We start from the raw sequence: 72,089 nt of genomic DNA, 5'->3' as shown, positions 1-72,089 counted from the left end.
GGTTTGCAGACATCCCCAACCCTTTTTCTTCCTCTTTAGGCTGGACATTTTCACATTTATTTCCTGACTTCAATAATAGCCAGTGATGGGATTCTTGAGGCCCTTGTAGTCCTTTGAAAGCTTCCTATTTTCCTCCATGTTACTCCATTTCCAGACCCACCATCCAAACTCTTGTGTTGTGCTTATTACTTATTTTAAAAGATGCACAATTAACTTATCCTCCCCATTTAGGCTTCTGCTTTTGATATACTTGTATATTTTGTATTGAAATGCTGTGTCAAGTTAATTGTCTTGGTTAGAGCTCAACGTATTTCCTTACTTGAGAGGACCTGGCAAGAGATGAAAAAATACGGCTGGGGACAATCCAAACCATGCTAATACAACCTTCCTCATCCTATCAGCAGCAAAGTCTTTAGTAGCTTAGGGGATGCAGAATCCAAAACACAGCTTAATCTTCCCATATTCCTGTGTCAGGGGGAGTGGTGGTGGTGATGGGGCAGGGGGGGTGGTGTTTAGGAAAAGGATATTAAAGTACAAGATAATTTGACGGGTACATCTGTCTGTGCACCCTCCCAGCTTGCAACAGCCTGTGTCACAGGAACACAGAACTCTCTTCCTGCCTGACTTGACTATGGTGGTGGACTGCACATCTAGAGCACCTCTCCTTCAAATGTCTTAGAAGACATGCAGCAGTGGTTAGTGCTGGTAGATCTGAGTGGATAGCCTTCCTATACCACCATCATGATGATTTCAGGTATAGGTAATTACCCAGGTTTTGTTTTTAAGTGGGACAAAAATATCTTGACAGGTCACATAAGAGATCTCTTTTCAAATAAAGGAGGGCATAACCCAAGCTTGATTTCCCTCTTTTTTGAGGATAAGTGGAAACTGGATGATGAACAAGCTTTTTTTATTATGTTTAAAATAACTTTCTATGAGTAACTGTTCACCTAGTAACCTGTAGGATCAGCACCTTTGTATTTGACAAGTGGCCCTGTTTATTTGTCTGACTTTTGTAAAACTACTTTATTAAGAGCTTGTTAATGTTACAAAAAAAAAAAAAATACCGAGCTAGAGGGCAAACCCATAGAAGCTACACAGCGATACCTACAAAAGTAGCCTTTTTGTTTGACTTTGGCAGAAGAAAATGGAAGTCAAAGTGGTACACAACTTCAGCAGTGTTCACTTTATATTACGCTTGAGTTTCGTGCACAAAATGAGGGGCACGTTTGAAAATTACCTACTCCTTTCTTTTTATTATTTCATCAGCCTATGCCATGAAATTTCCTGTATAGTTTTAGTTTTGCCCATTCAGGGTAGTCAGCTTTGGGTAAGAAAATTTTTCCAGTCTCCTAGAGGGTATTATTGTTTGTTAGCTTATTACTTGCTCTTGTTTGCAATCTCCTGGTTACAATTATTAACATTAATGTTAACAGCTAGCCATTAACAATTTACTTGCATTGCAGACAAAGCAAGTAAATTTTTCTCACTGAAACATTCCCACTCGTGTATACCACGTCTTAGTAAATCATGTCCAGATTAGTAAAAAGATGCTTTAATGTTTAAGTAACCTGAGCCTACATGTGAGCAAAAGAATAGGTTTCAAAAGCACACTGCACATGATTCTTCAAAGCTGCCCATGACCAGTGTATTGATTCCACTGCAGGGTTCCCACATGTTTTTCTGTCTCAATGCAAAGATGCTTGTGGCATCTGGGTTTATACTAAATACATGATTTTGCTCTGCCTAAAATAAGTAGACTGTGGAACCCCGAACAAGAGGGGTGCATAAGTTTTCCTATGCCATGAGTGATGGATCAATCACAGGACGTTACGTACAGGACACCAGTACTAAAGACATCCTCTAAGAGTGCTTGCTTGTCAGATGCCCTTGTCCTGCCATTCTAGCGGCACAGCACACCTGAAGTTGTCCATCCGTATGCTATGCTTTCTGCATTCACCAGAAATAGATATAATGCAAAGTTATGCTTTGGGAATGATCTCAGCTCAGCCCTCCTTACCTGAGTGCAAAACTGTGGTGATCTTCAATTATTATTTTCATCTTCCTTCAGTCCAAAAATGCTGAAACAGCTTTGTTTCATGGTGCTGAGGTATTTAAGACATATAAAAGGAAGCCCTGCACTACAGTTCTGAGAATATAAATTGGCCTCTGGTGGAAACAACTAAACCTATGAGGTACAGATGGGTTAACACCTCTGGGAATAGAATGGGAAGCAGTTTGAATCCATTGTTTTGTGAATTCAGGGGAAGTCCTGGCACAGGGTATGTCCTAATACATCTGTAAAACCATAGCACTAACTTTTTGCTGGGTCCTCAGACAAATTGTGCTCTTGGGTGCATTTTCTAGGCAGGGAATTTTGAGAGGCAGAGGGCCTAAAAGTGAAAACATGGGTGTAAGGATATCTTGCTTTTATTCCGGTCCCTGTGAATGAGATCCATCAGCTCTTTTAAATCAGCATCAAAAACTCCAACACTAAATCTGTGGTGTTTGCTCAGTTTATGTCTCTACTGGTGTACTCAGTTTATGTCTCTACTGGTGACCTGAACAGCCTGCTCAAAGGGCAAATGGCATATTAGGCAAATTACACCTGTACAGCTACATGCTCTTCTCTCCCAAAACACTGTTCCCACCTGTTCCATTTATTGAGAATAGTCCCTTAACCTGTGCTATGTCTAAAGCCGTACCTAAGAGGAGATCAAGGTGCTTGTTTGACCCAGCAACTTGCAACTAAGTACCTCTCACTCACATCCCCTGCCTAATAGGGGAGGAGAATTTTAAAGAAGGTAAACCCCATGGATTGAGATAAGTTTAATAATTAAATAATTAATAATTAAAATAAGGTAAGACATAATACTCATATTACTACTACTACTAATAATAATGAAAAGGGAAATATCAAAACAAGAGAGAGAGAAAGAATGAAAAAACAACAAACAGTATAAAACACAATACAATTGCTCACCACCCACTGATGGATGCCCAGCCCATCCTCAAGAAGTAACCAGCACCTCCTGCCAACTCCCCCTGCTTTATATACTGGGCATGAAATGCTGTGGTATGGAATACCCCTTTGGTTAGTCTGGGTCACGTGTCCTGTCTCTGCTCCCTGCTGGCTTCTTGTGCCCCTCATCACTGGCAGAGTATGAGAGACTGAAAAGTCCTTGATCTGGGCAAGCATTATGTAGCAATAACTAAAACCATCAGTGTTTTACCAGCATTGTTCTCAGACTAAAGACAAAACACAGCACTCTACCTGCTGCTAAGAAGAAAATTAACTCCATCCCAGTTGAAATCAGCACAATAAACCAAAACCATGCCAGGAGCTTGCTAGTAGTTCAGCAGTGTATATGGCTGGGGGACAGTGTGCAGATAATACACCACCTTCATAGGAAGGCATGGGAGCCAGCAGGTAATTTCTCCCAAATATTTTAGACTCTCATATTAGGGAAGGAATAACTGTGGGTGATCCCTAACTGGGTAGATTACTGTACTTCAGTGTTGGGATCTGGTGAGAAGAATTCTTTCCTCTGTGATGTTGATGAGGCTTCTGCCCTCTCTCTGATGTATTTTCAAAAAGAGGATATTAAATGTAAAAAAAAAGCAGGGCTGGGGGAGAGTTTTGTTAAGTGTGAGAACAGACTATCCCAGGAGCTCCCAGGGATCACAATACCCATGGTAATGCATGTGGCATAGACAATCTTCATCCAGAAGACTCGATGTTTACTAAGAAATGCACTACATGTTTTAAAGGACCACTGAAGACTTAAATTACTGGCATGAGGATCCTATGTACCTTTCTTCATTTTCCTTAGTAAGGAAGACTCCATGAAAATGCAGGTCATTTTTGTACCAGAGCTAGTGCACATGACATTCAAACGAGAAAAGATAATTTTCTCTGTTCTTGTGGTGTGAAAAGACCGTAATCTGAGTCTTAAGGACCCATTTCCTAGATAGCATCCTTCAGGTTTACCAAATTTTACAGAGATGCCCAAAAAGCTATTGTTCTCTGGCTGTATCGGTTGTTGTGTTGTTTTGGGGTAAAATCAGAAAAGAGGTAGGTGGACAAGGGTATTAGGCAATAGCTATATTAATAAAATGACAGTGCCTGAATAGAATTATCTGTGATGTCCAGTTATTAGTGTGGTTTCTGGCACAGTTTTTGCCTAGGCTTACTATCACCTCCTAGGTCACAGTGGACCAAGGATCATTCCCAATATACTGTCTATATATTGGATGACCTAATTTAGGGACTGCAATAGTTCAATATCATAGAATCATAGAATCATAGAATAGTTAGGGTTGGTAAGGACCTTAAGATCATCTAGTTCCAACCCCCCTGCCATGGGCAGGGACACCTCACACTAAACCATCTCACCCAAGGCTCTGTCCAACCTGGCCTTGAACACTGCCAGGGATGGAGCATTCACAACTTCCCTGGGCAACCCATTCCAGTGCCTCACCACCCTTACAGTAAAGAACTTCTTCCTTATATCCAGTCCAAACTTCCCCTGTTTAAGTTTGGACTTAATCATGGACATGGCTAAGCTACGTCTCAGAAAGAAAATGGGCTTTAACATAACCTAAGTTACTATTTCTTGGAGATACTGCTGGATTTTAGTGGAGTTAACCCAAACATGATTAATTAGCCCCATCAGCTGACTTGCATCTGGAGTGGAATAATTTCATGCATTCACTGTCCTCTCCAGTAGACATTTCTCTGTTTGAGAATAGACAGCCCAGGACTGCTAGGGGGTGAAGTGACCATGAGATTACATTCCTTTGTAACAGTCACTGAAAAGACAGTTGGAAAGATAAAAAAAGGGATACATTCAAAATTACATCAATACTACATGCCGGCAAGGAAGTCAATGTTATGATCCTCACTAAGAAGGCTGCAATCAGACTACAAGTTGTTAAACCTTCAATGCTACCAGCAAGACACAGGCTACTCCTCTGTATACTTATTTTTCTGTTTATTTACAGTCTGATCTTTGTGTGAGGAGGAATAAGGTGTAAGAAGTCAGCAACTATGTCTGAGGCCAAAACTTTTCCGCTGAACTTGATCAAGCATTTGCAGAGCAACACATCAAGAGAAATGTTTACAGGCTGAACCATTACTGTCTACAGTTGAGCCAGTGCTTTGAAAGATAGGAGGGGCTTATCCACCTTGTGACAAAAACTATTGCCCTTTGTGCAGTCTGCAAATGTATTTTATAATGATGATGAATATTTTGAATATGTTGACCAATTTCCATGTTTTCATAAGAAAACCTTTTGAAGTCTGGATGACAGAAATAAAATGTTTTGTTCATTTTCATAATCAAGATAGAAGATCAGGCAAGAAACATTACCACCGATCTCAGGAAAGTGCTAGAATTGTTCAAAACAATCAATATTTCTCCAAGTTTTAACCTGCTATGCAAACAGTAGAACTATTTTCAGGATTCTTTTTTTGTCCCAGAAGAGGTGATTGTAGCAGTTAGGTCAATTTAGTACCTTTCAGAATCCAAAATACTTTCAGAATTTTATATGTGCTCAGCTTGAATTTGCCTTTGAAGCTTGCTGCTTTCACACTTCAGAAAAAGTTTGTTTGCCCCAAAGCATGCCTTTCTTTTCTAGCTATATTGGTAGGCCTAGTAGGTTAGTCAGAAATCTTATTTAGGATTAGTTTAAAGAAATTATAACTTCTATAAATGCTAGACAGCAACACTTACTTGGGTATAAAATTTCAGGGTTATTATCTTCTCGATATTCCACAAATATCCCAAACAAAACAATGATGATCACTTCCAGAAGAAGAGCCACAGCTGAAAACTTGAACCTCATGTTGATGTCAGGAGCTGAAGGCATTGCAGGGGAGTAGTTGGTTGTGAGAGCCTGATAAAAGGCACTTGCTTTAAGTGGGTACTAATTCAGTGGATCTGGGCGTTATAGCAAGAAAAAAAAAAGAAAAACCCAAGCACACCGTCACACCCACTATGGGAGGGAAACAGTATGGGTCAATATAGTATTTTCTATTTCCCAGGCTATTTCTGTGCATGAAATGCTGGTTTACATTTAGTTTTTCAACTGGTAATTCACGCGAGCTCATTTAGCCACAGATATGCTTCTCACTGTCTTGTAAGTATTTTAAAAAGGAAACAGCCTATAAGAAAATCTCAGAGACTGGTTTGCTGCATGTAGTAAGGAGCACAGCTTCAATCAGTTGTGTTTCTGGTAGCAAATAATTCCTTCAAGTTGTAGATTTCATTTTAAGAGGTAGATAGTTTTTCATCTTCTATGAAATATGGATAATATCCTATCTCTTCATATGGGATATGATAAAGAGAATTTCTTTCAGCAGAGTGTGGAAGTTCTTATTTCACAGTGAATGAAGTACTCAGAGCACATGTTCTTACTGTGAATTCTAATTAAATAAAAGTAATTAGACATCAGGAGAAAAAAGAATACTCCTAGTTGTAAAAAAATAAAGTTGAAGATTATTAAAAAGAGGAATTAGAAAAAAGAGCTCAGATTTTCAATTTTAATTTTTGTGGTTTTTTTTGCGTTTTCCTTAGCTTTTATTATTCCTTAGACAATAAAAATAGTTCAAAGACCAAATCTAAATGGTTTTAAAAAAGTCAGTTTGTAAACTTTCTCATGAATGAACAAATTATATTTCACTTAGATTTCTGTTGAGTGATCACTTGTTCTTGAGATTCACATTGCTTGTCAAAATTTGCCTTGCCCCTTTGAAAGTTTTTATTTTATTTATGTGATACTAACTTGTCCTCTGTTAATCCAGTATTCAGAAGAGAGGCCAAAATTGTACCATATGAGCCTTTATTTAATGAAAATTTTATGTGTTAAAAAAATGGATGATGCTGCAGTAGTACATTACTTGGTCATGAAGTAGTAGTGCCAAGATACTGCAATAAAATTGCACGTCAATCCTTAAGTACAAAAATCAGCATAATCTGCCAACGCTGGGAGTTGGTGCTAAATTTAGCTGCTGTCCTGTTGAGACTACTGTTGGAAAATTACTCACATGCTACGAGATTTAAAAAACTCATTTCTTTTTAAGGTACATCTATACTGGTGTACTGAGCAGTGCCAGGACCTTTTCTCTGGTCCTGAGGCCAATTTTATCAATATTTATCAATCTAATTTGCCAAGCAGGTTGGCAAGGCACCTTTCAGGAATGTTGCCCTTTTCATGGTAACTCCTGGACTAAGCCTGCTTGACACAGCTCTTGTAATCTTAAGAGTGGACAAAAGTAAGAGGAACGTTATCAGTCTAGCACAGAATCAAACTTGCAAGTGGCAAAGCTAAAATAAGCATAAGTGTATTTTATGTTTCTAGTGATTCTATTTCATTTGAACAGCTCAAAGAGCGGAAGTAGAGCTTTGTTAAAAAGCTATTGCTCATCCTTGCTGTACCACAGGATAAGGCAATGTTTGTAAGGTCCTGTGAGCCCCTTCATTTTTACAGGAAGTGAGAAAAAAAGAACAAAATCATGAGCAAAGTTCATTGTTTTTTACCCATAGCTCAGCCATGAATATCTTGCATTATTCATTATGTATTGTTTTGCTCAGTGAATATCTCACATGATATGTGTGCAATCCTTATATAAAGTCCTTTCAGGGGTGCAGAAAAGGCTCTCTGTTGAATTCTCACTGGGGAAAGTGACTTTTAATAAATTTTTAAATGGGTCAAGTTCCTTCAATTAGGTCTTTCTCTGAGATTATTACTTTATATATTAAATTTCATGCAGGTACAAAATGGCACACACACAGACACACAATCTATATTGAAAGAGTATTCATGCACGTCTGTTGGTCACGTTATGCTGCCTTTGTAGTTAGTGGAAAATTATGTACATTTAAACAAAAGGATTGATCTTAATTCTCTTGAACAGTTGTCTTAGAAAAATATATATAATTCTCATTTCCCTTCATTGATTATTATACAAGCTTTTGATAAAGAGTTCAGATTTAAGCATCCAAACTCTAGAAACTTGACTCAGGACCAAGCTTTTCAAACAAGATTTTCAAGGACTTGCCAAATGTGCTCTTTTTCTCTGCTGTAATATATATGGCCTGTGAAGTGCACAAGATGGGGGTCTGTTACCTAAGAGTACAAATAAAAGCTGTTCTTCAGCATTTACATGCCAGAAAGCTGATGTACCAGTGTAAGTGGAATACACAGTTCTTAAGAATTACATTTAACAAACCTCACGTTGCCTTCTGAACAGCTTGCCCAATGCCCAGCTTTCCTTCCTCCTGCCTCCACTCCTTTTTCTTTTCTCTTTTTTTATTTGGCCAGAAAGAGCAACTTAGCTATTTTCCCAGCAGCCGAGATATATACACGTACAAGTGATTTATATGCTAATAGGGACTCAGAAGAAATTGTATTCCAATATTTATGTATTCCAATATTTGTTCTTCTAACTAAATGAAACACGTATCTCTCACCATTAATGAGGCTTATTCTGTCAACAGTTAACTTCAGGTATTACTAACTTTAAGCAAAAAGGACTGACAACTCTAGCTGCAGGAGAATTACCAGAGAATTACATCCAGTTAAGCTGTGTTTGGCTAAAGCATACCTTGTTGAAGAGGAGTGTGGTGGACTGTTTGCAAGAGATAACAGGGTTCGTTCTCCCTGACACAAGGGCTAGTTTGTACTGCTCTTGTGATAAAAAAGGGACTATTGCAGGGAAGACGGATGTTTTACATACGCCTTAAAGCCCTACCTATCTATCATCCTGGAAAAGCAATAAGAAGTGTTATGAAAATGAGATGAATGTTTTAACTGTCAGATGCTACCTGCAAAAGATTTTAGTGACAAATCATGTATGTCTATTGTCCTTCCTTGTGATAAGTGTTTTTTTCTTGCTCCCCATCAGCCCTATGTGCTTAATTGTATCTGGTCACTTGAGGTGGCTCTTACAGAGATGTTCCTGCCGGTGTGAAGTCTCTTACTTAAGTCTTGCTCTAAAGGAAAGCAGGTATTAAACTTCTGAATGGAAGTCAAGGAAATGACTTCAGACATGGCAATGTATCATCTCAGTTGACTGAGGTCTGTCTCCAGGTTTCAAAATCCAGCCTAGAGCCTGTATTTGTGTTCACTCTACTCTTTGCATCTTTCCAGAAGAGCACTAGGAAAGGGCACTTGTCAGGGAAGTTAAAAAGTCTTTTTCTCCTTGCATGATATAGACCTTTCATGATATGGCTTTCGTTACTGGCATTTGCAAACGCAAGTGCATATCAATCTGAGATATCTTCAGGTTTCTCTTGGGTTGCAAATATTCTACAATATCACTTTATTTAGATTTGTTGCCTTCAATGTGTTCTCGTTACATTCATGTTAATAAAACCAAAAATTTCTCAAAACAAGATTTAAATGGAAACTAGCTATAGAGTTATTTGCAGCATAGAGTGTGAAGGGTTGTTTTCCATTGTCAAGGAAGTTATGTATTCTCCTGAATTACCTTTTACCTGAGGATCACATTATGTGCAAAGGAGTCTTCAGTTTCTAGCACTCCCCTCTATGTTCCTCTGCCAGTTGTGATAAAATTTCAGTGAACTGAAAGCCCTGATCATCTGTGAATCTGCACAGATGGTGCAACATGCTGATTTCCCTTATTAGTTTCATTCTTTGTAACAAGTAATATGATCTTTCTGTACCAATTCTTTTCTTTCCCCAACAGTTCCATTTATATAGTGTTTTTGTTTTGTTTTGTTTTTCCTCCCTTTCTTCCAAATGCCACCTTGTTGAAAATCTTGTCTAGACATATACAGGATGTTTTTCTGGTCTTATGTGCAGATCACACGTACCACTTTAATAATTTAAACAATAATTTAGGTGCCTTAGTTTGCACTAAGGTGAGGATCCATTTCCTTGTGAGGAATAATGGTAAAAAAAGTGCTTTTGAGAGACAATGACTCTAGAGTATGACAACATTAGGTGATATAACTGCAATGGTAAGTGCATTCTCATCTTTTCCTTGTCTGTGTCAAGTTGATTTGCAATCCCTGGCTTGTGGCTCAAGAACTTTTGTTCCTCATACCAAGTTTTGACCAGTTTTCTATGTTTTTCAGTTTTAAAGTATGTATCAAATTATCTGTAAATATTGTGGTTTACATTTTCCTGTTTGCTGAAAACTAGATAAACCCCTTTCAGCTTTAAAAATTCTCCTTTTTTTTTTGCCTCCAATAGTCTTTACAGTTACAATTTTGCTCAGTACAGTTCTGTGCTATTCCTATAAATGTTCTGTGCGGTTCATTTACAGTAAGGAAAGCCACATCACCAGAGTGATGACTGCAGAAAATTTGACATGCTTTCTTTTTCAGCAAGAGGGCCTGTTCCCATTTATTCCACCTCATTGTGCCCTCCTATTGAGAAGGTTAAGCACTTCTCTCTCCACTAAATCTTGCAGAGTACGCAAATGGCACAAAAATCTTAAATCAGATTCATAATACTAAGTTTGCTGCAATAATTGCAATGCATGCATGAAGAGTCAAAGGGGGCGGTTAGGGAATATTCCTCAATGAAAAGATGTGTTAGCTTCAATCTCTTTAGCTAATATAGCTCCTAATGCTACTTTTGTACAATCCAGCCATAGCAGCCAGATCAGAGAGGATGTCTATAGGATGTAGGAAATAGGCTCCAGGGAGCTGATCCCAGAAGACCTCCTGCAATATGTGGCACTTTCATAATTTATATAAACATCAGCCTCTCGGAGGCCAAGCTCTAATGTTCTAGTGGCACAGCAGAAAAGTGCCATTTAGTGGCAATGCATTAAATAATTGGTCTGACCTAGATGAGGATTAGGACAGAGAGACAGAGTTATCTGATTTTGATAACTCAATGAGTGATGCAAACTCTGAGCCACACCACAAGTTAAAACCCAATGTAAACTGTGGTTTTTGTACACTGATCTACAAGTTCTAATCAGTATGACCTTGACACAAGTGGCAAATATAGGTAGAACAGCCAGTACATAAAAAATTCCTACCAGAAATTTCTTCATTGCTTGTTTTTCCAATGTACAAATAACACCTCCTTCGGTTGTCTGAGTATCAGGCAAGTAGGGACTTCTTTGTTTGTAGCTTGAATGCTGACCAAACGCAAGACATGATTTGTGACCTTCATAATTAATTTACATAACTGTTTTTTAGTTACCAGGAAGTAGGTACTAAATCATTGCATACCCAGAAGTAGTCCTGTGCTATTGAACTGACAAGATGAATTTATGATTTCCTTTCAATGAGCCAAACAGAAATTCAATTAACAACTGAAACCCAGCCTACTATCTAAAACACAACACCCCTTCCAGGACAAGCCAGTACTGGAGGTACTACAATGAATTGAGAACATATAAATATGGGTATATAAGGAAAAATAATTTCAAAGAGAAGTCCAGTCTTTGAAGTGTTGATACCAACCTGCATAAGATACAAATTTTCATGCCATAGCTCATTAGATTCTACCTTCTTCTTAAACATTTTCCAGGTACTTCTAAAATGTATGCTTCCCAGCATTAAATAACTCATGTGGCGCTGGGTAAAAATCCTTTTTCTACTGGTTTGTTCAGCTGATCTGTTTAGCTAGATATGCAGTGACTGTTAATATGAGGCTACTGGAGTAATCTAAGGTCCAAACATTTAAGCTTGTTTCATGACCTATTGTGATCAATATTGTGTGAAACTAGTCTGGATTGTTGTTGTACTTCAAAAGCACCCATTCTTAGGTTTACTGATTACATAAAGTATGATACAAGGCCACCAAGAAGGCAGGGCAAAAAGCAAGACTATCGACAGGTACCCTGAAATGAGACAGGCTAAGCCAAAATGGGCTCCTGGGGCCATGGGCAGGTGGTAGGAGAGGGTTCAGCGAAGGCTGGTCAGGGACATTGAAGCCTATGAATACTCTCAGTGCCCTAAAGACTCCTTGATGCCCATTATTAAATACTAGGCTTGGATGGTCATTCATGGTGATTTTTGTCTGTCCAGCAAACTTTATACATTTTTTGGATGGCCTCGCCCAGGCTTTTCTCCCTGCCTTTACATTCTACTGCTTGCTTTCATTTCACTTTTCCCTCCTGGTTCTTCATACATTTCTTTTCCTTTTTTTTTTTGTTTGTTTTCCCTTCTCATTGTCTCCTTTATCCTTTCCCATTTATAAACTCATTTCCCTCATGAACACTCTTCTGCTACAATCTGTGGAAGAATCATGGTGGCTGCTTCCAACACATCATTTATGTTGATTAAAATTTTTTATCTGCCTCTTCAATCACCCAGCATTTGTCTGTTTAGGAACACAGATAAATTTTTAGGTCATTGAAGACTTTTCCTGGAATTGTAGGTAGATTATCACATAATCCCTTCCATAAATGTTTTTTTCTCTATTTGTAAAGCTTTTGTATCTTTCTTCACTCATTTGGAAAGCTGCTGTTGACCTTTACCAGTTTTAATGCTTAGAAACTGTTTTCTTCACTGTATTTATTAACGCAGTATATATATGTCTTATGATAAGAATATCTATTGGCTCAAGCAGTCCTTATGTTTTGGGATTTTTTTTTGTTTTTTTACTTTTTTAGTATTTGTAGAGACCAATCATATTCCCTTTTAGATTTTCCTTTTTCCAATCAAGTGGGCTCTTTGGTTTTCTCAGATATCGCAGACTTTCTGTTTTTCTGAATATCTTCTTTTGAGGCTTAATTTCAGCTCACTTAATGACAAATGACTGGAGCTGTAAACAGAATTTAAAATAAATATTCACCAATATAATGTAAGATAGCATTAGTTCTTCTGGTTTTTTTTGGAAATGCATGCTACATCCTAAGGTGACATTTGTTTATAACTTCACTTTTATAGTTAACACTCATCCTGCAATTAATATATCTATTAATATATAACCTGCAACAATAGTATTCCAGACAGTCACGAAACCACAGAATTCCAGGAAAGCCTGACAGATAACCACCAAATTGCAACAATAATGCCTGTGTTAGAAAAAATAGCAGGGAGGAGACTAAAATCCTGATTTTGAACTGGAAAGGCTTGAAAGTAAAATGAGTCCAGATTTACCAGACTTTTAGACATGATGGGTTTGTCTCATTTCCTGCCATTATCTCAGATACCCAAATTTTACCTCAAACCAAGAGAAAGGATGCTGTTCATACACTTCTAGAAGAGTTAGAACATATGCAAACTAGGTCTTCCTAGATCTTCACCTGAATCTTGCTAGGCATTAACTGACTTGCTGTGACATATGCTGTTGTCACAAGCAATTAGTAGGCTTTTCTAATTACTGGAAGTATTTATGGCTAGAATTTTTTATTATTACATTTTAATTGCCTTATGGATTAAGAAGGTGAAAGCAGAACTTTACGTTAGTCTGCACGTAAATGAGAAGTCTGTATTTGCATACCAATGGAGCATCCTGCCAGCTTCTTCCTAGGTGGATACCTAGCTTTCAGTAGCAAAATAGCTTTTTTTGTTAACATTTCCAATATTAAAAAAGAATCTTCAGCTTCAGCCAGCACAGAGATGCTGGAAGGTGAGGATTCTTCACACCTCTGAGTTGAGAAAAATATTCCCATAAACCATTCTAACAGTCGGACTCTGCTTGAACAGTGCTCCTCATCAGGCAGAGGAAATGAGGGTTGTCAAGCATAGGAGTGAAAAAAATTTGAAGGGGACTTGCCTGTAAGCCACAAATCGGGGATAAATGCTGCAAAGTACAAGTTAGAACTTGTGGTTGAAATAAGTGATTAAACTGTTCCATGTGATGGATTTTCCAGGATATTTCATGTTCATCAGAAAGATCAATTCTCTTTCAGACGTACTCATTTTACTCAAACACAGTTTTTCATTACTAATACATTACCCCTGCACAATACAAAAGGAAAGTAAAAAAGAACAGGTTTGTCACTTAAGGTAACCAATATGTTAAGAAACATCTCTTGACATAAGAAGTAATGACACCTGCACAGGAGCCACTCATAAAAACAAAGCACTAACTTAGAAGTCTAATTAAAAAAAAAAATCAGATATTTTTATGTTTTCTGATACATTGCTGGGTGAGGAAGGAAAGTCTTCTCCATCATAAGACCAGAGTTGCACAGCCACATCTGCACTAGAGTTGAAGCTATTATTGCTTTCAAATTAATGGTTTTGTGTAATTTCTGTGTTTTAAAAGCAGTAAAGCTTAGAAATTCTCCCTTACTCCTCAGTGTTTCAATCCTGTGCAAAAATGACGATGGCTACGTTTCAATTTTTGCCAAAATAAACAGCTTCTGACCTTTCAGGAATCACTCTGTGAGAATTCTGAGTTATCATATATGCCTGCACAAAGAATGCTGTGTACCACTAAATAAAAATAAGATGGTTTAACGTATACTTCCACTGTTATATTCAGTATAGGTTTTTAGAATTTTGCATTGGGAAAGGACTTTTAAAAGAAGATAAGTGAATGTTTATGCATGCCCTAAGATAAAAATTGGTAGTTTAAAGTCAATGAATAAGATTAAAAAATCTTGTATTTAGTTAAAAAATTGTCAACAAAACAAATAAAGGCCTTAATTTGATTTTAGTTTGGCATCTTGGGTTTTTCTCCCTTACTTCCATCACTTTATGCAGAAGTTCAATAAGAGAAGAAAGCAGAGCAAATGATGCAAAACAGAAAGACAAAAATGTAATTTAATTTGAAATGATCATTTCTGTTACTGTGGAAAAGCCCCAAAATCTGACAATAATCATTTTAAGGAGTCATTTTCAGTTACGCATGTATTGAGCACAACAGTGACATAATGGATAGTTAACACGGGCCATGAGATTATTTCCATGCCAACTTATTACTTCAACTTCTCCTAAAAATTGCCTTTCTTCAAGACTTGTTATTGATGTGGGTGTCAGAATATCTGTTAGTCCTAGGGAACAGCTCAATGACTGCATTGTGCAGGATCAAGACCAGGCAACTGAGCCTATTGAGCAGCCCATGAACCTTCAGACATCACCAGTGGGTTGGCGCAGGAGGGAGTGTCATTTCCTCACTTATATCTCCTGCTGCCCCGCGTCCTCTTGACTTGTGGTTAAACTGAGATATCATTATGCTGGAGGTGTGGCTACCAAATGTGATATTATAATTAACAGGTCTTAGTGCTTCATAGGCTCTTTCTCAATGTTCACTAATTAATCTTCCTTGCCCTGACTGTGTCAGTTTATCTCTGTGTTGCAGTCGGTGAGACTGAAGCATGGAGGTTATGTATCTTGCAGCCTGGAGCGGTGACAGTAGCTGTCAAGTAGCTTCTTAATAAGGAAGATCATCTCCTGTTTGTCATAGTTTAACTGTGGCTCTTACACTTAGAGGAATCCAATTTTTGGCAACCTGGCTTAGAAGAGCCAGGAGCAGCCCAGGGGAGCATCCTTGTCCTGTCTCTGTTCTGATGACCTTTTGTTGCTTGGTCTTGCTTAAGCATCTTTGTACAGTTTTGTTTCTTGGGCATTAATTGGCTATTCTGACAACATAAATTTCTAATGGCATGTCAAGGTTTCCAACTCTTGTTTTCTATTTAGCATGAAGTCTTAGCTTTAGCTGCTTAAACTTTTGCTATTGTAGGTATGGTATTTTAAGGACATGAGTAAGGTAAGATTTATGGCAGAATTTTTCTCCAATAGATGGAGAAAACCAGGTAATATTTAGGCTCTCAGTAAGACTTTGCGATACTGAAAGTGAAAGACCTTTAGTTTTGCTCAGCCGAGAGGCTGATTCTCAGGCAGCCAAATTAGATGTGACTACTGCAGTTGGCACATTTAAAATAGCAAAAATGTTCTTTCTTCACAAGCCATAAGACTGTTAAAGTTACTACATCACATTTGTTCAAAAGTCTGTGTTTAAAGTCTTTGTCATGTGAGTTAACTGCTGAAGAACTTTTATTCTCAACAGATAAGACTTGGACTTGTACCATAGCAGTTGTTTTTATCAACTCTCAGCATATGTGCTTCTTGTGAGCATACCTGGAACCAGAACAGAAATTGTAAAAAATTCTCTGTATTACTACCTCCTTGCCTGAACTGCACCTAAAAAGTAGCACAATTCTGTACGTGTCACTTCAGCACATACCAAATATCATACTCTAGTACCACAATGGAAACAACTCTTAAGGCATAAGTATAAAAAGTAAGTTTGTGAAAATACAGTCAGAGAATGGAGAAAAATGTTATTCGACATGCTGGATCTCAGTGACGATCATATCACTTTTACCTCATCTGTATATGGGAAACTCATATTTCAGAAACATCTCAGCCTTTCCAGGGACATAGAATCATAGAATTATAGAAATACAGAACAGTTAGGGTTGGAAAGGACCTTAAGATCATCTAGTTCCAACCTCTGGGCCACGGGCAGGGACACCTCACACTAAACCATCTCACCCAAGGCCCCGTCCAACCTGGCCTTGAACACCGCCAGGCCATTCACAACTTCCCTGGGCAACCCATTCCAGTGCCTCACCACCTTCACAGTAAAGAACTTTCTTACATACAATCTGAACATCCCCTGTTTAAGTTTAAACCCATTACCCCTTGTCCTATCGCTACAGTCCTTCTCCAGCATCCTTATAGGCCCCCTTCAGATACTTTAAGGCTGCTGTGGGGACTCCATGCAGCCTTCTCCACTCCAGGATGAACAGTCCCAATGTTCTCAGCCTGTCTTCATACGGGAGGTGCTCCAATCTCCTTATCATCCTTATGGTGCCCTCTGAACTTGCTCCAACAGCACAGTATTCCATGTACAACTAATTGGAGTGACTCAAGCTCTCCTTGAAGTCTATATTGAGAGGCCGGATCATCCAGTAAACTTTTCATCTCACCTGCTATTTCTTCTATTACACATCAATAGGGTAGGAGAATCTTTTGAAATCCCTTATGGAATTAAGCTGAATGCCTGGACACGCTGCAGCAGTCCAGCAGGATGCATGAAGCTCCAGGGTAGTGCATCACTTCATGATGCAGAAGATCTCTGCCAGCTCCTGCTGCTGCCATTCTCAAACACCATAACTGGATATCCAGAGGACAATGCTGTCTTGGGAGGGAGTGCTCTCAGAAATCTCTGATGATAAAATAATTAATCTTTAAACATTCATTGACCCAAAAAAGAGTGGAAGGAAAGAGAAAGTGTGTGCATGGAAAGCGTTCTAAAACCCATATCTTTGTTAGCAGAAATTTAATCTTGGAAAACATTCCCCAAAACACCTGAAAGTTTTGCCAGAAATATGTATCCTCCTGTAAGATAACTGCAGTTTTACAGAATAATATTTTCTGAGGAAAACATAACTTTATTTGAAAATTTTCACCCAGCTTTTTTTTGAATTACACTTTCTACAAATATCGCTGTGGTTGTAAGGAGCCGTAAATAGTGGTACATAAGTCACAGTGTTGAAACTGAGCTTCAGGCAAGCAGAAAATCAAGGCTACCAGAACTAGCCATTGATACCCTGGAAACTGTAAATTGGCTTAATTTGATGGCAGAAGTTGCTTTAATATGATAGCAATTTGGCCAACAGAGACAGAATGAAATGAGGGGAAGAAACAGCTACCAAACAGTTCCTATATGTAGTAATTTATTAGCTAGTATCAGCTAAGAAATTCTGTGCAGGTAAGTGTTAAAATCAGGCCAGGGTAGGCCCAGAACTTTAATTTCTAGTAAAAGGAGGAGGCAGCAAAATCAAAAACTGCTGCAGTTGAATGTCTGGGTATGGTTCACCCTCTTGTGTTTTTAACCAGAACTGCAGTCCCACTGAGAAAATTACTTTTGCCTGTGTGAAATATGAAGGGATGGTGCTAGGTAGAATCAGCCCTGCTCAGGGATACTATATGTGATTCAGGATCTATGAGAGACCAGCACACATCTTGAGGAGCAGAAGGAGGTCTGTGGTCCAGCACATGGGTGCATGGCACCAGGATGCAACACCAGGGAGATATGTCAGGAGGAAAAGTTAGTGGGAAGTAGCTCCTCTGTTCAGTAGGACGATGCTGTTCCAGATGTTTGTTCATTTTTTAACATCTATCAGAGTTTATAAACTGTAAGCAAAGACTTTCTATTTCCTCTGCAGCTACCTTTTGATTAAATTACAAATATAAAGATCAAATAAAAGCTGATATATACATATTAAAGCTATAAGATGATTCTGACATACTGTTCTCTCAGTTCTGGGTCAGTATAGACACACAGCCCTTTGAAGTCATGCCCTGCATTGTAAAGGGCCTGGAAAGATTTGGAATGAAAAACTTCATTCAAGGAAATGCATTGCTAGAAGCAATACACAAGCAAACATGGTGTCCTAGGCACGAATTGGTGGCCTGCTTGTAGGAAGAAGTGGGAGAAGGCACAAGTGAGGCCTTCAGCTGAACTTAATCCTCTTGGAGAAACCCTAAGGATGTGCACCGCTAGGAACTGGCACTAAAATGGTTCCTGGGAAGTTCTGGAGAAAATCAGATATTTTGATGGAGCCTTGGGGAAACTTGGATCTACTGCCTTTTTTTTTTTTTTTATTATTTGTTTGGGTTTTTTCTACATGCTACAATGAGAATTCCAAGCAAATGTGGGATTTAACTTATTCATAGGGAGGATGGAAAGCAATACATATATACCACTTTTTTTGTATGAATGCTTTAAAAAGGCTTTATATTTCTTGACTGTGCCATATGAAAAGAAAAATTATAATTTATCACCTGCACACACAGATGTATCAGAAAATTTGTATTTAGGGCACAGAGAAAAGTTGGCAGATTCAAGGTGTGCCTCTTATTTGGCTGTACAAAACAATGTGTCACTTTTTGCTTTGTCTTTTCCTGTCTTATCCCCACTTAGATAAAGTATCAAAAAAAAAAAAAAGAGGCTTGAAATATTCATAAATGAAAACATTGAATTATAAATAATTTCAGTAAAAAACTATGAAGCAGTGGTAAATCACATATTTATTTAGCTGGAATACATTCCATTTATAATCAAGGAAAAAGTAACAGAAGAAAGCTATGTGTGATTTAGCATATTTTGCAAAAGACACAAGGAGTTTTAAAAGTGTTTGTCCCATTAAGAAGAAATGAATGTGTAAGATTTGCTGTAAGGGAAACCACAAAGTAACACATCTGTAGCTTGATTTCTACAAAGCCTGAAATAACATCAGAGATTATTTTGAGCTACTAGACTTATTTAGGACTGAAGTAATGGTGAGACATCAGAAAAAAATGTCACCTATAGGTCAACATGAGCTGATACACTGAGAGTGAATACACTTCACAGTGAGCTCTACTCTTTCCTAATAAGTCTCACAGCAGCTATAATGACATCCACCAGGACATTATATGATTTCAGTGGTGCAGCCACAGGTAGCAGGACATTTCGCCTTCACCAGTGAATGATTGCAACTAAACAACATCTTCAGATTTCTGCAGTTTCCAAAGAAGTCTTGGTACTTGCAAGGATTGGCTAAAGTACAAGGGATAGAAACAAACAGATGAAACAATAATTGAAAACCAAGCTGTGATCTGATATTTCTACATTTGTATCTCTATATAGTGTTTGCACTTATGCTGTTCTGCTAGAATTGCTTGAATATTTTAGAAAAGGGAATGCAGGCAGAAAGGTGGTACCTTACAATTCCCATCTATTTGTATGCTTTGACTTGCTCCAGGTGGGAGTCTGCAGAAGCCAGGGGCCTGTGCAGCTCTTCACGTACATGAGGATGTGTGACAATCTGTGCCCTTAGATGCAGAAGTGCATCAAGACGTTCTGTCTTGAGCTTTCCAGGAGAGGGCAGCAGAAGATTGAGTGTGATAATGCACCCACTGCTCAACAGCAACACAATTTCACAATTTACCTGTTGTCACAGGATGGTTGAGGTTGGAAGGGATCACTCGTCCAACCCCCCTACTCAAGAATGTGCCTATTCTAGAGGGGTGTTTAACTACTGTTATTTCTGGGGGCAGGGAATGAAAGAGGCAGTTCTAGGATCTTTCATCCAGATAAGCAAGAAGTAACTATGCAAAAGTTAAATGCTACAAAGGAACACATTATTAATTGAGGTACTTGTTATAAGGAGGTGAATAAATTCACTTACTGCAAAGTCCTCTGTCACAGTGGCCAGGACATTCTGCACATTTTGGTCCACTTCTGTAAGGTGTAGCTATTTGCATTGCATTATTTCCTCTGAAATTGGAAAAACAAGATCAAAGTGCACCTCTGAACCGTTAAAAAGAGTTTATGCTATTTGTCACAATAAAAGGCATCCAGAAGATTCTGGATAAAATTATTTTCATAGTCAGTCATGTTTTAGTTTCAGATATTAATAGAATACAAGAACTTTGATTTTAAATAAGAGGAACAATAAAGTTCGGGGAAAGAAAATTAATCAATTATTTGCATTTATATAGCATTCTCAGCTTAAAAAAGAATTTTATGTGCTTCCTAATTCTGCTTTTTGAATGGCTTTCAAATGATTGTAGCTTATAAGGAAATAACCTCAGCAAACACATTCTGACAACATTCAGGGTGTTTCAGATACGCTCTTTACCTCTGTGAATATTCATTTGCTGTTGGTTTTCACTTTACCTGTGACTTTCTTGTGGTCAGAGTTATAAAATGATTTGTGCATGATGCCTGATTGTGATAGAGACTGACCTTTTTTCATATGCTAGAATTTGCCTAATATCTGTGAAATATAAGAAATGTTTATATTTAATCTGATGTTAAACCCACAGTTCGCACTGGTATTTTCAAAATTATAAATGGTTAAAATAAACAGTGGTATTTTTATCCTACACATGACTGCAGGAGTTTTTGAAAACATATTAGTAACTATTGCATCTTAAATGAGTAAAAAGGCAATACGTACGGAGGACAGTATTGGCAAACATAAAAGTAGTTGAAGGGGTTCATAGGACAGTAGGCAACTGCACATCCAACCTGGTAACTGTTGTACCAGATTAGCTGTAGGAAAAAAACACCATGTTATTTCAGAGTCACGTTTTATTGAATTCTCGTAAAGAACTCACACAATAACAGAACCACAGGATATTGTTTTGTCTATTTAGCTTTTAAGTTTACAGTTTAGTTGTCAGAAAGAATAAATAGAAAATGAGTTAACTGTGTCCTCTCGTTTACAAATGTTTCTGAACTCTGTTTCTGGCAGGACCCTAAAGTTTAAATTCAAATATTTGCATCATAAAAGTTTTGTTTTGACATTTCTTAAGTATCTAAATCCTTATATAGAAAAATATGTATTTCTAAATTAAAGCCATGGATATTCTTTCTTCTTTTATTTTTTTTTTTCCTGTCCTCCAGAATAATATTTCTCTTCTGGACAGCTCTTCCAAAATATTGGTTTCATTGTCTCAGAGTTAGATGAAAAAAAAGTTTAATTTATCTTTGGATCAGAGTGTGAATAGAGATAATGGTTTGATGATAGCGATGATTTTTTTTTCTGATGAGAAGCTCAATTAACTGTCCTCCTGTAACCCTAGTGTATCATTGCAGTTTGTTTCAGTTCTCCATACCTGCGTATAGCTCTCGATATTGACATTTTTCGTGACTGCTCCATATCCATACTTGAAATTGGAGGACTGACTGTTCCAGACTTGAATTGCTTCAGACCATGTTCTTGGGTAAGATGATAGTAATACATTCTCACCACAGGTAACACCTGAAGTGTAAGTAAGTCTGTTTATAACTCAGGAGAAAAGCAAGCTGTAGGGTGGGAGGTAGGACAGAGGGGTTGTAGCTACAACCTAAAAAAAATTCTCTACAATGCCACCTATTTGCCATGTGATATTCATACTGCACCTCTGAAAGCTGCAGTAAATGTTACTATGGTTTTGGTGAGCTTCCAGTCACAGATACAACTTTCACTGCAAAATGTTACACAAAAATGTCTGCACTTAGTCATACCGACAGTCATCTACTGTGCCATCTTGTCTCCAGCAGGAGCCAAAAGCAGACACTTCAAGAAAGGTACAAATATAGGGTAACTACTTAGCATCCCCCTCTCTCCAGTTCCAACAATTTGCCTTTAAGGGTATTATTAGTCTGACAAAGATAGTCTACAGATTAAAAGTTATCCCTATTTCTAGTTCACATGCACAGGGGTCATCTGCAAACTGCCATCAACCCCTCAGCTTGGGATTCATACTTGTCATGTACCATTAATGATTCTCTGATCTTTTGGGCTGATTTTCATCTCACACCTATTTGCCCATTTCTGAGCATTTCTGGCAGCATTCTCACTCCACACCTGAAAGACACAAAGAAGTACCCAGGTCACAGGCAGGATAATGCAATACATGAAAAGATAAAAAAAGAGGAGAGATTTGGGTGCTGTGCACCCAAACGGTCCTCAATAAGAAACAGGGGAGTCAGGCAATTTTACACTAATGGGATATAGGCACCACACTTCTTCAGTTCTTAATGGCTGCAGAACAGGTTATTTTGCGCAGTATCACACCACACTATAATAACCAGATGGTCCTGGTTACTAGGAATGTCATAACGTACTGTTGCTTTCTTTTGGCTTTGTGTTTGTGTTTATCATTGCAGGGTGCAGTGCACTAAATGGTATAAAACTGATTTTGAGCCCTAGTGCAGCTGAGATGCAGTGATAGACACCAGCTAGACTTTGGATCTGGGGAATGTTTGCAATTCCCACCATGCAAAACCATAAAGCACTGACCAGATTATCTACTCATGGGATAGTGGTAACAAAGAATATCAGGGATGACAGGAATGGGACCAATGACAGACAAAGCAAGCTCAGCTAAGGACAAGTGGGTATGCAGATTTAGGTCCTTTTTGCCCCCCTGACAGTCTGTGATTCAAAAGCATGCAGCCGCTTATGCTCCTGTTCCAGGTTTGCTTTACACACTTTTCTTTATTTAGGGCATGTCTTTCTCTAAGGGAGCTGCTTATCCCACTAAAGATTAAAAAGCGGTATCCATAATCTGAGATCTGTCACTGCATTTTGTACCTTATCCCTGGTTTAAATGTTCTCACTGAAAAGGCTTGCAGTTGCTATATATTGCAATGAACAAACATAAGGCAAGAACATGTGGTTCAATGTGCAGGCTATGTTAACATAGCTTTGAGAACAAAAAATAGATGTGGTTGGGGCGAACCTGTGTTCGTGGTTCCTGTAGACAAATAACCCTAGTCATGGAACAGTTCCTATGTTGCTTAACTGAGTTTTCTAAGTGGACAAACTAAAACATTTTGGTTGGGAGAGGGATTCTGAATAGCACTTGTGGCCTATCCCGAGACCTTTACAATGACTCTACAAGTGCTTTTATCACCAAGAGGTGCAAAATTAAGCATGAATTCTGAAGAAACAAAGGGATAGAATTCCAATTTCTTCATCTGAACCTCAGAGCATCTTTCTTGCCCTCTCTGTTCACCGAGTGTGAGTTGTTTAGAAGGCTACAATCTTCTGCTAATGATGTGGAAAGCAAGCTTACCATCTTCAGCATGTTCCTGGCTGTGGGAATTACAGATCTCCGTATTTCATTGTGTTGCTCAAGGATCTCTTTTTGGTTTTGAAACGAAAAATGAGTAAGGCTGGAAATGTCCACTTGTTTATACTTTACATCCTGGAAAACAATTACAATGAAGGTTCCAGTTATCAGCACTTTAATAAGCAGGATAAATTATTAGCTTCTTGTCAAAGTAAAGATCTTGGAAATTCCCAACTTCCCTTTATTGGTTCTTCTATTTCTATAATTGCTGTTGTTTTTTTTTCTTCCTTCCTTGATTTGAACTGCACTTTTCTTTAGGAGGCGTCACACTAAATGAAATTTGTAGGTAAGAATTCTACTTTCAGATGTCTCCACATCAAACAGGGAGAAAGCTTAGCTCTGGAACCAAATCTCAACCAAAATCTCATTTTGTGTGGGCTAAAATGTACCTAGCTGTTCTCACTTGTAAACATCAGAAAAATGTGAAGCTGGATCAAAACTTAGGACTGTTATCAGACTATCTTCTGAAATACCTAAGACTGTCTCTTACATCATGATGTCAGATGATGAAACCTTGCAGAGAAAAAGAATTATAATACTTACATGGGGATTTTCAGAGTAAAACATCTCTCAGGAGAAGATTCTTTCCATTTAATGTCTAAAAAGAAGACGCTTCAATCTAAGCTAGACATTCTGGAGAGGGCAAGGACACAGGTAGCTCATCCCAGAAAGACTATTAATGTGTTAACAATAATTTCATCCCTGAATTGTAAAGATTTAAAGATCACTAGACCAGAGTAGCCCATGTCAGATATCTATACAGTATGTCCAGTTATGGTTCTTTTGAATAGATGATTGCTCCTACCTGCCCATCAGATTGATGCAGCAAAGCAGCCAGGAAAATTATTGCAGTTAGTAGATCCATTTCTACAGAGAAAAAACAAAACAAAAACAAAACCCCAAATCCATTAATTTCTGTTGCATAGAAGTTTGTGGTGTAATGTAGTATGTGAGTGAGATACAAAACTGTTGCAGTCAAGTCTGCCATGCAAAACATTATTTTAGTTAATACCTAATACAGTTGGATATTCTGAAACTGTGCAAATGAATAAATGATGCTGCATGGTCATCACTATCTAGAACAGAGAGGACTCTACCTTGCATTAAAGCAGGGACCTTAAAAAGCATAAAGTCACGTGTTTCTTCTGACAGGGTTTATGTTACTGAAGTTAGTGGATTTACTCACTAATTAGTCCTGTGTGTATGAGTCAGCTTACATCTGTCATGTCAGAAGCTGCTGCTTATTCTAAGGAAAATGAACATAATAATAAAAAGAATAATGATGGTTGTCACAAAGAGTTTTAGTCTTCTCAGGTGCTTTGGTGTGACTCATTTACAAATAGTGCAGAAGCTTTGATACTTTCGTCTTCACTGAGGAGCAAGTTCTGTATATCCTGGTCTGTAACTGGGCATAATCAGGTCCACTTATAACCCTAATTTGAGGCTAAATTTCCAACCAAAATTCAATCAGGAGAGAAGACCTGGGAAAACCCAGCCAGAACACTGAAAAATATGAAGGTTTTCAAACATCTTTGTGTTTGAGACCCTTTTTATGTTCATATTTTATGAGTATTCTACACTAGTTCACAGTATGAGTATACCAGCATATGTCACAGTGTGCAGTGTTACAGTAAAAGACTTGCTGTAGTGATGTTCTTGCAGCATTTAGTTTTGAGGTTGAGTGACTTCCTCTGAATTTAGATGCTAATACCTATAGGCATAGCTAGACATAATTTTTACAAGACAGGAAAGACTTTCTACTAGATTGGATGTCAATCAACCAGAGAACATAAATATACCATGTGACTTTTGCACACAGCCAAAAGATCTTAGGTCTAATATTCACAGCAAAATGTTAATGAACAGATATAAGCCACGAGTCAAAATATCAGAAGGCGGCAATTGAGCCACTTGTTTGAACAAGTTAAGTCCTTTATTTTTTTTAGATGCCCAGATATGCAGAGTTTCCACCTACCCCTAAGAAATTAAGCCAAAGAAGAAAAATGAAAACACTGTTCTCTTTTCTCTTGCATGGTAGCAGTGCAAGACTAAACTGAGTTCAGACTGAAAGCTCCACACACTGTTGAGTTATTCCACACAAGATGTGGTATTCTTTCATGAACTCACAAAATAATGAGCTTGGTGTATTCATTTCCAAATCAATACTAACAAAAAAGGTAGCACAGCAGTGCCATGTGGAGATGTGAGTTTGAATCCAGTGGGCTTCATTATTACATTAAGATGGCATTGTGCCTAAGCTAACTCCTAAAAGGTTAACTGAGTCTATGAAAACATCAAGAGAGTGTGAGCTGGTGACTCCTGGTGAGTATAATGCTCCTGATACTAGATAGATGGCAGGTAGATCATTTATTTCAGTACTAGATTCTGTTGCATGATATAAATCAGCAAGACATATCACATCAAAGACTTCATGTCTTTCAGGTATTCAGACTTCAGCTTCTTTTCCCACACCTGTGTAAGGGAACCACTTGCATGAGGTAGAGGGGATCTCACTCGTATTGATGAAGAATAAATTCTTAAACTAAAGGGTATTTTTGGCCACTGTGGAGTTGTCTTGTCCTTACATGCAGAAACAAAATTTTTCTGGGACTCCTCAGATAAGTGCTGCAACTGGAAACATAAACCCATTTATAGCTCCAGAATAAAACTTTATTGATATTATTGCATATCATCAATTGTTAGACTGTACAACCACATGTGCTCCTTGGAGTAAATATATTTGCCATTATTTTCAAAGTCAAAAGATGACAGTTCCCAGGTACAATTATCCTTACATGTCAATAGTATTCAATCCACTAAATCATTTCTATGCTTCTGAAAAGACAAATGCTATCAACACGCTTTTAGATAGCTCTGCCTGAAAACAGGACATTTCATGCAAATTTGATTGACTGTAAAGAAAAGATATTAAAATATACAACTCAGAAGATAGAAACAAAGTTCTATTTGAAAAATACAGTCCAGGGTTTTCATGTTTAGCCCTGGTGCTTCACTCCTCAGCAGAGCCTTCTTCCTGCCAGCTGATAAAGCTTTCAGGGTATAGCAAGTTTGAAAGTTTGCCTTTTCAGTTACTTTGATAAAAGCTTTTCTACTTTCTCTGAGTTTACATTTTTAAGTCTCATTTTGTAAAAAAGAATTTGCTCTGCATTAAAAAAATGCAATCAATTTACTGCAATACTATAAGATATAATAGACATTTTGATAGCATATATACCTGGAAGCTTGGACAGATAATTTAACATTTTTAGATGGCAAAATTCTGATTTCAGCTGTAATGGTATATCTCGACACTATAAGTGAAATAAATTTAACATAAAAACAATTCAAAATACATTAGAAAAACATTTCCCATAATCGCCCGCCCTCTGTAAAATGAATTAATTTGAAGAATAAAGCAAATTAATTGAAGTGTTACTTTTTGGTGTAAAGATATATGGGAATTAGACTTCCTTGAAGGCTTTTCTCACCCACACAGGTGAGAGGTGTGCTTTCTAAGCTGAAGATACAATTTATTTTTAAAATTTTCCTCTGGAATTATTATAAACAGATGTTTTCTCTTAATTATCACATTTGGTACAACTTTATTAACTACATTAGCCTTTGTAGCACAGTGCCCGATCAATACCAACCAAATGACTGTATGGATAAAGTCTCTAATACTGAAATTAAACGTTGCATACATTACCTTTTGTCCAGGCAGAATCCTGTATCTTTCAGGAAGAGAGGCAGGAGTGAGAGGTTCTCCTCACTCTGGGGTTGTATGTATATATGTATGTATATATATACGCCTTTCCTTATCAATATTTATTGCTGATAAATGACATCAGCTTTTGGGCTGCATATTTTAGAAGAAAGAACTTTTGTTAAGGAACAGGTGACTGAAAATGAACCAATCCAACTGCATTGTTCTGGCTTTTTTTTGCTTGTCTCCAGGGCAAAGAAAGGAAGAAGATAAAAGGCCTGTCCTTTTGCAGCACTTTAACTTTGCCTTTGCCAAAATGCTTATAGTGTGATCAGCAAGCTGCAGTGCTGATGCTACGTTCACAAAATGAAAGCTTAAATTTAGGGGTGGTTGCTTTGTAGTTGTCTTTTCTGGCTCTGGCAAAGGAATGAAATAATTATTTTGAGGCAGAGACATAAGCCAGTGCATGCACAGAATGACCTGCACACTGGGCAGTGATATTTTCTCCCAAGTGGCTCCTAAATTTCCATTTGCTAAATAATATTTATATTGCATTATCTTATTGAGGCTAAAAGGCTGTGAACTAGACTTTAGTGTACACACAATTCACTCCATGTGTGCTCAAGCGTAATTTGAAGAATGGCCACAGATGTGTACATTTTCCCCCTTTAGTCTGAAGAGATGCATGGCATGTGTTTGACTTTTTGCTCCCGTGCAGCATCACTCAGTTTAAGTTTCCTTTTTGCAGAATCTTTGCTTTCACTCATTTATAAGGGAATATCACAGCTTTAGGTCCTCAAAGTTCGACTCTGCTCTATTTAAACACAACCTGTCTTGCTTCTTTCCATGCTGCCTGTTGGCTTTCAGTGGGCATGAAATATCTGCACATCTCCTCAGTGTTGTCTTGCAGCTCCTGTCCTCATCCTTGCCTTGGTTGTGATGCCTTGCACACTGAGCACCACTTTTTTCATGCTGGGTCAAATTTGCTGTCTGTAGTACAATCCAAATAATTTCTTTGTTTCCTATTTTCTGCAGTATTTCTGCAGCTATATGCTGTTGCCAGCATTTTAATATCAGATTATAATTCCTTCCTAACACATGCTTTTGTTCTTTATTTATATAGCGGGTAGCACTGCAGGAAATTGCTTGTGATAAAGTCTCCCATATCCTTCCATGTTCTGAGATAAGGGCAAAGGTGCTTTCTTATCTGAGGTGCTTGTGGCAACTTTGATGAGACCAGGGTTATCGCAGTCAGAAAGCCTCATGAACTGCCTACCGTGGCTGTTAAAACTGCATCTCTATTGATTGTGAGGAGAGGCAGTCTACCACCTCCAGATATTCAGTGTCCTGGGAGATAGTTCTAGTATTTTACTCTATCCACTGTACTCAGTAATTTTCATTAATTTGGTACAGTCACCTGAGCTTTATTTGTATTGCTAAAATGAAATAATACCACTGCAAGTGTGCCACACCTGTTTAAATAGTGAAATCAATTTGTTCTATAAAGAATGTCTGTCAGATATGCTGCAGTTCATGGTCTATGGGTAAAATAATTGGGAAGAAAACAAAGATTAATACCCTGACATCCGGGACCATGCTACAAAGACCAATTTAGCACATCAATTCCCACTTCTTCACATGGATTACCTGAAAGGGTGGAGTAATTTAATTAAAAAAAAAAAATCCACAGGGTTCTGCAAATTTTTTTTAAAGATTAAGCTATGGAAATTTCTTTTAAAAAAAATCAGCTTAAGAGATTTGTCTGTAGAAGTTCTTCCAGCCCTTATATTAAACCTGAACAAGAAGAATCTGGTTTGAACTCAGTGAAAGAAAAATTCCGATTTCTTCAATTCTTTAGTTCCACTGAAGATAATGACAGCTTAGCTAGTGCCTTTGATAAAAATTGATGCTGATCTGTGTGGTTCAGGCTTTGCACAGATCTTTTTCTTAGCTGTACAAAGCACCTTGCAGATCTCATTCCTTTAGGTAAATGTTTCGCAAAAAGGAAGGTTATTAATTTCTTCCATCCAACCCAACTCCCCTCCCACTCCAGATAACTATTAGGGAGACAACCAACAGGATAATAATCCAAACAGTTACTGTCAGATGGGGATAGATGTCACACAAACAAAGGTAGCCTAGGCAAAGTTGTAGATAAACACAGAAATTAGGAACCTTTGCTTTTAAGGCCAGTTCACAACCAGGGTTGAGATGCTGGGCATAGACAACTTTGCAAATTGGAAGTTCTGGTTACACCACCATTAAAATATCACTCTGTTGTTTTTAAACTAGATGAGGTGTGTTCAGCTAGCATAGAAGCAGGTAGAGCAAATCCACCCTCAAGGAACGCACAGATCAAGTACTCACCACAAGTTTTTCTCTGCAATCTCTCAGTCCAAGCAGATATACTGATTAAATCACTGCCCACTGTGGCACAGCTGCAATCTTTAAGAGTTGATACTTGCTTTCACTTTACAAAGGAGATATTTCAGGCACCATTGCCTACAGGTGATTTTTCAGGTCTACTCTGAACGCAGACCTGCAGACTATCAGTATGACTGCTCCCCATTTGCTGGGCTGTGATGACTTGATTGCTGAGTTTAAGCCTCTGCTGAATGTGGCTTAATCAGATCTGCAGTGGTGAGGGATGAGGAGCAGCTGAGAAAGACCCAACCCATCTCTTACTAGCTAGATTTGGAAACAGACTTCTCAGTCCTGGGATTGCTTTGGTCTCGTCCTTCTAGTGGCTCTATGGAGTTTAGTGTACTTATAATACAATGTTTCTGACTTGTAAGTTTAAAACTTACTGTGAATGAATATTGTTCAGGTTGTTTGCTTTCTCTCCAGTAGCAACTAAATGCTCAACAAGTGAGGCTGTAGACTAAGCACACACATAACTGTGTCTGTGTGGTTACCTGAGGCATTTCAATAACTACTCAGTTCTGCTTCAGACAAATCATCCCATAAATAAATTTAATAGTCAAATATGTTTATATAGAGCCTACAAAATAGGAAGTTTCTGAATTTCCTGATTTCTTGCTTTTAAGTAAAAAAAGGATATTTTTTTAACTTTTTAATTTTTAAACAGTTCATTACTCATACATTCTTCCTTAAAGAAATCAGCACCCTAGAAACAGAGCACAGAAGAGGAAATTATATAAAGAGTACTAGTTTTGGGTTTTTTTTACTCTTTGTTTTAAATATATGCATGTGTTCATGCTCTCTTTAGTCTTTGTTGAAATGTGGCAAAGCTGAACAATGTAAAACATAGCTCTGCTCATTATACAGATTGGCACCTCAGCTACAGGTTAGATCTAGTAATTTACTAGGAACATTTTCTAAATCTATACTACAGGACATCAAGGATCTGGCTCCAGAAAAGAAACCTGGAGTAAAATTCATTCCAACTCCTGAGACAACTTAATAGTGAGTCCTGCATGGACCATTCTATTGGACTGGTTGCAGTAAGCAAATGAAAAAAATTTGAAGCAATGAAAAGCAGTATTAAGATAATCTCAATTTTAAATCACAGAATCCCAGCAAGAAGAGTAATTTGGAAATGATATTGCTGAGTAATTGCAGCTTGACGCATAATAATTACTGAAATAACTGGATTTGGCTATAGCCAAGCTTGCTTGTGGAGCAGCTTCTCACCTTTTTGTAACATGAAGTTATAATGAAATGTCTTCCTCTGAGATGAAATGAAATAGGAAACTACTTGATAAAAGATGAATGTAGGCTACATAACCAGAGGGCATATTACATACCCATTCATAGCTATCTTTACTGAGAGGGCTTTACACGTGTATCACTGAAGCTCAGCCATGCCACTCCACAGCCTGATGTGCAGGAACCATAGGGTTAAATGGAAGAAAAGGCAAGAGGGAATATTTAATTGCATGAAAGAGACCCTGAGAAAAAAAAACAGAGGCATAGATTTCTGGTTTCTGTATCCTGTAATGTTTTTCCTTTTTAGAGACACTTGGTGAGATAGAACATGTACACAGTCCAGGAAGTGGAACATGGAACACTCTGTTCTGTAAAGAACTGAAGAAAAATAATTAGTAAGAAAAAATATTTCCTGGCTGAAACTGATACATGTCTTTTAGAAGTTCCTGTTATTGAAAGGTATCCAGTTATTCACACTGGTATCAATGATATCTAAGTATACATGCTTACGTTAGTGATTGTCTAAGATAAAGTCAGGGAAAAGCAAATATATACATTTCTTCATAAATCAGTGCATAGACACTTTTGAAAGAAGTCATAAAATATAGTCATGTCTACCTAAAAGAATGTATCTAAAACGTAGTTTTCTATGACTGAGCTTGTTATCCCAACAGAGGGAAAGAGATCTTCTAGGTTAGTGGAGAACAAAATCTAAATGCAGCAGACTATATGGAGGCACTGGCCATCATTTAATATAAACCAAGATGTCAAAAACACCCTCACAGCTCTAAAGATGTTGCAAAGGATGTTTGGAAGACCTGCACCCTTACAAATTGTAGCTGGAGCCCTGGTAAGATATTATGGGGCATGTCAGGAAGCTGCAGACTCCCAGCTGAATTAAACATTTAGATGAGACAATGAGGGGTGTCTTGGGAGAGATTTCTCTCATACTAAGACGTCAGCATTTCAGCAGGTTTATTGTGTTTCAAGCTCTATTGTCATCACTGATCTAGTACCTCCAAGGAGGGGAACCCAGAGTAGTTTTTGGAAAAGATAGGCCTGTAGAATCAGGTGAATCTCCAAGTGAAAGTCCCATGTGATCAGTAGCACTTAAGGCATCACCATTTTCTAAGTGTGTACTCCTGTACCTTGTATTTCTTGACTTTCAATACTGATGCTATGATTCCACATGCTCTTCATAGTCTTTTAATAACTGGGTAGAATTCAATTTATATTCGAACTGTATCTATCTGCTATTAGTAGTATATTGCATACCTGTCTTCCTCTAAATTTAGTTCCCTTTATCATTAGTGAAGTAAAACAATCACTTCCGAGATGTGATGTGCATTATCCCAAACATCTCAGCCTAAAACAGACCACATGAATTTGGGGTTAAAACCATGTATTTTTCCTAAATAACAATAAAAATTATCTGGAGCAATTATCGGTAGTCTGAATTATGGGTATTTCCATTCAGGAGAACTGAATCCTACCTCCTACTCTACAGAAATGGAGTTTTATGAACTGGAATTATCTGTTACCTATGAAGCAGTTTAATTTGGCTCAGATATCCTAATATGAATTTGTAGAGAGGGGAAAAAAAAAAGAAAAGAAATCATGCAAACCTGAGCTTGCAGTAGCCAGATATTGACTTGGAAGCATAGTAAATAAATATTCCCAGCCTTCTGTTTTCCCTATGTGACTGATGTATCAAATTACATCTATCCTAACAAATTAGTCTTGCTCAGAACAATTGTGTTCAGAGATGTGGGCCTGATGGACTGGTTTAACTTACTGTTTCAAATTCAAGTGCATAAAACTCAAAGAGGGTAGATTTAGATTAGACATAAGGAAGAAATTCTTCACTATGAGGGTGGTGAGGCCCTGGCACAGGGTGCCCAGAGAAGCTGTGGCTGCCCCATTCTTGGCAGTGTTCAAGGCCAGGCTGGACGGGGCTTGGAGTAACCTCCTCTAGTGGAAGGTGTCTCTGCTCATGGCAGGGGCTTGGAACTGGGTGAGCTTTAAGGTCCCTTCCAACCCAAATCATTTTGTGATTTACTGACTGTGTCTGGTTTAAGTTGCCATCTTTGTCCTATGCTCTGAATTCTGCTGTATTTTATTTATATCAAACCTGGAACAAAGACTACCTGTTTGATTTTATTAGCACATCAGGACATGGTCAACCTTAACACAAAATATAGGAAGCAGGAATTAGTGAGGAGGAGGGGAAAGAAATGAGATGTAAAAAGATAACCTTAAAAAAGTAAGATATAGGTACACTCAAAGCAAGGTCAGCCACAAAACAGAGACATTTAAAGGCACCACAACTGTTCAATTCATACTCACCTGAATTTATGCTTTGTGGAAAAAGCCTGTCAGAGCTAAATTCTGATCTGTTGTATCCATTGACCATACAATCAGCAGCTAAACAAGCAATTTACCAATCAGTTCCTAGAACACCACACATGCTTTTCTTCTCATGTCCACTACTGGCAATAAGAATTCACTGTAAAACATCCCTGAATATACAAAAAGAAACAAGTGTGAAAAGAAATAGACAGTAACTATTTTCCTGTCCTCAGATCTTAAAAGCTTAATAACTTCTGCTAGTGTCTTACTTATATTTAGGATTCTGGGGAGGGGAGTCCTGTCCCTCCTTATATAGGCATTTATTTAGTTTTATTTAGTTTTTACAGTCACAGTTTGACACTGCAATTAGCAGGTTAGGGTGTTGCCATTTACAGACCCTTGTTCTCTGTTTCCATAGTGCTTCACATTCATATTTCTCTTTGCAGCCCAGAAAGCCAACCATATCCTGGGCTGCATCACAAGGACCGTGACCAGCAGGTTGAAGGAGGTGATGCCACCCCTTTACTCTGCTCTTGTCAGACCTCACCTGGAGTATTGTGTGCAGTTCTGGTGTCCTCAACGTAAAAAGGGCATGGAACTGTTGGAACAAGTCTAGAGGAGGGCCATGAGGATGATCAGGGGACTGGAGCACCTCCCGTATGAAGACAGGCTGAGGAAGCTGGGTCTGTTCAGCCTGGAGAAGTCTGCGTGGAGACCTCCTAGCAGCCTTCCAGTGTCTGAAGGGGGCCAGTAGGGATGCTGGAGAGGGACTCTTCATTAGAGACTGTAGTGATAGGACAAGGGGTGATGGGTTCAAACTTAAACAAGTGAAGTTTAGATTGGATATACGGAAGAAATTCTTTCCTGTTAGGGTGGTGAGGCACTAGAATGGGTTGCCCAGGGAGGTTGTGAATGCTCCATCCCTGGCAGTGTTCAAGACCAGGTTGGACGAGGCCTTGGGTGATATGGTTTAGTGTGAGGTGTCCCTGCCCACGGTAGGGAGGTTGGAATTAGATGATCTTAAGGTCCTTTCCAACCCTAACTATTCTATGATTCTATGAGAATAGGTTATTATAATACAACCCTGGATAGCTTTCAGGTTTTTTTTTTTTTGTGGTGAGAGAGGTTTGGTGGTAGAATTAGAATCTTGCTGTAAGCATTTGTAAAGGTCTGTTAGGAGAAAGGAATAGTCTCTATCCAGATCTGAAAAAAAACAATTATTTTAAGCACTTTGTTAAAGAGCCATCACATAATCTTCTGGAAACAATGCACTGGATACAAAATATAGACAATGTATACGGCTGGTTTTTGGAAGCGCTCAAGAACAGCTATGGTATTCCCAGGGTGGTGACTTTTTCAGACTTTTTGTTTCAAGTGCCATTTAAAACTTTTTAGTAAAATCTTAAAGCTTTGGTTAAATCTTAAAGCTTTCTGCTACAGATGCCTGTGATTTTTTCTTTTTTTCTTTTTTTCTGATTTGCCCTGGGATTTTTTAAGGATTTTGCAGGAGAAATGAAGCAGAAATATTGGTTTATAGATCACCTCTTTTTAAAAATAAGCACTATAGTGTACAGACCCCTAGAACTCTGACTTTGATTATTATTATATTGTATGTTGTATTTTATACTGACCATGTTGGTCTGGTTACTCCTTCCCCCTCAGAAAGGAAGAATAAATGTATCCTCTAGTTCTAGTTACTCAGACTTCTTCCTGCTGTCTTTTTTTTCTGAACATTATCAGTCTCACAGTTACCTTGAGAAACTGAAAAAGGTCTTTATATATTGTGTGGGGCAAATGTGTTCTCACAAAATTCCCATTGCCTGAAGTAAAGTGTTGCTCAACATGGAGAAATGATGCTACTTGTATTCTTACAGCTGTAAATTTTGAGTAGGAAAAAGCCTTGAAAATGTTAAATATCTGCAAGAAAAAAGTCATTTTCTTGCTTACTGCAGCTGTCTAATATTTTAAGTTATCATGCAAATTACTTAGCCCAGCATGAAGTTGGATGGTTAGATTCACACATTCCTGTTCTGAAAACCTGTGGTAGGAATTTCCAGAAAGTGCATTATAGATGTTATGTACTAAGTCATCATTTACATAATGATATATTATGAATTTATTTGGAATATTAGTATATCAACTTAGGATTTACTGATGGTGAAGAGAGGGAGATAATTAATTTATAATTCTTACTAACAGGAAGGCGATTAACAGATCCCAGAATAAAACATGCCTTTTTTGAAGTCTCATCCTTATTAAAGCTTGCTATCCTACAATTCACATTCATATACTTTGTTATTCTGTTGTCCCATCTTTTACTATCCCAGATAACTTTTCCAACTTATTAGTATCTTTTTCTGAATTCCAGTCCCATCCCCTACATTATGTGGAACCTCAACCACGTTCACTTGTAAAAATCTTTTAGAACTGTTCAGCTGCACAAGTAAACAATGAAAATAGTGATTGGATCACACAGCATGGGAGCCCTCAGTGCCCTACCTGATACCAATTTTTCATGTCAAAGTGAGATGTGAATTGAAACTTTTTCGAGTTTCTCCTGAGTGTATGTTTCCTTTATGGAGATATAATCTAAACCACATTTTTTTTCTTTATAGGTAATGACTTCTAAGTCAATATCAAAAGTCTGATTAAAGTCAAAGTATATCTTGTTTATTGCTTTCAGTTTACTTATTTTGCCAGTTATCCACCTGTTACTGCTGAGGGTTGATGCTCCCCCTTTGGATTGGACACTAGTAAATTATGCAAACCGATGAAGGTGTTTATTGATTAGTGAACGAACTTTGAGGTAATAAGCAAAGCAGCCAGTAATCTCAATCAGTAACCTAAGAAACCAAAACAATCCATAATTCAGTTAACAAAGTAACAAGATATTGATATTGAGTGTTATACAGATATGAAGGTGTTTATGTGCAACTATGAAACTATTAATTATAGCTCTTACATTTAATCTGAGATCTAGATCCACCATTAAATTACAATTCTATAAATACTGCGACTCAGTGCTATTCTCCCCCAGCCAGATGTTGACCTGGTACAAAGTACAGTGGGTTGTCCAATCAAATGGGGGACCCTCAACTGTCATGATGGACTCAGACCCACAGTTTGGCACCACTGACGTCCGTAGGAGTCCAGGTTCTTGTTGCTGGAAGATTCACTTATTATTGTTCTTTTATTCTTTATTTTTCATTCTCCTCAGTTTGAGCCCATCTTTTCACTGCCCTTGCCCACCATTTTTATTTCTCAAAGGCCTCTTAAATAAGCAGTCTTTTTCTAATTACATTTTCCCCTTTGATCCTAGTTTTGTTTTTACTCTATACAAACCTTGATATTTCTGATAGCGTTCCCTGGGCAATTTTGCACTTATATGGTATTACTGATACAGTAGGTGTGAACGTCATTGCAACCCGAAACACCCCCGTCATTTTCCAGTTCACACTATTTGTATTTACTTTACCATATCCAGTCGCTTGACATCATTATTCTACTTTAGCCTTCATTCTTCTGCCTAGTTCCAACTGAACATAACACGTTCTTATCTTATGGGCCACTAGTTTGCATACCAGAGCAGCAGAGTAACTTGTTTCACATTTCTGCTTTATATATGTAAAGGGAATCATAAAAGTTCCCTTTTAAGGACTTAGCTACCATGAGTCCTCTTCAACTTGCAGGCCTGCTTGATGGAATTTTGAAATATTATATGTGTTTTGTTATCAGCAAAGCATTTATGGATTTATGCACTGCTTTTTCAATAATTGAATTCAGAATTTAACCAGGCTGATGATTCAAATGTTCCTTTATTTCCTTTTTTTTTTAGGCAGAAACTCCATACTCATCCTCCCAAAGCTCTAAATTACTTCTTCCATGAGGTGATTGACTTCATGAAATTGGTTGTTCATGGTTCAAAGGTTTGCTCAATTAGTTCCTTACATATCAGTGATGAATTTCATCAGACTTGACTACACCTCTGCCATCTCACTGCTGCCTTTAATCTTGCAGGTGGATTTGTCCTCTCTTCGTTGTAGTGAAGACAATTTACATGGAGATTTATTGCATTTCCCCTGTGTATGTGTAGGTGTTTAAATTTCACTACCAGGGTCATCCCCCTATCTGTGTAGCTTTAAAAGAGAAATAGAAAAAAGCTTTCACATTGTGACATTCTCATATGACAGATCTGCAGATTACGTTCTCACAGACTTTTGTCTTGCTTGTCTTTTGCTCTGTGGAAAGCAAACACTTTGGGTCAGTGAAGTACCACTCCCACAGAGCCAGAAAGTGTTTACCAGGAAACTTTCTGTTTGCCAAAGTAATTTTTCTTCAGTAATCCATGTTGTACAACCAAGTTATTTTTTCATCTGCTCCAAGAATACTTTTAGTGCCAAGCAACAAATCACAAGCTCTGTTCTGCTTATCAAATAAACAAGTTAATGTGCATTTATCTTAAAAGAACGTCATCATCTGAAAGCCTGAGTTTAAGAGCAAATTGCAACTCCATTCCTTGATTTTCCTTCCTAATTTTTTCTTCCTTTCTCTTACTCCTGCGTGAAATGCCTGAGCATAGACAGGGAAAACCTGCATAGTGGCAATAACATTGGTCAACTGTGTGGACGAGAGTGAGGTTCAGGTAGTTTGAAAGGAGGTTCTTTGGATGACTCCAGCTTCCCAGTTCTTTGTTCGATCACCTCTAATGTTACTACCTCTCTCTTGGGTTGATTTGTTCTGGCATCTTTAGTCAGGCATGAACTGTTCAAGCAAGAGATATAAAATATAAAGCAATTATTTATTGCTAAGGTGGCTGTGTTCTGGCAAGTTTTGAGGCTAATAGTCTCATGACTGTCCAGAATCTTTGCTGATGGGGCAGAAACCAAGGGGGTTGGTTGGCCTCCCGACCTCCTTGGATTGTATCTGCTGTGGTGCTGACATACCAATGTCCACCAGATCTGTGGACACCAATGGCTCTGATGACTCACCCAAGAGCCTGGTGATTCCTGACTACCTCCTGATCTTTTTTTTTTTACGACTTCATATGTTTCCACATTGATGTTTTCCTTTCTGAATCATTGAGCTATTAACAAACCAATCTCAAAAGTACTTTTTCTCTCTCTGTTTTTATTTTGCTGTCTTTCTAAAACCTTTCCCTGCTTGTTCTCAGCAGTCAAGGGTAGGCACCTGGGACATGGTTATTGGGAAAACAGGCAGCAGAACCTTGGCTCGCATCTGGAGGGAGCTCACAGCTGGGATTCCAGAATGACAGAATTACACTCATTCTCAGTGTAAAATTCAAAGCTCAAATGATTTGCACATATATTTGTATGTGGACTTCTTTGCTGCAAGCCTGCAGAGCAAGTTTGATAAAGTGACATCCAGTGGCAATACTTTTGACAGATGAATGAAACTTTATACACTGGTTTGCTCTTGCTGTCACCTCCATGTTTGCAGCAGGAACAGTTCATTGGTGAGAGTGATGATGCTCAGTTCACTGTCCAAGCTGTGCACCAAGTCAGACATGCAAGGATAGTTAAGCCAGCTGAAGCCGCCTGTGGAGAATTTTGCTGATTTGGTAAATCTATATAGTCCAAAGATTGTTTTAAGGTCTCCTTTCTATTTAGCTCTTATTTAAATCAGTAGGGCAAATGAGAGGGGATATTCACGTCACCCGTATGGAACATACCCAGTGAGCCATCCAGATTCCATCTGCAGAGAGAGGCTTCTCTGTAGGACATCATGGGGCAGCAAACCAGAAATCCTTCCCTGACCCATCCCTGGGAGAGCCCTATCCAAATCACAGCAAAGTGTAATACATGCTTCAGTTCAATGTAGATCCCGAAGAATGGCTTAGGGGACCACTTCCAGTCTAAATGGGGATTTTGCACTGACCATTAATTGTAACATAGGTGGGATGTTACATCTGGGCAGCTGGAACAGAGAAGCACTTTGCATGTACAGCTTCCTCTCCAGCCTGCAGGAATGACTAAGCATGCAGGGTAAAACCCAGGCCCAGCCTTTGAGCATGGAGAAAGTGAGGGCTGCCGAATGCACTGTTGAGTATTCCCAGTAGTAAGCAGTACCAGACAATAGCTGTCCCATGAGCATTGTATCCTATTGCCCTCTGACAGATAGCAGCCATTCAGCCCCTTCCCTGACAGAGCCAGGTGGCTATGGACACTGCAAACATAGCAATTTGCTAAGCACTCAGACTGGCTAATCTGAGAATTTGACTGCATGGGTATCATAAAAGAGGCTTTCCTACCTCTTTGCAAGCCCAACCCTGCAAGTTTTTATTCAGCAGATTTGCTCAGGGTGTGATGCCTGATTGCAGTTTCAAATCTACACACATATGACATGCAGACAGAAAGGCTTTATACTGACACAGATTTACTATTTTAACACAGTCCTGCTCCCAGCAGGGACAGCTGTAACACTATAGGATAGTTTCCTATGAATACAACTAAAACCACAATCTTGGCCTGTGCTGCTTTAATTTTTCTCGAGGTGATGACAGCATTTCTAGGAGCCCCTGGAGAGTTATTTTAATTTGGAGCATCCTGCCTAGTATTCTTTTCTTATAGAAGATGCTTTTCCTTTTTTTCTTTAAAGACAGATATACAAATGGTGAACAATGAAGAATAACTTAGACTTCACTTTGAAAATTCATGGCTAAATTAAAAAATAGAGTTAAAAGAAACTTTGAAAACTCCAGTTACAGGATCCACAGATCTAAAATATGCCAGACAGCTGTTTTCCTATATTGGCTTTGCCTCTGTTGAACTCAGTCTCTGCTGAATTGGTTCTGGGAGCCAACTGTACTCCCCCCAACCCCTCCCAAGAGATTTGTCTCTCAGAGTAAATAATGAAATCACATGAAATCAAACTTTAAACTTAGTACTGTGTATTAAGTAAGAAACAATGCAGCTCCAGTCATTCATGCATTATAGTATGATGAACTGTATGTCATTTTATCCATGTAGCCTTAAATAAATATGAGGAAAGAAAAGACATTTAAGATTATGTTCCTTCAGAGACAAAATTGCAAATATTTGTGGAGCATGGGAGAATGGAAATCTCTGCCTGAAGACAAGCTCAGAGCCAGTGAAAACAGTCCTATCGTAAAATATTTATTTTATTATTTTATCACTAATTAAAGTTTTTTCTTCCTCTGTGGAAGTTGGTTGGATATTGTTAATACTACATGTTGTTTGTAGATAATACACAGTTATCTCATTCTATACAAGCAGTGATTGGTTTGTAGCTGGGTTGTATTTCTCATGAAAAAACTTGACTCATTTCTTTCCTCTGAATTTTCTTATCTGTGATTTCTTGCTATATTATTCTCTATAAACATTATAAAAGCTGCATTGAATATGCACTCCCTGCAGTTGTTGCTTATACTTATTTCGCTGCTATAATGTTAAAGCTATTTATTATATATTAAAACACATAGACCCATTCTGAGAGGATTAAATGGCACCTGCCTTCCTGTACTATTATCTGAAGGTGAAGGACCTGAAAACTCTCCAAACCAATTGTCTCTGTCTGCATCCTGGCTACAGGGAAAGCTCTTCTGTAACTTCAAACTGGTCTTGAGTTTTGTCTGTCTGCAAGGAGAAGTCCTCAGAGCCTTGAGGCTTCCGCTTACCTAACCAGGCACAATAGTCTGGTGAAAATACCAGGTGATGTAACTAAGAACTGGGCCCCGAAGTTTCTTTTAGTTTACCTGTAAAAAATATTTGAGGAAAAAGTTCATTTTAAGTGACACCGAAACTTCAGCTTCAGATGTTCAGTTTTCCACCAGAGGGCACTCCTATATTTTTAATGAAGGCAAGTTTCCGAACAAGGCCGGGCACTTTTGTATAGCTTGGCGTGCATACCACAATTCCAGCTCTGGCATGGCAAGCAGAAAAATGTAGGGTCGGATTCACCTCCTCTCACATCTGCCAACACTATGCATCATCTGCCACACTCTATTGCGAGCTGTTGGTGCACAAAGAGTCTTCAGCATGCCAGATGTGTCATGCGTACACAAGTAAAATAAATATTCCGTTCATACAAGATGCCTGATGTGGCCAGGATATGACCTGAGTTAACGTGGCATAGAAGGGATAGGTATCTTCCTCCTGAGGAGGAATGAGGCCACCTGTGTCACCAGGCTCGGTACCAGATTTCAGCATTTTCAATGGAATATTCCATCCCCTGCACTGTCAATGATTTTCAGGGATATAGACATTGGCACTAAAATTAAATCACTTTGGTTGATACAGCTTGGGTTGCTTTTGTAACTTTGCTGATCAATAATTCATATCAATATACAGTATAAAAAAAATAATCTGCAGTCAAATCTATAGAGACTGAAAAATGTGTTAATTTAGATGGACTCTATCCCTATCAGGAGTCATTTAGTTTCTTTTAAGCCTTTTTTAGCTTTTAACCTGTTATTTAGTATGATGATAATTAAGGTCATAATAAGGTAATATACTTGGATGAAGAAAAATCTAGATAGTTTTTTTTTTTTATGGCAGAAGTAAGTAATAGTTTTTAGGGCAACCACATGAGGAAGCTAAAGCTTTCTGAAGACAGGTGTTAGAGAAAATCAGATATTTGTCTGACAGGCTCTGTCAAGACTGAATCACATCCTAAGGATTTATTAAATTTAGTATTATTCTTTAGTTGCTGACATATTTGACAAAGACAGTTTAAGGAGGAAATAAACTCTACTGGTAATTTGGCCAAAATAAATATGAACAGAATAAGCAGAGACTGGAATTACGACACACCAAATGGTTTCCATGTTCTGGCACCATGTCAGAAGTGACAGATTCTCACAGCAGCTCTTAAACCAAACAGGTAAATACTTTTCCATTCCTCTAAAACCAGTGAGAAGGAACAGAATAAAATCAGACTGTCACAATCAGCTTTACACCAAGAAAGAATCTGTGTTAACCTGAGTGCAGTGGAGATAAGGGTGAGCCAGGCTGAGCTAACACAGAAGTATGTGTGCATTTACTTTTTTCAGTCCTTCCTTCTCAGTTGTGTTTTTCCTGTGGACACCTTTTTCTGACACATTTTTTTCCTAGCTGGTTATAGCTCTGCAAGAGGTACTTGCGAAATCACTGGTCTTTACTGGACCTACAGGTGTCATGTGGCTGTTACCTGCCAGTCTAGTAAGCAGCACAGAAAATCACAGAGAGAAGCCAGAGAGATTCTTATTATAAATATGCAAATTACAGAGTATACTATGCAAATATACTTTGTAATAACGTGACTTCCTTGACTGCATTGTTCTGTGATGACACCTCTCAATCTTGGTACCTCCTGTGCTCCAGCTAATGCATCAAACATTTTCTGTTCTAGGCAAAACTCATGATCATGACTGTGTAATCAAAGGGAGGTCAAGAATAGGGCCTCTCCTATGAAGTTGTGATGTTGCACTTCAGGAGGAGACAAATGATTTCTGTGCTTTCAGGATTCTAATATGGTGAATCTCTATCCAATTCATCTAATGGGACCAGTTACTTCAGTTCTCTGGAGTGTTTTGTGACTACTTATGTTAGTGTGTTTCTTAAACTTCTTCTTTTGGCCCTCTGCAGAAAATCTCTGAGTGTTTAACTGCCTGCCAGTATCTCCACTAATCAATCTCTTGTTGTTTAGCCAAAACCCTTATGCCCTGCAGATCTCCCACCTCCCAGCCCCTCCCCAGCCAAGCCTGCTGTCATTAAAGTTAGTCAAGATAGCCTCACTATAGTAAGCCTGCACACAAATCTGTTGAGTTTGCAGATGATGATGAAGACCTGTCCCTGCAAATGTATGAGCTAGACTAGGGTGGGATTCATCTCATCCAGCTCTAGACACTAGGCGTCTACTTGAGACACATTCTCCTTATGCTGCCTTCAGAGGTGATAGAGGTACTTCAGATCCACATTTTGTCTCCTTACAGCAGGTGTCTAAGGCTGGATGAGCAGCTAATTGAGTGACTGTCTTAACATCACCAAGACTTTAAAAAAAAGTAACATATAGCTCAAATCTGTCACTATTCTGCATCTCTTTGAAAACAAGGTTGAGGAAAACAATTGTTTCAGGAAGAGATGTAAGATGGAAGTGTAAGGATATAAATGCTATCTCTATAGTACCATTTGTCTAGGGTAACTTTCTGGGTCTGAAAGCCCAAAGGTCGAAAGATCAGTATAGCTGAGCTCTACCCCTTGAACTACTATGATGTTTTCTGAGTTGCTGGTAATGAAGGGCCCTTAGCATTGCTAGTTTCTCAACCATGTCAAGGCTTTTCTGTAGGGCAATGCTAGCTGGTTTAAGCTAAAATAGTGCCAACGACTGAGATTATATAGGTATATAAAATCAGCTCAATGTTCAAGCTTGTGTTCTGGCTCTTTGTAACTTATCAATATAGATACATTGAAAAAAGAGCAGGCGGAAAGGATGTGGAGGAAGATGCAGAAAAAGGTCTAAACCTAAGAATAGATTCAGGTCATGCCATAGAGACAGCCTTTACAGTTCTTACTGTAGAACACTATTAGTGGTTGACAAACAGTGTGTATGCATCCTCCAGAATACACAGGGGATGTGTTAGACTGCAATGGACATATGTAAGGAGTACCTGTCTGAGCTAGTTCATCTTTATTTGAAACAGCAGAGCAAAGTTGCCAAGAGGAAAACCTACTCCCAACTGATTCATCTTCTTATTGGTGTGTTACTTTTGGAGCCTGCTTGATGGTGTCTCTATACAGTCTGTGGGAGTGATTAAAATGTGCTGTATTTTCTCTGTGAGAAGCAATGCAGAATTGCACCTCTCTTACTTCTTCAACTGCTTAGCTAGTCACAACTACCCATTGCTCTGGTCTGCATGCATGACACCCATTCCTGCCCTAGATCTGAGGGCTATTTTTAGGGTGCAGTGCAGTTGTTGATGTATTTCTCCATTGCACAGTCACACAACACCTGCTCATGAGGATGGACAATACTACACATACCATATGTACTCTATATACATGGAAAATCCAGGCATGCTGTACAACTGCTACTTTGTCTTTGAACAAGCTTGCTGCTTCCACAGAAGTGGGCTCATACACTCACTCACCTGCATGGTGACTTATGTGACCACTGATGGAAACAGTAGCACAAAAAACATTTGCATTTCATGCAGAACTATACACGCCATATGGTAATAGAATGGTTTAGGTTGGAAGGGACCTTTAAAGATCACCTAGTTCCAACCCCATGCCATGGGCAGGGACATCATGAAAGATGGCAAAGTATTTATGGTTGTTGCAGTTTAGCCCTGGTAGGGAGCTAAGCCCCACACAGCTGTTTGCTCATCACCCCCTTAGAGGGATGGGGAGAGAATCAGAAGGGTAAAAGTGCAAAAACTCATGAGTTGAGATACAGATGGTTTAATAGGTGAAGTAAAATCTCCATGCATAAATAAAGCAAAACAAGGAATTATTTCACTGCTTCCCATGGGCAGGCAGGTATTCATACATCTCCAGGACAGGAGGGCTCCACCACATATAACAGTTACTTGGTAAGACAAATGCTATAGCTCCAGATGTTCATCCTTTCATCCTTCTTTCCCACAGCTTTTATTGCTGAGCATGATGTCATATGGCGTGGGATATTCCTTTGGTCAGTTAGAGTCAGCTCTCCCAGCTGTCTTCTTCTTGGGCACCCCCAGCCTACTTACTGGTAGGACACGTGGGAAGCAGAGGAAATCCTGTGTAAGCAATGCTCAGCAACAGCTAACACACCACTGTGTTATCAACACTGTTTTGGCCACAAATCCAAACCATAACATCATACAAGCTACCATGAAGACAATTAATTCTATCCCAGCCAAAACTAATATAATGGCAAAGAGCTTCACTGATTGCAAAGATGAAGACCCATAGCAATTGCTTTTAGCAGTCTAAAACTGCCCCCTCATTTTTCTCTAGATCCTGTAGACTACCTACCAGCCCTATGTGTAGATAGTTGCCAACCCAGAGTAGCACATAACACCTCTGTTTGAGAAAAAAAAAATGAGTTTCCTATGATGTGTTCCACAAAATTACCAATTTCTCTCCCTTCCCCACATTAAAGACTGTCAGTATCACTAAACTGGCTGGAGATGGCTAAAGCAATTCAGCATGGAACCCACCCCCCACCCCCCTGCCATATTGGTAATCTTCATAGATTACCAGTTAATGGGTAAGATTTTTTGCTTTGGTTGACCTAGGAGCTGTGGGGTACCTCTTGGCTAATAGATATCTTCAGTGCAGTCTTGTTTCTTATTAAGTGGTACTGGCTGGGCAGGCTGGCAGTTATGGCTCATTAAGTGATGAGTTAACCTGAACGGCCTTTTTATTTGTTGTTAGTTCCTTAAATGCAGCAAAAAGGTATCCTATATATTGTGTATCACCTCCTGGCAGGATAAGCCTCCTGCTACCACCCACTAACAGCAAAACAGGTTGATGCTGCAGTTCATAACTGGAACAAAGACAGCTTGGGCTCAAGGGAGATGCTTTATGCAGAAGATGAGATCAGGCTCAGAAATAGACCTGCTTGGGGCAATGTATTATTAAATGCTATCTACTGATATGCTGGTTTTGTAGAAGCTGATTAATGACATCCTACTTTATTATTCCTTATCTTTCATCTTCACCTTGTTTCACAGATATAACTGGCAGTACAAGGCACTAACCAAAGACCTGTGGCACTCATTAGATGGTGTCTGCTCCTCACAAGTGCCATCAGGCATGCAATTCCCATTCACGATTTTGCTAACGATGCTGGTTAACACGTTGCTGTGTTGCTGTTCAAGCAACCTAAACAACATGGCCTTGTCAGTCTCAAACTAACTTACCTTTTACTTATCATTTTCTTTGACACAATCCTGTGGTAAGCTGAGAGATAAATACACAACAGACACTGCAATGTGTTCCTCCGGCACTAAAATCTTAGTAGTAACACTGTAGAGAGGTTTAATCTAATGAGTGCTTTTTCTGACCTGTTTTCTATTTTTTTTAGAGTGTTATAGCTGCAGCTCTTAAGGCACATTTAAACTAGAAATTTTCTGTCTTTGTGTGAATGTGGGTGTTTAATGCTAGCAGTTCAAGACAGGTACAGGATACAGGAAAGTCAAACACATTCAGTTATGTAAGGTCCTGTTTTGTATTAGCTTTGATGCTGTGATTAGTGGAGAGGAGTAATCCTCTCCAAGAGAAAACTAAAAAGAGGAATAATTTTCTGCTGGGTTAGTGTGCTGATTTATCTGAGCAGGGGTTAGTCAGGCACCAAGACACTTTAATTGAAGACAGCTAAAATTATCTATCTTGGTTACTTATGGCAAAACCAGATGTGGATTTGGTGAGATGAGAGAAGAAGGTGTGGATTAAGGAAACATAGCTCCTTTTTAGGACTGGCCTGTCTGATGAGAATATTGAGAATCTCCTGTGTGACCAATTGATCTGCCCTTCACACTGTGGCTGTGCCTGATGGGCAGCCAAGAGCATGGGATTTCCTGCATCTTGTGTGGTGGTAAGTGTCCCCAGAATGAAGTGTGGCACATAGTTGGATGTAAATGGAGGAGCACAAACAGCCTGGGAAAACCCAGTGAATAATTTCAATGCCGCACTGTGAGTACACATAGATGGACCATCCTGCCATTTCTCCTTGTTTTCCTTTGCTGCTGAGGACTGCGGGATTAAATGCACTGATTTTTAGAGCTCTTGGGATTTCTTGCAGCAGCAGGACTGCATTCTTAAATAAATAAGAACTGTTGTGTCCCTCTTTCTGATCTACATTACAGACTAAATTAACAGTAGATGAGCTAGACCCTGAACATCTGTCACAAAGATGCCTCACTCCTGGTCAAGCTGAAGAACTCATGATACTCAACATGCTTTGTGCATCCTCCATGTTGGAGACCCAAGTACTTGCACTCTCAGTGATCCCATTTTCCTGTGAGAAGTGTTAATCCCTCTTTTTGGCCACTGGGAGAGCCAAATTACATTTCCAGAAAACTTAGGCACTAAATGGCTTCCTTTCTGCTTAGGTGGGAGAAGGTGTATGAAACTTGAGGGAGAAGCTTGATGCACAGTAAAAGATTGTTTTTCCTGAGTGATATTTGCTGATTAAGGTCTGAGTGACAAAGCACTGCTGAGCTCTGCATTGCCTAACAGAGAGGTCACAGAAGGATACACAGGAAAATCTTCCTACCTAGTGATGACATCTGGTCTTATAGCCCAGCCCCAGGTAGACAAAGCTCAGCTGTTGAAGTACTCTCTTCCTCATATTGGGGATTTATGATCACTTGTTTCTGTTACATCAGTCAGGTGATTTTCCCCTTTCTTAGCAGTTAGATGTTCAGACATTAAGACCTCAACATTTTCAAAGGAATTGCTGGGATGAGATGTTACAGAAAGCTGGGGTGAGCTCAAAGGTCGTCTCCCACCAAACTGGGGGCTCTCCACCACAACCAGCTCTTGTACAGGTGAGCCTGTTGGACCTCTTCCCACTCACAGCCCTGTCTTCTTTATCCTTTCCTTTTAATTCCTTCCCTTCACAATGCATCTACTTGATAGGGTTTACAAGCCCACCACATCAACTTACTCTTGATGAGGAGGGACTGTGCTGGCTGAAGTGGGGAAAAGATGAAAGCAGATAAAAGGGGAGCTCAGCTATCTCTTCTAAATATACTCCTGGGATGCAGCAGATTTCAAGCTGTCTAATAGTTTTCCACTGTTGCTGAAGGAGATTCTCTTCCTTTCTGTGTTTGCATGTTTCACTACCAGCGAGACTGTGGATAGTTTTTTTGCCAGGTTAGGAAATAGAATGAACTCAGTAAGAAGAAATCATAGTGGTGGCACTGAGAATGATATTCCTCGCATAAGTGGCAACCTGTGTAAGCCATCCCAGGTAAATTTGCTTCCATGGTGCTATCAGAGCAGAAGTAACAGCAAAGCTTTTGAAAAAGTCAACAGAAATTGTTTCATACATCACTGCTATTAAGTAATAGTTGCAGCACACTAAATGATAAGCTGTGGCCAAAGTGCATTATAGGCAAAGCAATAAATATACTTACAGCAGTGGACAGTCCCTACTACTAAAGTTGAAAAGTAAGAGGTTTATTCTTGACATATTAGGGAGACTGCTGTTTTATGGGCAGGCTGATACCCAGATTAAAGGATCCCTACAGACAGCTCTGGGAGAAATACAGCTGCTTAAATCCAATTCTGTGATCCTAACCACCTCTGATAGCTCTTTGTCATATCAAGGGAAATCTGTAATTCTTATGCATGCTGCTGCATGGAGGGAGTAGGAGGATTAAAACCTTGTTTCCCCTTAAATTGATACAGGCCACTCCTTGACCAGTCTTTTGTTGTAATAGGCATCTAATTTAGAGACACTTACCTCTTGTGTAAGGCACTGAGAGGGCAGCCTGAGGAGGATTTAGTGTGCCATGGCTGAATTTCAGGGCGTAAAACATCAGGTTCTGGAGCATTTCTTGGACCAATTGAAGACACAGATGAGCTTTAGCCCTCATAAAATCTGAATGTGCCTCCTCTGAATATAAACTTCTTGGTTTCTTTTACGGCTGCAAAATGATAAAATGATCATCTAATAAGATGTAAAGCTATTTGTAGATTATACAGTTGGATGTTATTTGGAAATAAATAAATAAAAAGATACAAACAAAATTAAGTGGGGGAAAAAGCCAAACCTACGCATGAGAAAACAGTATCGAAAAGAGACAACATGGGTTCATTTTTCTCCAGTGTATACTATTTGGAAGTTATAATAGGACTTAGAAACTTTTAGGTTGCATTGCCATTTTCTTAAAATTGACTTAAAATTTGTATCTGCTATAAAGCTTATTGGATTCTTAAATGGTGCTGTCCTGTAACATGCCAACTAATGCAAAGCAGTAATTGGTTTAAGGAAAGTTAGCTTTGAGATGATGGCTTTATTTCAAAATGAAAAATCCTTCTTGTGGTTATTTTTTCGGACGGACACACTTTATTTCTTTGAACTCCCTTTCACAGGGATCAAATGCTACTTTCAAGCATATGCAACGTCTTTTGTTGAATTTTGGGAAAGAGCATTTGCATTGTCAGCCAGGAGAGAGAATAAAGTGAGAGGCAATCCGCAGTTTCAGTAGGATTTTTTAAACCCACCATGCATAACAAGACTTCACCATTTTTCCATCCCCACCATTGAAACACTGTTGTAACACTTTAAATTGTCAAATCAATCAAGGCTCTAGGCACACATTTAAAAGTGCACTGCATGTTATTGCTTTGCAGGTTTCAAGAACATTTCTTCAAGTTCTGAAAAGTAAGTGAATCAAGGCTTACAGCATGAGAGAGGTGTAAAGTACATCCGTCTTACAGCTTTCAGAAGGCTGCATACATTCTAGGAATATCCAGAAGTTTCATAACTAATGATGATACATTTTCAAAATGACATGGAAGTTTCTGTTTTAGCACTAAAAGATGTCACGACTGTTGGATATCATATCTGGGGAAAGAGCAAACTCAGTTCTGCCTGTCACAGGATTTTTCTACCTTCCATTAGAGGACATTATTTTTGTAACAACGAGAGACAGGATGCTGTCTTAGCTGAACTGTGCATACCATCAAGTTTTACTCTTCCTATTACATCATTGTACAATTCTCACAGTTTAGAAAGGAACTAGTTCTAAACTAATTTCTGGTCAGGAAGTTGAGCTAAGTAGGTCCCTTCCAACTGAATCCTGTTTCCTATCCTACCCTTCCCTACCCTAGCCTATCCTGTTCTATTCTGTTCTAGTCTATGATAAACAAGTCTACACTATGCTAGTCTGTTCTGGCCTATTCTAGTAAATTCTAGTCAATTCTATTCGCTTTTCCACAGTAAAGCAGGGATTCATGATACGGGACAGATTTCAGACACTGTTCTACAGCAGCCATCTATCTTCAGGGAGCTCCAACAGAAGGAGGTGAGAAGGAGAAATGGAAAAAAAAAAACCCTTTCCACAGAGCCTCCCATGGGAGCTCCTTGTCCACTCTCTTATCTTTGCTAAAGGTAGTAAAGATTTCAAGAGTTTCACCTTGAAACATGAAACAACCCAGGAGAAGATGTGCTAGGATGAAGGCATGTTTTGATGTGGGAACCCCAATGTCCACAGGGAGCTATCAGAGACAAGGCACACTGCCTTGCAATACGGTTTAAAGTATATAGTATAAAGGCTTTTAAGTCTTTTACCAGCACTGCCTAGTCACAACATGACTGTTTGGTACCAAAGTCACTAAACCTTTCTCAGGCCCTATAGACAGCAGTAGTTGGACCTCACATAAAGCAATGGTCACAGTCATCTTCCTTCCAAACTATGCTTAAATAAAAAAAAAAAAAAAAAGTTGGTGAAGGTCTACTTTTTATATTTTTAGGGAATGTGTCAGGGAAATAGGAGACCTGATACAATGCCAGTATGCAGTACTGCCAACATTTATGAAGAAGGTACTGTAAGGACTAAGTTAAATAACACTTCCTCCTAGGTGAGGAAAACATTCTGTGCACCATTCATCATATGAAGTCCTTTTGGTGAGAAAAAGATTATAAAATTCCTTGAAGCAAACAGGAGCAGATCAATGTCTCTGTAGCACAGCACTGGTCATCTTGGTTTTCCTGCTCCCAGAATTGTTTATACCATCATCAGTCTATCAGCTGTTATTACCTCTCCAGATCTTGTCTCTCCCAAGTACCAGTTATTCATTTTTTATTAAACTGTAATGGATTATAATTCTGACATATTTCTTACAACAGAATTGTCTCATAATCTTAAATTGTTATAATCTTATATGATTGGTTTATAATCTTCCTTAAAGTAATCTAGAACCTGGGACTTGGTTTTGTCCAAGAAAATGCCTTAAATGTGCTTGTGCAAATGGGAATGAGAAAAGTATTCAGTGAAGGTTTTCCATACACTGACAAAAGCTGTATGATTGTGACTGGTGACTGGGGAGGGTCATGGTCATCACGTGCAAGAACTATGCAATTAGCTCTGGATGTGGCACCCAGTTGTCTGTGCAGACATCTAACCACATTTGCAAAGGCCTCTGTGCCTACACAGGAGCAACATGGATGTGTGTGTGTGTGTGTGTTCAACGCTGTATATGTGCCATGTCATTACTTTTGTCTGAACATCGTCTGCAAATGTCTTTTGTGGCTTTGTCAAACGTGCTACCAACGCCAAACTAACATCCACTTGTCTGAGTTACTCACTGAAGAAAGTTTGGTTTGGCAAGATCGGCTGATGACGAAACCATGCTGGTGTTTTACACTGCTGATTACTATATGACAGGTAAACAGCTTGCTCCATTATCTTCCTCGATACCTAAATTAGGCTTAGTGACCTTTAGTTCCCTGGGTCTTCATGGGTGAGATGTGAGTGGCTGATTTTTACTTCATTATGTTACTTCTTTCCTCTTGTGAGTGACTGAGAAACCAGTTCTTGTGGTATGGATTATGACAGAAGGAAGTAGATTTCTAGACCCATTATTCCTAGTAAATGACTTTTTTTTAGGAGTGTAGGTAACAGGTCTACCCATTTCCTTGCTAACAACACTGGTTATTGCATTATCATCATTCTTACTTGAATCAGTGTTAATTATTTAAGAGAGCAGTAATTCATGTTCCCGTGCTCACATCTATGTCCTGGCATTTCTTAAATTACTAGTAGAGATGTACCCGAACGGGAAGGTGGTGTACCATGGAGGAAAAAAGTGGTGGAAATGTGAAAAGAAAACCCAACCAAAACAATAAGCGCTTTGAATTGTGAAATCAGGTTTCTAGCTTACTGCTCATCTTTCATACTAGAAGTAGTGCCACCAAAATGAATGAGTCAGAGATGTGTTGAAATTGCCACTGAAATAAATGAGTCAGAAACATGTACTGAAATCGTTCTTTACCAAAGACTCTGGGACATGGAATCTTAATTATGATAGCAGCTTCCTTAATAAAAGAAGACTAGGATGTGAAAACATTGTATGTGAGACTAAAACAATATTTAGTCCTATTGTTGACTGCACAGAAAATCACCTGCTTCCCAGAGGTCACAAAAGTGGGTATTGTATGTTATTTATGCTAATGGCCATTTCTCTCTGAAGGAGAGTCTGAAGGAAAGCTGTTTGCCTGACTTCTGGTTTTGCCTAGTAAATCTTCAGTTTCTCAAATGAACTGTGTTTCTGCTTATGCTGCTAAAGAGTTGGACTCCTTTCAAGACATAATGCTAATAAAGTCACAAAGTTGGTGGAGGTTTAATGAACTTTATTCCATGGTAATAAGAAAGAATGAAAATTACAATGAATTGGTCAGTGAAGAATGAGTAATTTAATGACTGATACAGCAAAATCAGATATTAAAAAAAAACAAAAACATTAGAAGACACATCTACTTATTATTGAAAACAAAGTTTCTGAATGCAGGGACCTTTCCCCTTGGCTATGTATTATTGTGAAATAAGTTGTTTTCTCAGTCCTTATTCATTAGAAGGCAGGTTTGGTTACCTGTATGTATGTTGAGTGTAACTAAAGTTAGTCCTTTTGCACATGTGGGAGAGGCAGGATGGATTCTGTTTTTGTGAAAGGAATCACTAAAGAGATCGATGTCCAGGAAGGAAAAATTGAGCCCATTATTTTATTTCGTTTTGCATTGGCAGGAAGAGGGCAATGAACTTGAAGAAGCCATGGGTACATCCAGGAGCCTTTGCAAAGTTAGTTGGAATAAACATCTTCAAATTTCAAAGCTTGGCTAAAAGTAAATTGAAACACGAAATTAATCATAAATGTGAAATAAAAACATTTCTATTCAAAACATTTTTTTCATGAATAATTCTTTCCTCTGTATTTTTTTCCTCTTTGTTGCCATTTACTGCACAGAAGCATCCAAAATCTTTGACTACATTTACAAAATTTCTAAATTTAGCTATCTCAAGGAGATTTTTCACTGAACTTGTAAGATGTTTTGAAGTTTTTTTCCTTTATACTAGAGCCCATGATGAAAAGTAGCTTAATTCCATACCAGAAGATAGAAATTAACTCTTCTATCATGAGACTCAACCCATATGCTTTTATGGTCTGTTAGAATTCTTAAAACTCAGATTTGCCACTTGCTCTTATCAAGTGTGTTGCTACTGCTACTTGATCAGCCACCATAGTTCAAAGGAGGAAGAAGAAAAAAAGATACAGAAGTACCTTCCTTTCCTGGCATTTCCTAGATTCAAAGATGAGAATTGTATCTCCTGGGTATGGAAAACCATACAAACTGCAGCTGGAAATTTGGAGCTCAGATTTCTGTGCTGCCATTACTGTAAAAATATATTTGACCCCACTTGCAGTCAACACATCCCTTTTTATGCTAAGAAGTATTCATGAGAGTTTCCATATGGAGACCCAGACATCGTCATCTTTAAAGAAGGTATGTAGGCCATATGAATATCTTGATCCATGAAGCGGAGGGTATATGGATCCCAGTGTACACCAACCACTGTCTAACCTTTGCCCGCCCTTGCAGGCTCTTTCTTTGGTTTCATTCCACAAGTTGTCTCACCTAGGTAAAGCACCTAACATGGTGAAGTATAGTTTTGCAATAGTGCTTTTGGCCCTGTATTCAAACAAATAATTAAAAAATTTCATTTGCATAAATTAATTGGTATCTTTTTAAAGCATCAACTTTATCCAAGTCAAATTAAATGCGTAGAACTTACTGCATAATCCATCATCACAAGCATCAGGGCAATCACCACAGGGTTCTCCTTTTTTGTAGGGTGTCTGTATTGAACTTATTAGATTCCCCCTGAAACAACAACATAAGCTATAAAGTCACTATAACATACTTGAGGAGAAAACTGAATTATATGGATACATCCATGTAATAGTTTATACCCAATCCTCAGTTTTTCCCCACCAATTTTTTATAATATATATATATAAAATATATATATGTATATGTGTGTGTTAAGTTTTGGAAAGGTTTTGGTAGTGGGAGTGGAATTTGCAAGGGTGGCTTCTGTGAAAAGACACCAGAAGCTGCCCCTAGTTCAGACAGAGCCAGTGCCAACTGCTCCCATGTTGGAGCAGGTCAGAGTGGGAGTGATAGAGTAGCTCAATGGTCTGCTGATGGTCAGTCAAGGTCCACCCAACACCAAATATTACAGTGTGAATGTGAAAATTAATTTTAGGTAGTTTATGAAAACACCATTCTGCCTTGAAATTCACACTGCATTTTTTTGGTATTAATTATAGTCTTCACTATACTGTACATATTGACATGCCTTTCTGAAAGTAGAATGTGGAAAACATTTATTTATTTATTTATTATGACAATCATAATTTTTAGACAAATGAAGTTTAATCTGAAAATCAGTATCACGTTTATATATTTTAAGCTTTTGCTCCTTTTGACTCTTCCTTTGATGAGTATGTTTCTGTCATTTCATATTCCTAATATGGTCTTCAGACCTGTTCCTCAGCTATGGGTGATATGCCCTAATACAAATTTCACTATCTATCTCCCAACTAATTTTGATAATGTATATACGAAGTTCTAGAATCAGAATCAATACATACATGGGGCAGTACTGGCAGACATAAAAGTATTTGTATGTTCTGTTGGGACAGAAAGCGACAGCACATCCAGTTTGATAAGAACTGTACCAAACCACCTGTAGGTATAAGAATAAAAATGGTAAGAGGATGAAAAATACGCATTTTAAAATAAGTTAAGTACAAAATGCATTAAAGAAACATTTGCAACCAAGGTAAGTCACTTTATTTACCCTTTATAGTAAAATATAAGTCCCACATTCCTCAAAAAACATTTTTCTTCTCTGCTTTTACCCCTGAACCAAGTACTATTTAAGATATTATTTTAAAAAGGACATGGAACTGTTGGAACAAGTCCAGAAGAGGGCCATGAGGATGATCAGGGGACTGGAGTACCTCCTGTATGAAGATAGCCTGAGAAAGTTAAGGCTGTTCAGCCTGGAGAAGAGAAGGCTGCATGGAGATCTCAGCAGCCTTCCAGTATCTGAAGGGGGCCTGCAGGGATGCTGGAGAGGGACTATTCATTAGAGAATGTAGTGACAGGACAAGGGGTAACGGGTTAAAACTTAAACAGGGGAAGTTTAGATTGGATATAAGGAAGAAGTTCTTTACTGTAAGGGTGGTAAGACACTGGAATGGGCTGCCCAAGGAGGTTGTGAATGCTCCACTGCTGGTGGTGTTCAAGGCCAGGTTGAATGAAGCCTTTGGTGGCATGGTTTAGTGTGAGGTGTCCCTGGTCATGGCAGGGGGGTTGGAACTAGATGATCTTGAGGTCTTTTCCGACCCTGAATATTCTATGATTCTATGATTCTATAAGATATGGTAATAATTTATCACGCATACATATTATAAGTTTGAGTTAAACTGTCTCATTTTTATATGTTTTCATTTTGTATTCTGTGTCTCATGCATGTGAAAAGATGAGGTTATCAGGAGCCATTGTCCAAGAAATTCTCTGAGTCAACGGAACTCTGTAGAATGTAACAAACCTATTTATATTTCCTTCTTGATATTTTAATAACTCTATTATTCCAGTGTCTGAGCAATTTTCAGAGTTTGGACAAACAAATAAGTTTCTTCCTTTTGCTTCTTCCTGAAGTCTTGAAACATCAGTATCTTTAATCTTTACTCCATAAAGACACTTAGCATATTGTTTTCTATTTAATTCTGTTACTTTAAAAGTTTTTACCTTGTTTTGTCAGAATAACTCTCATACGACCATTGTACTTTCTCCCTTTAAAGATAATGAGAGGCTAAGAGTTGTTTAGCTAACATAGAAAGATTTATATATTCTTCCTGAAATATAAAAAACTGTCACCTACCTGAGTGTAGTGGCCAATCACAGCACCTTGTGTTTTTGCTCCAATTCCGTATTCAAAATTTTCCTCCTCATTGTACCAGGACTGAATAACATCTGACCATGAGAAAGGGCCAGTTGACATGAAGAGATTTTCCCCACATTGTACATCTGAAAAGAGAAATGTACTGAGAAATGCAAAAAAGACACATGTCTGAGAAACAGACAGCAAAGAAAGTATGGTTTCTATAGAAATTCTCATCCCAGATGGAACAGAAGTGTATTTTGTTTTTTTCCAGTTCAGTGACATCACCCTTTGTCAGTACTGGAGTTGTCACTTGACCAGTTTGCAGCATGGGCAGCCTGTTTGGCTGGTAGTTGTTGACAGACTTTCTGCATGTCTGTAGATAACACCTGCACATGTACGTCACAGATTTATGACTGTAATTTTGCTATTTGCAAATTTGGACCTTCACTTTTTGAACCTTCCTTCCCAGACAGTTTCATCCAGCACACGCAAGTTGGTTTCTGCTGTAAACTGGGTCTAGAATCTATTTTTTCTGATAGATATTTTCAGAGACGACGTTTTCTTGGTATTATTATTTTACCCACTGAAGAAACCGGGATATACCTCTGTAAAACTGATGCAGATGGAATGAGAATAGGATTGAACTTTTCTCACTTACTAAACAGATTTATATCTAGAATTTTGCCTTTGTCCCATGCACCAAAAAAATCACATTGTATATAAATGGCATCTCCACATAAAACAAAAAAACCAAAACAAAACAAAACAAAATCCTGAAACTGGTCATATCAGTAATACATATGATATTATTCAGTTAGCACACGTTTCACTTACTGGTTTTCCTCCTGCTAGCAGGACTGTGTCTTAAAGTACATTCATTGGCCCAGTTTTGGGCATTCTTTGCAGCTGGATCATTCCATTCCTTAATGAAAGAAGGAAATACTAGTCATTCAGACACATGTCAATTAATAATCCTTATGAACGAACAACATTTGGAAATTACACTTCAAATCAGGAAAAAAATATATAAAATAATTTTCCTCCCCTTTTTGGGTGTAGGAACAAAGTTACTATGCATCCAGGAGAACAGAAACTGTGAAGACTGATGAAGAGCAATCAGAATCAATTAACAATGCTGTGGCTCCTCCTTTTCCATTTCTTTTTTTTTTTTTTTCCCCAAAAGAAAGAGACACTGTTGTTCATACATCACAAAATTTTCCAGACTTTTTTTTCCACCTGCCCAACTTTATGTTTCTCTTGGTGATGGCCATACTCAAACCTTAATAAAGCTCTGGAGAATGAATTTGTGGCTAAATAAAATAATGTGACCTTGCATACAGTCCTGTATTTCTCACAGAGTCCATTATGCATTAAAAATAGATTTACAGCACACAACCTACCATCTTCAACATGTTGCTGGCAGTTGGTTTTACTCCTCTCCTGAGGGTATTATGTGTGTTAACAATAAGGTTTTGCTGATCTGTTCTGTTAGTTGACAGAGCATCGAAATCTTCAGGTTCCTAAATTGAAAGAACATGTTATGTTTCTCTTTTTCATTTGAATGTAACTAAATCCTGTATCCTGTCTAGGAAATACTAAAATACCAACATACTAATATCAATCAATGACATGATCCTTGTGATGGAGGAATTACTGTGATATGCTTTGCCTCCTAAGCATCTTGAGGGGTGCTTCCATGTGCAGTAGCACTTTCAGTGGTTCCACAACATAGAGCTTCCTGTGTCATATATGCCAGCCCTCTGTGGATGGCTGCGATATCCTGGAAGACTTCTTCAATTTAAGCTACTAGATCAGACTTGGCAGGGGGGTTGGAACTAGGTGATCTTTAAAGTCCCTTCCAACCCAAACCATTCTGTGATTCTATGATCTTTGTGAGGTGCAAACTACTAGATCTGTATATTGGAGCTTCTGACAAATAGAGTCATTTCTGACCCAAATCATAAGCAACACTGAGTCTATAGATTCCTTAGTGTGTAAGTGTAGAACCAGTCTACTGCTTTGAAATTAAACAGACTTCAAGGATAAATGTTTTCCAGATCCTGGATATCTCATTAGACTCTTTCTGCATATGACAGTGTGCAAAGGAAAAGCCATATTCAGTCAGACCACAAGTGCCCAGGTCCCATCTAGATTTTCTGAGTACAAAGTGTGCATCATACCTCTGCAGCGGACAGAGGCACCACGACTGTGAGACACAGGAGCACCACCAGCAGAATCATCTCTGAAAAGTGGAGAATGGGGATTTACTATTATTTTTTTTACTGAGCTTTCATTTCTCTCAATACATAATGCATCTTTCTGTGTATTTCCTGGCTTATACTCAAGTAACAAGGTAAGTTTTCTTTCTTCTCTCCTTCTCTCCTCCTCCCATTTTTAGAAGTAAAAAAAAAAATAGTTATTTCCCCCTCTGAATATCTGAATTTCTATAAACCAAATGCTTTCTACATATCATACTTCCTGTTATAATCCTGGCCAAACACCTTCACCTGAATTCACAGTGTATTTGTGAGGACCTTTGTGCTTCCCTTCCCATAGGAAACCTTCTGCTTATTGCCATACTGTGGAACAGCTGGGGTGAGATGCTGCTTTTAGCTTGTGTTAATCTGAAATGCCCCCTACACCCCATTGCCTGCTTAGACTGGTCTGAATTGGTTGAAAGGGGAATTAAACTCCCAACCAATGTGGTGATCTCTACACTTAGGTGTCTGAGTCAGGATTTAAAACCCTTACTTAATGACCAGCACATGTGAGCTGGGGCAGAACTGGCTGGACTAGAACTGGGCCAGCTCTGGCTTCCTGGGAAAGACTTATTTCAGAAAGCATTTTTTGGTGGCTTTTTTTTTGTTTATTATTTATTTTTTTTATGACAGCTCTTGATTATGTTACAGGTAGTGTGAAATGACACCAGAAATGAGAACCTTCTCTCTTTAAAGAAGCAACTACCAGACCCTGGACTCTACTTGCTTAGGAGGCTCAAGATGCCATTTCAAACCACTATAGTGATCCAGGAGGTAATGCAGGTAATCTTAAAGTTCACGTGTCTGATTACAATCAGACATAGGAGTTATATTCAGATTGTTTCTGCTTAGCTACCTTGAGTAGGCAAGCAGGTGACTAGAGTGGAGTTTACTTATTTTGGCATTATTCCCAGCCTCCCACTCCAAGGGAATTTATGGGCATGTTACCACAGTGATATAATATTAGCTTAACTTCTTATTTGGTTTCGAGGGGGCTGCAGGTTTTAACTTTAATTTGTTCTTGGGGAAAGGCCAATAAGGTTTGCTGATCTATTCATACTCAGCAGAACCCCTTTACCTCGAGGCAACTATTTTATATAAAACACAAGGTGCTCTGGCTCTTGGAGAACATGTGGGTAAGAAAAAACTCCTTTTTTCAAATGGTACAACAAGGCCCATTTTCCTCACCAGCTTTTTTACATTGCACTGGAAGTGACTCACAGTCCCCATCCCGTAGGCAAAGATGTTACTCCGGCTCTACTAAAGAACAAAGAGTGGAAGTGGACTGTGGCTATGGGCAGTTGTAGCTCAGAGGCAAAAAACTGGACAGACTGGCCACATCTGTACAATTATACTCTCACAGCCTCAAACTAGGGTGGCTTATTCCAAGTTCTTGTAGTTGAGGAAATATCTAGTTAGTCTGGAGGAAAAACATACTGATAATTAACAGTAAAAGTCATTGATTTTCTGTTCTAGATATTAATTTATGTCTCTTATGTTTAATTTTGACATCACCTGTGCCTCTTTGAAGTGCTTCATGATCACAGAAGGTTTTTTTCTAACCTTTCTAGCTCCTATTTCTCAAAGCAGTTACAAAGCTTTGCAATGTATATAACCTAGGTGTTTAGTAATAAAAGGTTATACTACCAATAACATGAAAAACTACTCTTTTAACTTAATTTCTGACTAGAAAGTAAAAGGAGTTGGGGGTTATTTTTAGCTGTACTCAAGTTACAAGCAAAACTGTGTCTTCTGAGTGTGAAATGTGATGATAAGCAACTAGAAAACAACCTTTTTTGATCTTAAAATGTGTAAAACCAAATTGTTTCAAAAGAGAAATAACTTTTCATTGAAATTGTGAAGCTTTCTGGTTTGCAAAATCAAATGAAGACGCTGACTTAAAGACATGGGCAAAGTTTTCATTCACTGTAATATTTTCTATGAATTAACTTTCAATTAAATATAATTGGTAATTTAATACATGATACAAGTTTCAAAATGCCATTGAAATGCTTTTTAAGATCTAGCGGGTTTCCTGCTCCAAGATATTAACATACTTTTGGCAATCCCACTGATTTCAACCAAATGCTTATAGTTTATGAGATGTAAATTTAATTGCTCTGCATTAATTTCTAGGCACTGGTCCTAAAATCAATCTCCCTGTCCCCCTCCCTTGTTCCCCCTCAATCAAACATAAATCAGGACATGTGCCAAGTCTTACTGACTTTCCTGCAACTCCATCTGTGTACAGGGATCTGCCACTGAAAGATGGTGCTTTAGCATCCCTAGTTTGTATGAGTTTAGCAAACTTGTGTGAATATGTTTTTCCCATCTCTCCTCCTAAAAAAAAAAAAGGTGTGTCTTAAATGGTTCATACAATTCAATACCTATTACAAAAAACCATCCTCATTATTTTTTATTATCCTTGAAAAAGACCTGGAATGGAATAATACTAGCTGCTATTTCACTTGTACAGTATTATTGCACAAAGTCCTACTTAACAATCACCTTGTACATCGGTGGTAAATTGCACAGGGTGGTAATTTCCTCACCCTGAAAATAAATTGTGATAGCTACATAAAGCAAGAAAATATACTGAACTGAATATATATCCAATTCAAGAATTTGGTCTGTCTCTTTCTGTATGTGCATATAATCTGCCTAACTAATTTCTTGCACACAGTTTTTTTTTAATCTGTTTTTGATTATTCATAAATTTTCTCTTTTTTTTTTTTCCAGGTTGTGTTACACTACTGCCTATGTAGTCCTTATTTTTCAATAAATAAAATCCTCTTTCTGTGACTGTCCTAAATTGTTCAAGAAGTCATCTGACAATAGGTTGCATTTTAACACATGAAAAGAATTGTGATACTTTAAGCAAACAGATCAATCCTACCTTTTTGTTTCCTGGAAGATCAGAGGTTTCTTCCGTCCTTCTTCAGGTAGTTGTGGAAGTGACTGGGGTTCTTCACTGGAGGGAGATTTATACCTCTTCTGTTTCCTGATAGGACAAGATGACTCAGCGTCACAGGTATTGTAGAATTCAAATAGTGACCAGATAGAACTGTGCATTGTCAAGTGCACAGTCTTCCAAGAAGGTTTTGGTCCATTTCTGTTTCCTCTTGTACTGACAGAGACAAAATACTCTGAAATGAGTTTTGTATTTAATGCTCCTTGTATGTGAAATTTGCAGTCAATGTCAATGCCAGGTACAAAGGCTCTGTGCTAATGATTGACGCATCCAATTATAGTAAGACTTGATCTTAATCTCCAGCAATGCAAATAAACTCAGCTGGCTACTGAGGTGCCTCCACATTGACATTGTTGCAAACAAGATGGAATCTTGCTTATTGACTTTTCCATGAGGGTAAAATAATGTATTGGGCCAAGTTCCTGTTCATGCTATGGCTTCTTTACATCAGTCCTACAGTGTAAAAGTCAAAGAAAGAGACAAGGATATTTCTGTCACTGATACTTTTACCCACTAGTGGATAAAGATTAAGAGATTATTGTGCACACCAACATTAGAGCACATATTTGTTTTGGCATTTCTGGGTATATGGAATAAGATGAGAATGGGTGGAAATACTGACAAATCAGAAGGGTATTTGTGGGCACCTTGACTGTTTCTGTCTACATTTAGTCTCAAGTAATTACTGACCAGAGCAGCTGTCATTGCTTTTATATATGTCGTGGTTTAAGCCCTGTCGGCAAGCCAGCCACGCAGTTTCTACTCCCCTCCTTCCCCCCACTCCCGGAGGGATGGGGAGGAGAATTGAAAGAATGTAACTCCCACGGGTTGAGATAAGAACAGTTTAGTAACTAAGGTATAACACAAATCACTACTGCTACCACCAATAATAATGATGGCTTGGCTTCACGAGCAAAGATTTGGGAAGGGCTTTAACCATGATTCGGAAAGACCTTTAACCATGCATTCTGAACAAGACTGTCATCTCCTGGGTACCAATAATAATAACGATAAGTGAAATAACAAGGGAAGAGAATACGATACCACCCGCCGAAACGAGCCCAACCAAACAGAGAGTGCCCTTCCAGGTAACTCCCAGTTACATCCCGGGCATGACGTGCTGTGTTATGGAATACCTCTTCGGCTAGCTTAGGTCAGGTGTCCTATCTGCTTCCTCCCAGCTTCCCCTCCTCCCTGGCAGAGCATGAGCCTCACAAAGTCCTTGGTCAGACTAAACATCAGTGTTATCAGCTCTGTTCCCAGGCCGAAAGTCAAAAACACAGTGCTGCACCAGCTACTAAGAAGGAGGAAAACTGCTACTGCTAAACCCAGGACAATATATAATGTGGCTATTTTTCCATTTAAATTCACATCTTCCTTCCTTGTAGTCACTCAGCTCCTACTGTAGTCTCTTGTGAAGTGTGCTTTCAGAACAATCTTTTGCTTTTCATTACCTGGGAAACCCATATATTTGCTCTACCAAACAAATGGTAATGGTGTGATTTATTGGTTTATAATTGCATAGAAAGGAGCACATATGTTTGGCAAACTTGAGGTTGACACCAAGTTTCAGGCAGCAGTCAATATGCTGGATAATACAGCTGCTGTTCAGGTGAATCTCAAAAAGCTGAAGAAGTGATTTGACAGAAAAGATCCAAAAGCAAATAGCTGGGAGGACTGACTATCTAGGGAACAGCTCTAACTAAAAGCACTTAAGGATTGTTGGTAGACAACAAGTTGCATATGAGTCACTTATTCATCGGTGACTTGCATGAAGGGATCGAATACCTTCCCAGTAACTTTGCTGACGATAAAAAAACTGGGAGGAGTGGCTGATACCCTAGGGTGATGTGCTGTCATTCAGAGGGATCTAGACAGGATGGAGAGATTGGCTGAGAGAAACCTTTTGAAATTTAACAAAGGTAAGTGCAGGGTTCTGCACCTAGGGAGGAATAACCCCATGCACCCCTACAGGCTGGGGGCTGACCTGCTGGAAAGCAGCTTTGCTGAGAGGAATCTTGGGGTCCTGGTGAACAAAACATCATTCATGAACCAGCAGCAATGTGCCTGAGAAGGTCAGTGGTATCCTGGATAGGCAGGATGAGCACTGCCAGCAGGACAAGGGAGGTGATCCTCATTTTCTCCTTAGCCCTAGTGAAGCCTCAACCTGGAGTACTGTGTTCAGTTCAGGGCTCCATAGTACAAGAGAGAGTGGAGGTCATGGAGCAAATCCAATGAAGAGCTCCTAGAACGATTAAGGGTCTGGAACTTTGTTCATATGAGGAAAAGCTGAGGGAGCTGTGCCTGTTCAGCCTGGAGAAGGGAAGGCTAAGGGGGGATCTGCTTAATATGTATAAGTATCTGAAGTGGGGGATGTCAAAAGGATGGGGTCAGACTATTCTCAGTGGTAGCAGGTGACAGGATGAGAGCAATGGGCATAAACTAAAACACAGAAAGTTACACCTGGACATGAGGAAGAACTTTATTGTGAGGATGATTGAGCATTTGAAGAGGTTGCCCAGAAAGGCTGTGGGATCTCCTTCCCTGGAGATATTCAAGAGCCATCTGGATACAGAACTCTTGAGCTATGGAACACATCCTGAGCTACATGTTCTAGGCAACCCTGCTTAAGCAAGGATGTTGGACTAGATGACCCCCAGTGGTCCCTTCCATCCTCAACCATTCTGTGACTCTATGATTTTGTGATTCAACAGTGCTCCCCTGTAATAGTGAGGACTAACCATATATTGCACTGTATTAGGCACTATGTAGAGTGAATACTGAAAAAAGCAAATATGCCCTTGTTTTCAGCACTTTTGAAACTGGACTACTGTGTTCAGTTTTGGAATCCCCAAAATAACAAAGATGAACAAACTGGAGTAAACCTAGCAAAGGGCCACTACGTCAGAAAGGGGAAAGGTAGAGATGGAATTGTTCACAACATGGGCATGAGGTAAGGACTACAGATTACAACCCTGACTGGATATAAAGAAAATGTTTATAGCAAGGCTTGTTAACCCCTGAGGCCAACTGACTAGTGAGGTGGTAGTTCTTGCATACTTGGAGATATTAAAAACTGGACAAGGTGCTCAGCAATGTTATTTAACTTTCAAGTCAGCAGTCCTTTGAACATGGTGTTAGAACAGATGAGCTTCAGAGGTCTTGTGCAACCAAAATTATTCAACAGTTGTGTGATTTTTATGTTGTTTACACTGGAAAAGTACCAAATGAGACTTGTCTTATTTTACTTGTTGACAGATATGACAGTTTAATTAATTACAGTGGAAACCTCTAATTGTTGAAATTGAGAAAGTAAGTGTTACTAGGATAATTGTTATAAGTGTTACTAATGGAAAAAGTTGCACTCTGGTGATCTGTGATTCTGGCAAACTGTGGCTTCTAAGGTAAAGACTATAGGCTACTATGCAGCAACGCACTGCTAACTCATGTTCATCTTGTTGTTCATCAGGATACTTATGTCCCTTTCAGCAAGGCTGCTGCCCAGTCACACAGATAGTAGCCTATGCTGGGCTCTTTGATTATGATATTATATTATAACTCTTGGACTGGGCATGGAGCTCCAGTTCCTCCTGTTTGTTGGCTTTAAGTTTGTACTTGCTGCCTGGGGTCAAACCACAACAAACTTGTATATGAAGGACTCCTACCAAATCTTTTCTAGTGGAAGTACCATTGTCTCCTTGTGCACTGGGGACATGACATAACCACACCTCCCCAAGATTCTGAAGCAAAGCTAAGTGCTAAAATGTGTATCAGGGATGATAAAGGGTGGTTATATCAAGTGTTTTCATCTTGACTGTCAAAAATATACAATGTGTAAATACAGGCTTAGAGATTGCCTCTCTGGCTCTACAGCTCAATCTATTCGTATTATTGGCCCCAGTAGTGACTTTTGAGAGGATATTGTTTTTCTGTTGAGCTCTCCTGAGCTTACTATGTACTATTTTGTTCTCAGAATTAATTTTAATATTATGTTGAACTGAAATGCCTTCTTATTCCTAATCAGAAAAGTCTGTATTAAGCTTACTGTTAAAATAAGTTCTAAGACAAACATTTAAACTCTTGAGTGTCTGGTAAAAGTTGACTTACTAGCATCCCCTTCCCTCCACCCACCAACATGCAGAGAAAATGTCTTTTCAGTGTAATTTTTGTTAAATTTGGGAAATCAACTTCTTTGATATCATTGAAGCTAGTTAGACACATTTCCCTTGATAGCATATGAAGAAAAATGGACACTTCCAGGATGTGAATAATTTCATCCTGTATCACTTATTTAAAATATATTATACCCATAAAAGCCTACAAATGTCTGGTTTTCTTCATTTCCTCTAAATAAAGCCTAGAGCAACTAACTCATCTTTAGATTTCTATACTGAAGATGTCTAAAGGTTGATGAAATACATCACAGCCACTAAGCAAGCAAAGTGGTCATGCACACAGAAAACATGATTATCTAAACCTCACTTCACCAATAAATTACATTAAGTCTCAGGCATTTATAAAATGCCCGTATGCCTAGCTTTGCTAATTTAAATATGATCGATTCCTTATCTTTCTTAAAATTTACATGTCAACTCCATCTTATCAGTCATAAACTATTTGTTTCCTCTTTCTGTTTTCTGACTTTTTTTTTCACACACTCTTTCGATTCTGACCATGACTTACACAGCCCCTGGTGATGACTTTCACCCTTTAACTGGTAATTTTTGAGCATCTTTACTTTTTTAATGAGAAAATGGTCAGTAAACATTTGCAGAGCTAATGCTGGATCTTCTTTGCTTTGATGCCTATAAAATATTTCAGTGCAGTAAGCTCGCTCTAGTCTGTGGATATTATTCTTACAAATAGGTCAAAACCATTTCATTTTGTCCTTATTATCTCCATTTGTTATCCCTGTTTATCTATACCCCTCTTTTATTGTGTCTGGTAGCTAGCTATACAACCTCTAGGAGGAAAAGCATCCATTTGTTCTCATTTGTACAGCATCTTTGACAACAGTTTCTTAGCACAGAACAAGATTCCAGAGGCTATCATAACAAGAACATAAAACACTAATAAACTGTATAAAGTATCATACTTCGGATTCCTCTCACCTATCTTTAGATGCCCAGGTGATGTACATCTAGCACAGAATAGTCATCTAGAATCTCTCAGTAGTTGTCAGAGACTAAGAGTCACCTTTCTATTTTCCCATCTTAGACACCTATCTTAAGTAAATTAGCTTCTAAAAGTATTGTCTGTTCTTGTTGGCTACAAAGAGAACTTGGCCTAGTCTCGACACAAAAGTCTCTGAAACCCCACTCTGCAGAAATATTCCTGTATGTGGGAGGCAGTTTCCAAATATCTAGGTGTTCCTGGTTTTATTCCATAATTCCAGTTCATAATTGTAGACAAAATAAGATAACAATTCGATTTAGAAAAAAATAGATTTTTTTTCTGGTGGAGGAAAAAATAATTGTTATCATAGATTAGGATTAATCTCAGCTAAATTAATCAATTTAAAGATTCACTTTTAGTCTTTAAGGTTCATACTACTTGGAGACCAACCTTGGGTGGTAACCCTGTTCACTGATTGAACAGACACCTGGATTAGCGATGTCAAAACATTTGAGAGAGAATTTTCACCTTCACAAACATTCGATCTCTTCTGTTCAGCAGTCCTGCATTATAAATGGCTGGAGCTGTCTCATTTTCTACCAGTCACAAACCAAAAGCCCAAATGCTCATCTGAAATTTCATGCCAGTTACGCAAATGGAACAGTCAATAAATGCATTGCTCTTAAAGGCCAAAGAGACCTTCTGGCAGTTTTCCCACTGGTATTTTAGACATAATTGGCCACATTATTTTCTCATGCTCCATATGACAAAAATGTTCTCAATTATTTGAGCGTGTAATTTTTTTATTACCCTGAACAAAAGTGTGTTCTTTTCTAGGTATCATCTGCATTTATCTCAGGGAGGTAATTTCTCTGTGAACAGTGTAACCTCAGATCACACGCTTGATAGATATTTTGAGTCCATTACTGAGATTCCAAACAATATTAATAATCCTGAAAGAAACTCAATGCCTCAGCTTCTATTTCCACCCCACTGTTGTGATGTCAAAGACTTCAGGTTTACCAGTAAACTGGTGGAAATACTGTGACATTAAGCATAACTACTGGAGGACAGCAGCCTGAAGGTTCCACTGTGTACCTCTAGGAATAGACTGGTTGAAAAGTTAATCACTGAGGCAAAGTACTTCTATCCTAAAGGTAATACTGGCTCTTTCAAGAGTCAATGGCTCTTCCTTCCTTTTATATCATCCCTAATTTCTGCATACAGAACACAAAACCCAGGCTTTTCTGTAGTTCTTCTAAGAGTCCTAAAGCCAGCAACTCTAAGCAAGTATGACTTAGAAGAAGAAGGTTAACTAACCTGTTTACTTAGTAACTTCAGATTTCTGCCATAGGAAAGGCATTTAGCAATAGTGCATTTATTTAGTGTTATGTTTCAAGGATCTGCTCTATTAGGCAGTCACGCAGAAAAATGCAACTGAAAATCAAATTAAACCTTTATTTTTCACTTATCTGAAAGAAGTGTTTCCACGTGAGTCTTGTCACTATTTTAGCAGTATAGCAAGTTTGTATAACAATATCCTTGTATCATACCATGCTTTTCTATAAGTCCTCATTTGGATCTTTGATACAGTTAATTTCTATCATATCTGCTGTTATAAACTTTGATTTGTGTCAGAACGTCAAGAAGAATATATTAGATGTCATTGAAGGGAACATCTGTGATAACCATTTTGGGCCTGGGAAAGATATAAAACAAGGAGCATTCTTTGGAATTTTATTAATGTCTGGTATATATTTATTACCTTTTGTTGAACATTTAATAAAGCAGCACTTTATTAAACACTTTCATAAGTGTTTCAAAATTCAGTATCTCCACTGAATGCTGCAGTTCACTAATGGAGCTCTCATTTCTCTTCTTTCCACAGGGATGTTTTAGTTACAGTCTCATCTGTTTTAGTTTAGCCTGATCAAACCCTGAGGTGGTCTAAAGCAAGAATCTGTTACAGAAATATCAGTCTTATGTTTAAGACTAGTAATGTATTTATTAAGCAAGAAGACTTGGAATTAAAAATTAAGGAATCTGAGTGGAAGGAAAACTTGCTGCAAAATTGAGTTCTGTTTTTATATATCCCTGTATGTGTTTCTTTATCTCTTCATTACTCAGAGAAGAGCGGAAAATCCACTGGGCAAGGGGAGCTGTGTTCATGGTGCAGATGCATTCTGTTCCAGTACCATGCATTGTTTCACTTGCTGTGGTGGTGTATACATGTTATCACATGAAAGGACTTGAGAACTGAAGCGTTACGTCTCCTCTTATGGCCAAAGCCAAGGCATCCAGTCAAACCTGAATCCAAATATTTGCTCTTTATTATGTCCTTCATTAATGTATAGCAGAAAGAGCTCCAAGAACCAGAGAGCTGCTGTGGACCTTCTCAATATCTCTATGAACACATGTAGGCTTTTGCTAATTGCAGAGTAGAATTGCACACTGTGGCCTTTAACAGAAAGGGGAAAGCCACAGATATTTCTGACCTACCTCCCACAAAACAGCCTTGTTTTAATATCATGAACAGGAAATGTTCAGGCACAAATTTACTACAGCTAGAGACTTTAATAATTTCTCTGAATAATGTACTTCCATCTTGTGAAACCCTAGTGTCTTTGGGAGTAATTTCTTTTCTTCTATTCCTTCTATAGGTTAAAAAACATCCTGTTGTCAAGTACCTGGACATGATTCCAAACAGCTTCTGAAATAATACTGTCTCTAACGTCACACTAAATCCTATGCATATAAAGGTAATAAAAGCTGAACTTTTTATTTTTTTTTATAATTTTCCTCGGGTGTTCTCTGTTAATAGACCTACGCAATACAGGAAACTTGGACACTTAATCTATCAACCCGCACATCTAAAGAACTGCTGTGCCAAAACTAAGTCAAGTGTGATTACAATATAAGAAAGAAATACAGACATTGCTACTGAATTGTGCATTTTGTTTTTTCTTAGTAAGTAAATATTTGCAGTCTACATGACAATGTAGCTGTTTCTGCCTCCTATGTTAGTGGCTTAAATAGTCATATCCCCCTTCAATTCACTTGAACCCAAGATTTACTAGGAAATGTGATGAAAAATTCTGAAGAAAATAGTGTTATAAAGACCGTTAAGACCATGTTCTCTGAGTGATTTAGGTACCTGGAATGGAATTAATTTAATTAAATACAGGCATTTACCCTTGAGCATCTTTAGGACATTTTTCATTTCATCTTGAAGTTCACACCTGAACAATATCATACTGTATCTTAGAAATACCTGTTTATCTTATGATTATTGAATATCCATATTAAAATTTAATATTTTTAATTCTTCCTTTCAAAAATATTTTTATTTAGCTAATTAATGAAAGATACTAACAGTCATTTTAAGATAAACCAGTAAGGCAGTAGCTGAAGGAAATAGGTGAAGGAAGGGGATAATAAATTCAAAGCTGGTGTACACCCCTGGAGGGTTAGTCTTTTCTTCTCTTCACAGGGAATTTCTGTAGCTTCCCTCTGGTTTTTGTGTGGTTTCCTCTGGTTTCCCATGCTGGGGAAAGGGGCACTTGTGAAGACAGACTGGGAAAACGTAGAATCCAGTCAGAGTCAGGGCAAGGAGAAAAGAATGCCAGGTGCTGAAGTTTGGAACAAGAAAATGAACTCTTTGTCATTAGATGAAGACTAAATCCGTGAAGGCTAAGAGGAGCTTTATGGTGCTCGTCAGAAAGAAGAAGGACAAGAGGGGTGGAAAAGAAATGAAGCAGTTCAGTATTGTCAGGAGGTAACTGTGACTGTTGTTTCTCTAGCAAGAACCAGTGAGGGTTTTAAAAATTTCAGTGGTAAAGATAATTCTGAACATATTTGATAAGCATCAATGAATGTGTCTACCCAAATTATCTCAGAAAAGGGAAAGTAATATTAATTGCATGATGCGATAGGTGGAAACAAGAAGAAAAGAGCTGCTTGTCAAATGCAGGCAGTTTGTGGCTCAGTCACAAACGGAACTTAATTTCTGTACACAAAGCAAACCCTTCCTTTCTCCTACTCTTACAAAAAAATGTCATAATTCAGATCTTAGCTCGTATGCTGTACATCTGCCAGAAGGGTCTGAGTGTCCTCTTTGGGTATGCCCTCACTAGTAAGTGTAGAGAAAGCTGAGCAAGCTTGGATTATCTGCAAGAAGGAACAAATGTCTTCATTCATGGAGCCATGAGCACTGTCTGGGAAGAAGGTTATCTGCTTTGGATCACACACCATACTGCACTACATTGCTCTGTGCCTTAGCTGGCTGACAGTTGCAGTTCTGTGCTATGTGGGTGACAACTTGCAAGGTTGGATCTCCACATGCTCAGGGAAGTTTGGAGTGCAGACATATAAGAGAGGATTTTGTTGCTGAAACATGGACGTCTGTTGCCAATTTTGCTGTAGCATATTCGAAACATATGCATGGTACTGACAGGTATTACACAGCGTTTATGGGAGACTACCCTTCTGGAGTGTCAGATGGAGGCTAGGTAAGACATCCTGCAGTACTTAAAATAACCCTAAATGTCTATATGTAGGCAAATTAATTACATGCCTATTATTTCAGGCATCCTGAGTTATCTTGCCTGGCTTCAGCTATGCTTCAGAATTCTGGTGATTTCCCAGAAATTGTCTGTCATGTCTGTATGGCTTCTAAAATGACACTTAATACCAAAGTTTGGGCAGCTGAATACAGCCCACTGCCTGATTCAGTCACTTTCCCTTAGATATTGAATTCAGTTGCCTCAATTTCAGTGCCTGGCACTGTCTTGAGATGCTGTAAGATATTCTGCCTTAACATTAGCTACTGGTTCTGAAAGTTTAAACTTCCCATTGATGCTTTGTTATATTTGACAGCCCTGGGTGGCTGTCTCAGATATACCAGGGCACCTTACACAGCCAAGAATAGCTAAGATAAGGAACGAAAATGGAGACTCAGCTGTCTCAATTTTAGGCATTTAGTTAACCTTAGTACTCAGTCCATAATCAGTGAAGATAGAGTTCAGACAGTTCTATCCAATTCATGTTCGATGTCTTTTCACACTTGTTGTACCATCCTCCACAGCTGCCTGTATCTCTCCACTGACCAAGAGTGAACCTATGCCAAGATTCAAGTTCACACACCTAATTGTAGGTGCCAACATTTGACCTTTATGTCCTGACCCTGGTTGCAATCACTGGCAGTAAGATTTAGTTGTTTGCAGAAATCCAGAGGTATTAGGAATACCTTTAAATATTAGAGACATTCATGTGGGACATATTCTTTGTTTAGATTAATAGATTACACTAAAAGATGTGAAACTTTGTGAATCTGAAATATGTCTCAGAATCAGAAGAAAATCGAAGAGTTTCTTGTATTGTTTGTGTACTCTAGCCCAAATGCTTTATTGCATGGAATCACAGAATGATTTGGGTGGGGAGGGACTTTGCAGCTCATCCAATTCCACCCTCCCTGCTGTGGACAGGACACCTTCCACTAGACCAGGTTGCTCCAAGCCCCATCCAAGCTGGCCCTGAACACTGCCAGGGA

General features: G+C 38.5%; 3 protein-coding genes across 3 annotated transcripts in view; all 3 read right to left on the bottom strand.

Moving 5' to 3' along the window:
• The window catches only part of RHAG (Rh associated glycoprotein), a 15,260-nt gene extending 9,341 nt beyond the window's left edge, over positions 1-5,919 (bottom strand). The window contains exon 1 of the mRNA XM_057427525.1: positions 5,736-5,919. Coding sequence (XP_057283508.1) covers positions 5,736-5,871 — 136 coding nt within the window. The 5' untranslated portion in view covers positions 5,872-5,919. The remainder of the gene's footprint in view (positions 1-5,735) is intronic.
• Positions 5,920-19,170: 13,251 nt separating this feature from the next.
• Positions 19,171-29,793, bottom strand: LOC130609010 (cysteine-rich venom protein TEL1-like). Its single transcript, XM_057427537.1, has 8 exons — positions 29,638-29,793; positions 24,373-24,434; positions 23,511-23,642; positions 22,207-22,297; positions 21,564-21,709; positions 20,903-20,997; positions 20,129-20,217; positions 19,171-19,497 (listed from the first exon to the last, which is right to left on the bottom strand). The coding sequence occupies exons 2-8, from the start codon at positions 24,430-24,432 to the stop codon at positions 19,370-19,372; spliced, it is 741 nt and encodes a 246-aa protein (XP_057283520.1). The 5' UTR covers positions 24,433-24,434; positions 29,638-29,793; the 3' UTR covers positions 19,171-19,369.
• Positions 29,794-52,861: 23,068 nt separating this feature from the next.
• Positions 52,862-61,528, bottom strand: LOC130609011 (cysteine-rich secretory protein 2-like). Its single transcript, XM_057427538.1, has 8 exons — positions 61,352-61,528; positions 58,378-58,439; positions 57,598-57,717; positions 57,032-57,119; positions 56,195-56,340; positions 54,897-54,991; positions 54,035-54,123; positions 52,862-53,079 (listed from the first exon to the last, which is right to left on the bottom strand). Exons 2-8 carry the CDS (start codon positions 58,435-58,437, stop codon positions 53,069-53,071), a joined length of 609 nt encoding a protein of 202 aa, XP_057283521.1. The 5' UTR covers positions 58,438-58,439; positions 61,352-61,528; the 3' UTR covers positions 52,862-53,068.
• Positions 61,529-72,089: the final 10,561 nt, after the last annotated feature.

Source organism: Pezoporus wallicus, unplaced genomic scaffold (assembly GCF_028554395.1).
Source record: "Pezoporus wallicus isolate ANWC-B61680 ecotype Strahan unplaced genomic scaffold, APGP_CSIRO_Pwel_v1 contig_6464, whole genome shotgun sequence".
Lineage (NCBI taxonomy): Eukaryota > Metazoa > Chordata > Aves > Psittaciformes > Psittacidae > Pezoporus > Pezoporus wallicus.
The sequence above is the reverse complement of the archived record's forward strand: the minus strand, read 5'-3'. Positions and strand labels throughout refer to the sequence as shown.

Coding starts and splice junctions, on each gene's coding strand:
- LOC130609010 (XM_057427537.1), bottom strand. CDS start 24,432: ATGGATCTACTAACTGCAATAATTTTCCTGGCTGCTTTGCTGCATCAA. Junction 20,218..20,902: donor GTTTGCCAATACTGTCCTCC/GTACGTATTGCC, acceptor TTCCAATTTCAG/AGGAAATAATGCAATGCAAA. Junction 19,498..20,128: donor CTGTGACAGAGGACTTTGCA/GTAAGTGAATTT, acceptor CTTGTACTTTAG/CCAATCCTTGCAAGTACCAA.
- LOC130609011 (XM_057427538.1), bottom strand. CDS start 58,437: ATGATTCTGCTGGTGGTGCTCCTGTGTCTCACAGTCGTGGTGCCTCTG. Junction 57,718..58,377: donor TGCCTCTGTCCGCTGCAGAG/GTATGATGCACA, acceptor CTTTCAATTTAG/GAACCTGAAGATTTCGATGC. Junction 57,120..57,597: donor CCAGCAACATGTTGAAGATG/GTAGGTTGTGTG, acceptor TCTTTCATTAAG/GAATGGAATGATCCAGCTGC.